The following is a 72,089-nucleotide window of genomic DNA, read 5'->3' as shown; positions in this document are numbered from 1 at the left end:
CAAACACACCTGAGGCTCTGCAACCCAGGTCTCCTTTTCAGTCACACCACAGTCTCCCCAAGGCAAGGTGCTTCCTTGCAGTTTGCTGAGTAACACAGAATAACAAACTCCCTCAGATTTCCACCTCAGGGCCATGGCACCTAGGGGTACTGTGTCCTAATGGCTCCGCTTTCCCATTATCTAGGAGCGTTGAGTTGCTCTTTGTTAAGATTCCCTATAGAACCAAATGCCCAGTTCTGCAAGTTGGACCCTTTCAAAATGCTCTGAAAGCCCGCCCAAATGTTCATTTTCAGTACCTAGCAAATACCATCTCTTCAACTCAGAAATCTAAATTCACACACACACACACACACACACACACACACACACACACGCACACGATCACTTTTCTACACCCTTTTTTCCTTTTTGAATCTTCACAAAGCATCATAGTTGCATGATTCTGAATTGTTTCTAATTAAGGATATACAAGCATAATACATACCCATTAAAGTCCATTCAATAACTGTAAAAACAGAAGTGAAACTTATTAAGGGCATTGTGGAGAGTGTGGTGCTAGAATGTTTTGTGCGTGAAACCCTATCATTAGTCATATTGTAAATCACCGTGCCTAAACTTAAAATTTAAAAATTAAAATAAAGCAGCAAATCTGCCGTCTTAAGATATTATGAGATCAGATGGGGGAGACCTAATGGTGCACTGTGGCACTGTCCTCCCGTTGTTCATCGATTTGCTCAAGCGGGCACCATTAATGTCTCCATTGTGACAGTTGTTACTGTTGTTTGGCATATCGAATACGTCATGGTTAGCCTGCCAGACTTTGCCGTGCAGGCGCGATACTCTCGGTAGCTTGCCAGGCTCTCTGTGAGAGGCAGAGGATTCGAACCGGGGTCAGCCCAGGTTGGTTGCGTGCAAGGCAAGCGCCCTACCTGCTGTGCTATCGCTCCAGCTGTTATGAAAAGTCACTTCAGGGCCAGAGTGATAGTACAGAAGGCAGGACGTTTGCCTTACACATAGCCAACCTAGATTTGACCCCAGAACCTCATATGGTTCCCCAAGCATGCCAGGAGGGATCCCTGAGCACAAAGCCAGGAGTAAGCCATGAGATCTGCTTGGTATGCCAACCCCCCCACAAAAAAAATCACATCAAGATAATGTAAAGGGACTGGAGCAGTAGCACAGCGGGTAGGGCATTTGCCTTGCATGCAGCCAACCCGGGTTCGATTCCCAGCATCCCATGAGCACTGCCAGGAGTAATTCCTGAGTGCAAAGCCAGGAGTAACCCCTGTGCATCACAAGGTGTGACCCAGAAAGCAAAAAATTGATTAATTAATTAAGATAATATAGAGATAATATAACATGTTTAATGTTTTAAGGTGATTTTTTTGCTACTTATCCCATCAAAGTAATTTTATTGTCAGGGAAGAATGAGGAAGGCCTAGAACAAAGAGTTCCATTCTCTGATTTGAGGTATTTTCAACAGCAATCTGACAGTTTAGAAAAGCCAGCAGCATGTTCCTTGTCCTATGCATGGCTCAAAAGCAATCATTTGCTGCCCCCTGGCTGTAAAAAGGTTCCCTAGCTTCTGATAAAACCCAGAATCTCCAAGACCAGAAAAAAAAAGCAGAGAATTTAGGAAACATATTCACCACCCATAAATCAATGCTGAATTAGGACCCAGAACTTTTAGTTGACTCCGCCTCTACCATGTCCTCACAGGGTGCCCCAAATCCAGTGACTAACCTTCTGCCAGCATATCCTAAGCTTGATCAATGAAAATCAGAATAAATCTCCTTAGCACCAGGGCCGGAGAGCTAGTACTGGGCTCAAGCACATACCTTGCCTTGAGGTCAACACTGGTGTGACCTGTGGCGTCTCAGGGTCCCTGACACCCCCAGGTGCTCTGCTGGCTCTCTGTCAGTGCCGAGGTGCTGGTGGACACTGCATCCACGGTCTTCGCCTTCAACCTCCAGCCTGATTGGCTGAGAATCCTTGTGCTTCTTGAGCACCACCTGTGAGAGTTCCCCCTACCCCCCCCCCAAGAAATAATACTTCATGTGGGTAGAGCAAAACCTGGCAAGCTACCCTTGATGTATTTGATATGCCAAAAGCAGTTACAAGTCTCACAATTTGTTGAGACATTACTGGTGCCCACTCAAGCAAATTGATGAATCTTTGAGTCTTCACCTGCTTCTCATCATCACAGTCTCCATTGTTAGACTTATTGTTACTGTTTCGGGCATATCGAATATGTTACGGGTAGCTTGCCAGGCTCTACCGTGCAGGTGAGATACTCTCGGTAGCTTGCTGGACTCTCCGAGAGGGACGGATGAATCGAACCCAGGTCGGCCACATGCGAGGCAAACGCCCTACCCGCTGTGCTATTGCTCCAGCCCAAGGTTTAGTAATTCAAGGAAAAAAGAAAACACATTCGAGTCAATGAAAATCTGTAGAAAGAGCCTTGGAGAAGCAGTACAGGGGCCAGGAGACGGAGCACTCAGGACCATCAGCCCCGGGAGGAACAACAGGGCCAGCCCTCCCCATCTGGAACTCCGCACACAGAAAAGCATCGCCCTCCCGGATCTAATCTGCTGCCAGTTCTTGAAATTAGGGACTTACATGATAACTTCTCAGTGCCTGCACTGCAAACCATAATGCGAGACAGACAGAAAAAGGGGGGAGAGGGGCCAGAGGGCTCGAGGCCTAGAGGAAAATTGTGGACATTGGTGGTGGGAAAGACAAGGTATGGGTGTGTCAGGACACTGTGTGATTGAAAATCAAGAACTACTTTGTAACTGTGTGTCTCATGGTGATTCAATTAAAAATAAAAATACCAGTTCCAAGCCATGAGACCCGACATAAGCAAGCTGACATGGTATGCAAATGGTTAGAGTTCACTGAGTGACAAATTCCTTGACTGCAGCACGAGGCCTCAGCCATCAGTGTCCAGTATTATCAGGCTGCTACAGAGCGGCTGGGAACCCCCACTCCTCTCCCACATGCCTCAAGCAAGGCCGTAACTACAGTGAGATCAGAGAAATAAAAATAAGCCCTGAACCGAAAATTATAAAGTGGCAGACAAAATTTTTCACCTTTCCAGTTTTTTTCTGAGTCAGCATAGATCTCACATGGGAAAATAAAATTTCTGTCCATGGGTAGAACATGAATAAAATTACGTATCCAGGGGCCAGGGAGATAGTCCAGAGGATGAGATGCTTGTCTTGCTTGGGGCAGATCTGGGTTCTATTCTCGGCACTGTAGACGGTCCAAGTCCTGCAGGAGTGATCCCTGCGTGTAGAGATGAAAGTAAGCCCTGAGCACCTTGGCGATGGCCCTAAAATCAACAAAAATAAAGGACACATCCAAGGCGAGAGAGAATCCTCAATGGACTGGGTACAAGCTTAGCTTGCAGGAAGCCCAGGTTCAATCCCCATTGTTCCAGAACACCACCAACACCCACCTCCCAAGGAATGGCCAAAAATAAACATGTAAAAACATCATACAACCTTGACGATTTTTTGCTGCAACCTTCCTAGATACAGGGATATTTAACAAACGGGATATGGAGAACATTTTCAGGTTTACAATTGTTAATGGTGGGATAATATTATACTATGTATATATATCACTGTATCACTGTATCACTGTATCACTGTCATCCTGTTGTTCATTGATTTCCTTGAGCAGGCACCAGTAACATCTCCTTTGTCCTAGCCCTGACATTTTAGAAAGTGCCACATTCGAGGCTCGAGGTTCAGGAGAATGAGACCCATCATTGTTACTGGGTTTTGGCATATCAAATACACCACGGGAAGTTTGCCAGACTCTGCTGTGCGGGCAGGATACTCTCGGTAGCCTGCCGGGTTCTCCAAGAGTAAGAACTAGATAATAAGAGGTCGCAGCTGTTTCCGGAAGCTGGGTTTTATAGTCTCTGGGTCTTGGCTATCGATGGGATAACATGGTGCCCAGGGCAGTTGGTGGGTGTAATGCTTAGCTACTGGAAGATGGTGGATCTGGGTGGAGGAAGCCTAGTCCCAATCCAAGCAGGCTTGGAGATCTCAGCCCCGGGTCCCGCATGCCTGGGTTCCTCTGCCAGTTCCTTCACATGTGAGGCTCGTCCAAACTTGTGGAGAGTGATCTTAAGCATGACTGTGGCTGGTTCCAGAGGTCTTCGGCTGCCGGGGCTCTGCTCGGCGTAGGGAGGGAAACTCAACCTGTTCCCCTCCAAGGGGCCCCAGTAAGAACAGCCAGGCACAGGGGCAGGAGACTCTGCACTGTTCTCTTCCAGGAGCTGGGTTTGTAGTTTTATAATATATATGTGTATATATATATATACATGTGTGTATATATATTATATGTGTATTTAAACTCAGAAATATGATATAACACAGAGATAGTGTCGTCTAGAGCTTGCAAGATTTTTCTGACTCACTAGTTTCTCACTATTCTTGAAGACTGGGGATAGTACAGTGACCAGGGTATGTAACTAGCATATTCCCACTGGGGTTCACTTATCGGTACTCATGGTCACTGGACCCTCACCTAGTGTGGCTCTGGTACCCCCCACCACAGGGCCAACCAGCAGTGGAACCTCGGGCTTGGGCACTGAACCACTAGGTTTTTCGTTTGGGTTTCTAGTCTTTTTGTTTCAGAACCACACTCAGCAATGCTCAGGGGTAACTCCTGGCGTTGTGTTCAGGGTTGACTCCTGGCAGTGCTGGGGTCGGGGTTGGGGGAGGTGCGCTCGGGGGTGGGGGGGAATATTAGATGCCTGGGATCAAAGTTGGCAAGCATCCTCCCCACTGTACTATCTCTCCAGTCTCTGAAACACTAGTTTCAAGAATCAGCTCTGCACCCAAAAGGAAAGAGAGAGCAAAAGGGAATGCTATACCACAGAGGCAGAGGGGGGATGTGGGGTGGGGGATGGGAGAGATACTGGGATCAGTGGTGGTGGAGAATGGGCACCGGTGGAGGGATGGGTACTCGATCATTGTGTAACTGAAACCCAAGCATGAAAGCTTGTAAGTCTACAACTGTACCTCATGGTGTTTCACTAATAAAAATTAAAATAAAATAAAAAGAATAAAATAGAGGTTATGACCAAAAAAAAAAAGAAAAAGAAAAAGAAAGAATCAGCTCTGGGGTCTTTTGAACACCACTCAGGAGGTCCAAAAATTTAAAATTAAATTAAAAAACTAAAAATAGTTTCTCTTCTTCTGGCCATATAGTGTTTGTAGTGACTCCTCAAGTCTGCCGTCACAGGAAAATCAGCTTACACAGTGCGTAAACAATGAAAAGGCCCGTTCCCCGGGGAACTGCAGAAATCCGGAACATGTAGGGGTGCTTGCGGGCCTGTGACTGGGATGCCGCTTATCTTTCTCACCTAACAACATAGCTCTGAGTGAATTTCCTATCAGGATGTTGGGAACGATGTGTTGGAGCGATAGTACAGTGGGTAGGGCACTTGCCTTGCATCCCACCAACCCAGGTTCCCACCATGCGGCCCCCCAAACCCGCCAGGAGTGATCCCTAGAGTAGAACCAGGAGTAACCCCTCAACACTGTAAGGTGTGGCAAGAAAACAAAAACAAAAGATGTTGGAGATGTTCTATCTTAAAAAAATACGGTACTCTATGAATATAAGTTAATTAACTTAAGTCATTGTGGTTGCCTTTTAATTCTTTGTCAACATAAATTACAGCAGTGAATTACATTTGTTGTGCACATGTATGAATATATAGGGCCTAAATATATTGCTATTAAAGAGTTGGAAGCACATAATTTAAATTTATCTTGCCAAATTTCTCTCCGGTTTTGCATTCCACCAACAATATATGAAACAAAATGTCCTAGTTCCCCAAGTCGTTATAATGACATAGAAGTAAGGTTAGGATGCAACTTTATTTTACAGTTCTACAGATGGTTATTCAGTTGTCACAAGATCATTTATTAAAATGTTATCATTACCCACTAATTGAAATGTTATCTTATCAAATGTGTCTGCCTTTAATAGAAGCCAAGAAAAAATGTTCCCTATCAACACATGAAAGAAAGAATTTAAAATCTGAATGCTGTTTTCATGACAGCTACATTCTCTTCCTTCAATTAAATTAAGAGTAAGCAATTTTATCTTGATGCTGTGCTATATTAACATATAAAAGGAAAAAGAAAATCAATTTAGAAAAACATAGTATCCACACTCCAGTTCCTATAATATCAAAACTGACTAGTAATATCTTAAGTAAGAGAAGCAAATGGTTGTGACCACACTCTCACAAAAGAAAGGTTATATTGTCTCATTCTCCAAAATTACCCAAGTCTATGAAAGAACTCTATCAAGGTATGTGCCCATACCTTAAGATTCTGTCAAAGTTAGGTCTCCCAGGAAGAAGAAACTCTTCTCTGGGGTGTCTTGGCAATGGGCAGTGAGCAACACAAATCATAAAGGTGACAAAACTATTAAGAATATCTCTAAGTCTTCACTTGCCCAACACACGCCACAGCTTGAGCACTGAACCACACATCAGCCAACTCCTGAACACTGAAAATGTAGCCAGCCCAAATGCAGATAGAATGTAAAATACCTACCAGATTGCTAAAACTTAGCAGTTTGTAAAGGAATGTGTAAAAATCTCAATAATGTTGTGTTGTTTGTATGTTAAAAATGCTAAAACTGGGGCTGGAGTGATAGCACAGTGGGTAGGGTGTTTGCCTTGCACGTGGCCGACCAAAGTTCGATTCCCAGCATCCCATACGGTCCCCTGAACATCACCAGGGGTAATTCCTGAGTGAAGAGCCAGGAGGAACCCCTGTGCATTGCTGGGTACAACCCAAAAAGCAGAAGGAAAAAAAAAGCTAAAACTTTGTATATAGTCAGTGAAATATATTGATCTCCCTCTGTTTTTTACTTTTAATAAGATGTATAATATCATTGGTAACTATAAACATGATTTGTATTATGTTTTATTAGACAATGGTATTTGTTCTTCATAGCAAAGCTTATAACTTCAGGATACAACTTCAAGGATTTTGCCATCATTCTTGCAGACCACAAATAGAAATTGTTGATTCCCAGACAGTTTAGGATTCATAAAAGTTCAGTACAAAGAGTGAAGGCAAAACGCTCAAGGAAGAAAAACCATCACTTATTCTGCAAATATTAACTAAGCACCAATAATTACCAGAAAGACACTTGACATTGCAGGCTGATTATAGATTCTTTGATAATCATATAACCTTGACTATCGCTTAAAGCATTAAACTTCTCTGAATCCTGGTTTCAGCGATAAAACTGGCCTCTTCCAGAAGAAAAGGAATTGAAAGTGTTGCCTCTTGAAATTTTTGTTTGCATCAAGATCTGTGTTGTTTCATTTTGGTTTGGTTTGGTTTGGTTTGGTTTGGTTTGGTTTGGTTTGGTTTGGGGGCCACACCCTGCAGTGCTCAGAGCTTACTCCTGGATCTGCACTCAGGGGTCCCTCCTGGCAGTGTTCAGGGGACCATAAGTGGTACCGGGAATCAAAACCAGGTCAGCCTCATGCAAGGCAAGGTCCCTACCCTCCGCACTATCAGTTCAGCCCCAAAGCCTGTAATTCTGAATATATTTAAACTTTGCAACCAAAGTCCCTAAAAGAAATAAAACTATGAAAGTTCACAAGTTTATAAATCACCACTTTTGTAATTCTCTAATCAGTGAATTTTGAAATGATTTCATGCCCCGATTAGCCATTGCTGAATCTTTTATTATTCTTATTACTATATTACTATTATTTATTCTAGTTTAGGAAACATGGGTTTGTCATCAATCCCTATGTCCATCCCCTCCTTCAATTTTTGTTTGTTTTGTTTGGGGGTCACACCCGAAGATGTTCAGGGGTTACTCCTCGCTCTGCACTCATGAATTATTTCTAGTGATGTTCAGGGAACCATATGAGCTGCCAGGATTTGACCCGGGTCAACCGAGTGCCAGGCAAACTCTTGATCTATTGTACTACCACTCTGGTGTCAATTTTCTATATGCCACGTATTAGCAAGACTATCCATATCTCTTCTTATCTTTTTCCCTTTCATGTCTAGAAGAGCTTGACAAGAATCGGCAGTAAAGTTTTTCTTTGAAGGTATAAGCCGGAGTAAGCATTCAAAGCAGAGACTGTCTATGTTATAGTTCCTTTTTCTGCACCACCAATTGCGGCCGCAAAACCAATAATGATAATAATAGTAATAAAACGTTCAATCCGACAAAAGCAGAGCACAAATTTTTTAAGACCACTCATCAAAATAGACAACATACTGTAACATTTTTAAAAATCTTCAGCGATTTTTAAAAACTTTAAATAATGATGTCTACGTAATATAATCATAACAGAACTGAACCAGAAATCAATAACAGTAAAATTTCCCATAACTATCAAACAACATGAACATTTTTAACTAAATAAAAACAATATGATTAGGGGGTGCGGTGCTACCGGCAGGTCAACCTGTACCCACTGGGCGAGCTTGATGGTACCGCAGAACAACAGAGGACCAAATTTCCAAAGAAATGAAACAGTCAAAAAAGTTAGGTTGTGGGAGCCACACCCATAAGCCACCTTCAGCTCAGCTATACAGCTCTTTATCAGCCTTGCTTCAGAGACCCATAAATAAATCTCAAAAGCGATCAAAAGTCACAGCTAATCTTGGACCCTTGCAAGGCTGAACAGACTGGGGTAAATATAGGGATGGGGAATGGGTCAGCCTGGTGCCCACCCAAACACAGCCCGTGGCAGCCACTGGCTCCCACAATCCAAAATCACCACCATGGCCCCTGCCAGACTCCACCATCTCAGCAAAGAACTCACCAAAGTATTAACCTGTTGAAAATTCAGGTATGCAGGTTTTGTGACTGAAATCTCCAGGCTTTCTCAGAGCTGGGATGGGCTACTTCCCTCCACTTCTCTATACTCCTGGAAGCACCAGCAGTTCCTCCCTCCTCCCTGCCCCCCATGAATCAACTCCAGAGTCACCATGGAAGCTCTTACCAGCCTTGCTTCAGAGACTCATAAATAAATCTCGAATGAGATCAAGACAGCTAGAGTTAATCTTGGACCCACGTGAGGCTGAACAGACCAGGGTAAGAGGGGCAGGTAAACTTGGTGCCCGCCCAAGTAGAGCCCCTGGCAGTCATTTGCTTCCACAATGCAAAATTACTGTCGAATTCCCAGCTGATGCCAGCATCTCGGGACAAACTTCACTGAGAAACAATCTGCTAAAAATTTAAGTATGTGGGTTTTATGGCTGAAAGTTCCAAGCTTTCTCAAGAGTTGGGGTGGGCTACCTCCCCCCACCTCCCTGTACTTCTGGAAGCTTCTGCAGTCATGTCCATACCCCAAAGCTGCCACCCAGTTACATAAGCTACTCCAGACTTACCTTCCTGATAAAAATACTGAACACCCTGAACACACACGATGACCTCTTAGTACCTATATTGCAAACCACAATGCACAAAAGGAGAGAGAGAAAAAAAAAGAAAAGGGCCTGCCATAGAGGCAGGCTGAGGGGTGGGGAATAGTGGGAAGGAAATGGGGGTCATTGGTGGTGAGAAGAGTGCACTGGTGGAGGGATGGGTGTTGGACCATTGTGTGACTGAAAGCCATACATGAACAGTTTTGTAATGGTCTATCTCACAGATATTCATTAAAAAAACTTTTTAATATGATTATTGAATTTTGTTTATTGTTCTCAGTGGAAACAATTCAGAGATATGACCCACAGAAGTATGATCTAAGAATGTTGGGGCTGGAGTGATAGCACAGCGGGTAGGGCGTTTGCCTTGCATGCAGCCAACATGACCGACACAGGTTCGATTCCCAGCACCCCATATGGTCCCCTGAGCACCGCCAGGAGCAATTCCTGAGTGCATGAGCAAGGAGTAACCCCTAAGCATCGCCGGTGTGACCCAAAAAACAAAAAAAAGAATGTTGAGGGGGCTGTGAGAGAGAGGTCTTGGGACAATCGTGCAGGAATCTTGGCCCAACACTCTAGAGGAGAGTACTGATGTAGAATACTGCAAGCGTAAAACAATAATATTGATATTATAATAGAACACACATAAATAATTCATAAATCAAAAATAAATGAAAATTTGGGGTTGGAGCGATAATACAGCGGGTAGGGCATTTGCCTTGAATGTGGCCGACCCAGGTTCAATCCCCAGCATCCCTTTTGGTCCCCCAAGCATCACCAGAAGTAATCCCTGAGTGCAGAGTCAAGAGTAACCCTAAGCATCAACGGGTGTGACCCAAAACGCCAAAATGTAAGTAAATAAATAAATAAAAATTTAAAGGGCAGCTGTGGAGGGTCTTGAGCACTTTAGTGGTGGTGAAAGTGCAATAAATTTATAAATCAGAATAACAAATGTTAACACTATTATAATCATGTTATCTAAGTAACTAAAGAATTTTCAAAGAAAATTTTCTTTTTATTTAATTGAGAGTATTCGATATGCCAGACACAGTAACAACAAAGTCTCCAATGGAGACGTTACTGGGCCCGCTCGAGCAAATCGACGATCAACGGGAGGGCCTTTACCTTTTATTTAATTGCTTCAAGCAGCCACAAGGACTGATGAAATCATGCAATCTGCTGCAACCCGGTTGAAACGAAAAGATTCCACATTGAGTGAGGTAAGCCAGCAGAAGAAAGAGAAACGCAAGATGATCGCATGTATCTGTGGTATAGAGAGTACTGGGTGAGGTAGTCAAGGGCGGATGCCTACCTCACCATTGACTCCAGAGTATAGGGAGCAGAAGGATTGAGAAGGAAACAAGTTCAGAGAGAAGGAGAAAGAGGAAAAGGAGAAGTGATGGAGAATCGGGGTGAATAGGGGTATAGGTGTACTTCTATATAACTAGAAGTACCCCGGTGACATGTGAGTGGTAGAACTAATTAACCAAAGCTCAGACTCAACAACACTGAAAACATGAGACCTAAACTACAACCCCTGACTTTGAAATGTGCCTGTCAAGGTGACAGGAGGGCAAGGAAGGGTGGGAGGGAGGAACACTGGTGAAGGGAAGTTGACACTGGAGGTAGGGTTGATGTTGGAATATTGTATACCTAAGACTCATCTTTCAATAACTTTGTAAATCACTTTACATAAGTAAAGAAAATTTTTTTAAATAATTTTTTACAAATTACTGCAGGCAGAAAGTGTAGTGCTTAGATAAAAATACATAGCGTTTATATAGCATCATGCATATATATTAGGAAAAACTGTCATATCTTTAAAAAATAGAAATAAAAATTAACCCTGTAACAAGTTAGAAAATGTAAAAAGAAGAAGAAGAAAAGGGAGGGTGAGAGAGAGAGAGATGAAAACAAAAGCTAGTTCTTTGAAAAGAGCAATTAAGTTGATAAACACCTAGTGAAATAAACATTAAAAGAAGAGAGAGAAGGCAGACATTAAAATACTAATAAGGAATATTACATACCACTTTTAGCTTACCAAGTCAACAATTTAGATGAACTAAATGAACTTGTAAGTGGATATTAGTACGGAATCAAGAGACTAAATCACTGCACTGACTATAATTTCAAATCATTGTTAGAAACAAAGATAACATAAAGTAATAGTATTGTTAATTAAAATGCAATAGAAAAGGGGATGATTAAAAGTATGAAGATTCTAATTTTCTTATTACTCAAACAAGAGAGCTAATCATAGAATCTGAAATTGTATTACATATTTACAAAACATATGAGTAGCTTCCCAATGACTTCCTCCTTTTTTTTTTATCTTAGTCATATTTGAGGAACTAAAATATTGCAAAACAGAAAATATACTTTATAAATTCCAATACGTAGTTATATTCTATATTATTTTACTTTCCTGTTATCAATTACATTAAAATTAAAAGTTAACATTTTCATATGAAAGAATGTCTTAAAAATTTGTTTCCAGTAATCCAACATCACAGTACTAGCAGAAGGAGTGCCATATATAAACATCAATGTTATAAAAATGGAACTGGAGTAATAGCACAGCTATTTGCCTTGCATGCAGCCAACCCAGGTTTGAATCCCAGCATCTCATATGGTGCCCTGAGCACCTCCAGGAGTAATTCCTGAGTGCAAAGCCAAGAATAATCCCTGAGCATCACCAGGAGTAACCCAAAAAGAAAAAAAAATTGAAACAAATCTTTATATTAATAGTATTTTTTCAACAAGTAGATCAAAAGTATCTTACATGGGGGTTGGAGAGATAGCACAGCGAGTAGGGCGTTTGCCTTGCACGCCAACCCGGTTTCGATTCCCAGCATCCCATATGGTCCCCTGAGCACCACCAGGAGTAACTCCTGAGTGCAGAGCCAGGAGTAACCCCTGTGCATCAAAGGGTGTGACCCAAAAAGAAAAATAAAGTGTCTTACATGGACATTATTAGATATCCACATGCTAAAGGATGGAATTCAACTCCCACTTCATAGAATACATAAAAATTAACTCTAAATGTACCCCCCCAAAAAACCTAAAACTCGGTGCCAATGGGCTGGAGAGATAGCACAGCGGGTAGGGCGTTTGCCTTGCACGCGGCCGACCCAGGTTCGATTCCCAGCATCCCATATGGTCCCCTGAGCACCGCCAGGAGTAATTCCTGAGTGCAGAGCCAGGAGTAACCCCTGTGCATTGCCAGGTGTGACCCAAAAAGCAAAAAAAAAAAAAAAAAAAACTCGGTGCCAAAATATAAACTTTGGGAGAAAATTTAGGAGTTATACTCATGACCTTAAACAAAGCCTTTTCTGATACACTATAAGCAAAAGTAACAACGAAATTAGATAAATGAGACTTCACCAAAATTAAAACCCTTTGTACCTCAATCGATATTAAGGAGAAACAAAATAATGCACAGAACAGGAAAAAACATTTACAAATCATCTATCTGATTTAAAAAAAAAAAAAGGTCTAGAATACAGACAGACCTCACAAAGATCCAGGAGTCATGACACAGTGGTTCACAGTGTCCAAGGGTCACGCAAGCATCTGGTCACAAGTTGAAGTTCCCACCATTGTACATATGCCAGGTATGATCCCAGTGCTTTCTGTGACCTCTGGTGCTACAGCAATTTCCAGCTACCAGTCAGCAAGGAATAAAGTAAAGTCTCACAAAAAGAGGTGATTATAGTGTCCACAATAACGGGAAGAGAAGGGGAGAAGGATTAGGGAACAAAAAAGAAGGCATTCAAAATTCATTAAGAAAAAGTTAGTGACTGGAGTGATAGCAGAGTGGGTAGGGCATTTGCCTTGCATGTGGCTGACCTGGGTTCAATTCCCAGCATCCCAAATGGTCCCCTGAGCACCATCAGGAGTAATTCCTGAGTGCAGAGCCAGGAGTAACCCCAAGCATCACCAAGTGTGACCCAAAAAGAAAAAAAATACAAATAGGGGCCAGAGGAATAGTCCAGTGGGTAGGGCATTTGCCTTGCATGTAGCCAATCCTGGTTCGATTCCCAGCATCCCATATGGTCCCAGGAGAACTGCAAAAAAAATTTTTTAAAGAAAAAAGATAAATAAATTTTAAGGGTTTTAAGTCATTTTAAATGTTTTCGCTATTTTTAAACATTTTTAAATCTTTTTAAATGTTTTAGCTATTTTTGTTCAGCCTGCAAATGATTACACTGACTTTGATTTCTTTCTGCAGTGCTAAGAATTCAGTCCAGGACCCACACATACAAGGCAGAAATTCTATAATTACAGGGCCACATCCCAGCCCCAATCACTCACGCCTCATCTGCCTCTAGAAAGCTATTTCTCAAGACATCTAAGTTGATCATAAGAACATTCAAAGATATGGGGTATGGTGCCGCCAGCAGGTCAATCTATACCTGTGAGGTGAGTGCATCAGCAGCCCGATGGTGCCTTCAGACTTCTAGATACCCCAAAATTGCTGCTGTGCCATTTGCCAGACTCCAACAACTTGGGACCAAGTTTACCAAGAAAGCAAACGGCCAACACGTAGGTATGTGGGAGACACACCCACAAATCACCTCCGGCTCAGCTATATAATTAGAAGCAAGGCCCCTCTGGTTTCAGATCAAACTGCTTAATGGCCATGATCCCAGAGACTCAGAAACAAATCTCGGAACCCAGTGGCTTTTGGCAGAAATGCGTCAGGTCCCTGCAGTAGGTTACTGGCGCCAGGCCATCCCAGGTGGGAATAGGTTTTGTGCCTCAGCCTGTTCTCTCTGGCGACTTGGTGGCCGCCATCCTCCAGAGGCCTTTGGACAGTCAGGTTTGGGCCCTCAGTGACGAGACATGCGGGGCCTCACAGGATGGGGGTGGAACCAGCCCTTTCCTCCCCACCCTAATGAGACCCCAGGTCACCACCCACGAATGGCCTCTCTGACTCCTGATCAAGCTCTTAACGGCCATGATCCCAGAGACTCAGGAACAAATCTCGGAATCCAGCAGGTTTTGGCATAAATCCCTCCAGACTTAATTGTTAAAATTTCGAAATCCCAAAATCACACAGCCACTACTGCGTCCAGGCGACATCATATGTTATTCATAATCAGCAACAGAAAACAAATTGTCTATGGTTGCCATTTCAGCAGATCTGAGTGTTGGGGTAAAATCCCAAATAATAATGGTGGGTCTGGTGTCAAAATATTGAATGTAATCAAAGTAGAGAGAGAGAGAGAGAGTAATGTGGAAGTCATCTGCTCCACAGGTAGGGGGAGGGTTTGAGATCGGGGGGTATACTGGGGGTTTTGGTGGTGGAAAATGGGCACTCGTGAAGGGACGGGTGTTTCATCATTGTATGACCAAGACTTAAACCCGAAAGCTTTGTAACTGCTCTCACGGTGATTCAATAAATAAATTTATAAAAAGGGGGGGGGGAAGTAAGGTGGAGTTCATGCCCAATTCAATCACCTAATCAATGGCTGAAGAAATAGCAATACTCCTACATTAAAAATTAGAAAAAGATTAAAAGATGTCCAATATTATTAATATCCAGGAATGGGAATTTAAAATACTATAAGATACAATTTCATATCTACTAGGTGGCCAGAATCAATAATATCACAGACAAAATCAAACCCTAGAAGCTGACAATGAAGGTGAGATTAGAATATTATATGCCTAAACCTCAAATATCAATAACTTTGCAACTCACAGTAATTTAATAAAAAAAGAGAAAAACATTTTTAATTTTTTTTTTTTTTTGCTTTTTGGGTCACACCCGGTGATGCTCAGGGGTTATTCCTGGCTCATGCACTCAGGAATCACTCCTGGCGATACTCGGGGGACCACATGGGATGCTGGGTATCGAACCTGTGTCGGCCATGTTGGCTGCGTGCAAAGCAAACGCCCTACCAGCTGTGCTATTGCTCCAGCCCCAAAAAAATATTTTTAAAAGTTTAAAAAGAAAGTTAAAATAAAAACAAAACATTCAGAGGGGGGGAAATGAAACCCTTATAGCCTGCTAGTGGAAACGCAAATGAAGCAAGGATCTTAGGAAAACAATTTGAAAAGTTCCTGAAGGATTCAACATTGTAGTTCCACATAACCCAATTCTGTTCCAAAGAAATGTATTTATGTTCACGCAAAAGCTGCTCACCGAAGAGGTTTTTTCTGCAATAGCTGAAAAAGCAGAAATAAGCCAGAAGTCTATCAGTTGAGGAAGAGAACAATCTAGAAGGATTGGGGGAGTGTGAAGAAATACTGTAATGAATCTGGAGTTTCTTTGGGGGGTTATGAAAATGTTCCAAAATTGCACCAAGTGCAAATATACTAAACATTGGACTGAAGGGACTGAATTACACGTCTTGAGTAGGTGCATTAGTATGGTAGCTAATTACATCTCACAGAAAGCTGTTTCCCCATAAAGGAGATTAGGAAGATAATTGTGGTTCTATTCATAAGGGTTTTTTTTTAAGATAAATATAGCTTGGTTTATCTTATAAATCTGAAAACAAGTTTCTTTGGGTTTGAAATAATTTGATTCATTCAGAAATCTCTCATTAAATGGTTTAGAATTGGCCAGCTGTAGACAAATTGGTCAATGGAAGCGAATGCCCAGAAACATACCAACTTATATAGCAACTGGTATGTAACAGAAGCAGTAATCACAACTGGTTGGGATGGAGTGGGAGCTAAATAATAAAATTAATTGTTTTGACACAAGCACTTATTCATACAGAAGGACATAAAATTAGAACATCACCACATTGATCATATAAAATGAATTCCAACTAGGTTAAAGACAATGCTAAATTTTGTTCCTTGCAAAAGTTATTATAAATATAAAATGACAGATCGTTTCTATACAGGAAATTTCTATTAACAAATATAAATATTCATATTTTGCAATAGAATAAGCTAGAAAGAAGCAACATTCACTAGAAGAATGCAATCAATGTGATTTATTCATACAAAAGAAATCAATACAGGACTGCATGCAATAGCTTGGATAGATCTCTTAAGATGCAATGTATTAAAAAGTAAGTATCCAAAGGTCTATAAAATAATACGCCAGATATATGTATGTATGTGTGTGTCTATATATACAAATGTAACATTTAAAAACATAAAAATATTAATTATCAATGGATACACACACATAAAGCAGAAATAGCAAACCAGCACGGGAAGAAGACATACATCACTGTCTTGAAACAGTGATTATCACAAGGAAGACAAGGAGAGAGGGAGCAAAATAAAAAGTAGGACTTTAAAATACCTAGAACTTTTCTTATTAAACAAAATCTAAACCAAATATGGTAAGATTTGCCTAGTGCAAATACACTGCTTAGTTAATTATTCTGTATGTTTGGTTAACAACTTCACTATTAACTTAAATGCCCAGAATTCCAAATTGTAGAACACATGCAAAAGTCACATTTTATAAGATTACATGTGCACACTCATATGTATGTCTATTTATATTACCTCTACCTGTCAGATAGATCATGTAAAAAAATAACTTATCTAATATTAGCCTAACGTTTCATCATCTAGAGCATTGGAACTTACTGTGCTTCTCAAGTTTTGATGAAATTTCCAATAATGAATATATATTGTTTGTATAAAAATCAAAGGTCTTTGCTTTCTTTTTCTGTACTTAAACCAAACTTCCTGATTTTACCTAATGTCCATTTTCTGTTCCAGACTCCTGCCCAGAATACCACATTCCATGTAGCCAGATTTTCCTTTTTTTTTTTTTTTTAATTTTTATTAGTGAAACACCATGAGGTACAGTTGTAGACTTACAAATTTTTGGCTTGGGTTTCGATTATACAATGATCAAACACCCATCCCTCCACCACCAGTGCCCATTTTCCATCAGCATGGATCCCAGTATCCCTCCCCCCTCCCACTCCCCCTCTCATCCCACCCTGCCTCTGTGGCAGAGCATTCCCTTTTGTTCTCTCTCTCCTTTTGGGTGTTGTGTTCTGCAAAAGAGGCATTGAGTGGCAATCATGTTCAGTCCATAGTCTACTTTCAAATCCTGGGCGGATCCTCCAAACACCCTTTATCTGGTGCTTCCTTCTCTATCTGAGCTGCCTTTTCCCCTAGCATGCCCGACTGGCCTCTAAGCCATGGAGTAATCTTCCTGATACTTATCTCGGCTATTCTTGGGTATTAATCTACTATTATGTTACTTTATGTCTCCCAGATGAATGCAATCTTTTTATGTCGGTCCCTCTCTTTCTGACTCATTTCACTTAGCATGATACTTTCCATGTAGTACCACTTGTATGTAAATTTCATGACTTCACTTCATCTTTTCTAACAGCTACATAGTACTCCATTGTGTAGATGTACCAAAGTTTCTTTAACCAATCATCTATTCTCGGGCACTCAGGTTTTTTCCAGATGTAGCCAGATTTCCTTAAGCTCCTTCTGGCTCTGTTTCCCAGACTTCTGTTAAATTCTTTAATGACTGTTTATTTTTCTTTTTTTATTTTTTATTAGTGAATCACCATGAGGTACAGTTACAATTTTATGAACTCTCGTGTTTGCATTTCAGTCATACAATGATGTTTACCCATCCTTCCACCAGTGTCCACCAATGTTCCCAGTATCCCTCCCACCACCACCACCCCATCCCCCACCACCCCTTTAATGACCATTTAAAGAGATACTGGTTAAAAATAAATAAATAAATACATACATACATACATAGATACTGGTCTGGGGCTGGAGCGATAGCACAGTGGGCAGGGCATTTGCCTTGCACGCGGCCAACCCGGGTTCGATTCCCAGCATCCCATATGGTCCCCCGAGCACCGCCAGGAGTAATTCCTGAGTGCATGAGCCAGGAGTAACTCCTGTGCATCATTGGGTGTGACCCAAAAAACAAAGCAAAAAAAAAAATACCTCCCATTGTTCATCTATTTGCTCGAACGGGCCCAGTAACATTGTGAGACTTGTAACTGTGTTTGGCATATCGAAAACGTCACGGGTAGCAGGCTTTGCCGTGCGGGCGAGATACTCTCGGTAGCTTGCCAGGCTCTCCGAGAGGGGCAGAGGAATCGAACTTGGGTCGGCCATGTTGGCTGGGTACAAGGCAAACACCCTACCCGCTGTGCTATCGGTAAAAAAATAAAATAAAGAGAAACTGGTCAGATAGTTTGCAAAATGTCCTTATAGTAGGATTTATCTGTTGTTTTTCTCAAGATTTTACTGGGGTTATAAGTTAATGTGGGAAGGAAGCCTTCAAGGATAAGGTAATACTTTCCGTGCACCACCTAAAGGGTACACCCTTTGTAATACGACATATCACTTCTGACACTGACTTTATTTTTTTTTTAGTAGGAGTACTGCTATTTATTCAGCCACTGATTAGCTGATTGAATTGTGCATGAACTCCACCTTACTTTTTTTTCTTTTTCCATATTTTATAGTTTTATTTATTGAATCACCGTGAGAGCAGTTACAAAGCTTTTGGGTCTAAGTCTCAGTCATACAATGAAACACCCGTACCTTCACCAGTGCCCATTCGCCACCATCAAAAACCCCAGTATACCCCATCCCACACCCTCCCCCTACCTGTGGGGCAGATGATTTCCACATTACTCTCTCTCTACTTTGATCACATTCAATATTTCGACACCAGACCCACCATTATTATTTGGGATTTTACCCCAACACTCAGATCTGCTGAAAAGGCAACAATAGACAATTTGTGTTCTATTGCTGGTTATGAATAACATGATGTCGCGTGGCTGCAGTAGGGCCATGTGATTTTGAAATTCCGAAATTTTAACACTTAAATCTGGAGGGATTTCTGCCAAAAGCCACTGGGTTTCGAGATCTGCTCCTGAGTCTCTGGGATCACGGCCGTTGAGCAGCTTGATGAGGAGCCAGAGAGGCCATTCGTGACGCTGACTTTATGTGCTGAGTATTTGCCGTGATTCTTCTCTAGAAAGCTCTTACTCTTTCCACCTACCCACCTTCTTTGGAAAGAAGTGACCGTGTGTAGCCTACACTGAGTAGCTATGTATACATTTACAGGAAAGCAGAGTAGCAAAATGAATTGTTTGAAATTCTTCTGTATTTGAAGACTTGTATCTGCTCCACTTTTTAAGTATTTGATCATGTATTTATCTCAGTATAAACTGGGGGTGGTGGTGGTGTTTCCTTTGGGTTATAATCCATTTCTACTTTATAGCTCAAATTTTCCACGGGGGGCTCTTTCCATTGGTCCATTTAATTTTGATGTGCCATTCTCAATGTGCATTTCTCATTTCCTTTTACATATTTTTTTTCAAAATGCTATGCAAAGGATGACTGTATCGAAATCAGGAACACTCAAGGCTATACTGTGTTAAGTACAGTGTCAACAATAAAGACTTTAATCAGAAGTAAAATTACTGAAAAAGTTTAGCTATCTAAATAAGCTCCTCAACAATATTATTATAAAGTTCTTGTGGGCCAACGAGATAGTGCAGAGGTTGAGGAAAATGCCTTATATATGCCTGCAGCCACAAGTAATTTGAATCCCGGAACCACATATGGTCCCGTGAGCACTGCCCGGTGTGACCCATTTACACAGAACCAAGTGTGGCCCTTGACTACCACTGAGCATATTCCTCCCAATGAAAAGTTCTACATTTATTTTAGACTTTCAAAAGGGTCAAGGGGCTAGAGCTGTAATACAGCGGGTAGGGCGTTTGCCTTGCACATGGCCGACCCAGGTTCGATCCCCAGCATCCCATATGGTCCCTGAGCACCGCCAGGAGTAATCCCTGAGCACTGCTGGGTTAGCCCCAAAAAGCAAAATAAATAAATAAATAAATAAAAAGATATAAAGGCATCTAGGACAGTGTCTATCTCCTTCGCTTCTACAGCTTCTTCACTAAATAGTTTTAAATACTAAATTTACCACTAGAGGGAGTTATAGGTAACCCTTCGATCTGTAAAGGGCACAAACACACACAAATTCTTTTTTACTTTTATGTATCAGCATTAGAACAATTTGCTTAAAGTATTTAAAGTTAAAATGCTTAAACATTAACTCAGTTGTTAGCAAAAAAGAAAAGAAATATGTGCTGTGGTTGGTCGTTTAACTTCTTTCTTCGTTCCTAAAACAGGAGAGAGGAGGGAAAGAGAGAAAGCTTGGGTTAGCAAAGCAATGACATAATTAAAATGAAAATGATCTAATTCAAATGAGGTCATCCGTAACAGTACAAATAAATTAATCTGGAAGAAACATTTTTTTTTCAGTTTTTAGAGGTCAGAGACATATAGCACAGAAGATGGGGCATTTGTCTTGCACACACCCAAGTCTGGTTTGATCCCCGGGAACTCCATGTGGTCCCCCCCAAGTCTTGCTAGGAGTGATCACTGAGCACAGAGGAAGGAGTGAGTCCTGAGCACTGTGGGTGGGTCTCAAGAACAAAGCCCCCCCAAAAAATGTTTTTTAACTTAAAATAATAAAGAGCTGGAGGTACAGGTTGTAGAGCACATGCCTGATGTGTCTAAGGCTCTGGGGTCTAGCCTGGCTCCACAGCGCCAGGTAGGGACTGCTGGGAGTCGCCCTGAGGGGGAACCTCCCCCCCACCAAGGCAATGGCAATGAAATTTCTGGGAAATAATAATATCAACAGTCCTGAAGTTGCAAAAAGCCAACATTGCAGAAAACAGCAACTAAGGCTTGGTAAATATGAAAATAATTTTTTACATTTTTAAAACGTCTTCTGGGGGCTGGAGAGATAGCACGGCAGGTAGGGCGTTTGCCTTGCACGTGGCCGACCCACGTTCGATTCCCAGCATCCCATATGGTCCTCTGAGCACCGCCAGGAGTGATTCCTGGGTGCAGAGTCAGGAGTGGCCCCTGAGCATCGCCGAGTGTGACTCAAAAAGAAAAAAAAAGTATGTTTTTGGGGCTGGAGAGATAGCACAGCAGGTAGGGCATTTGCCTTACACGCGGCCAACCCAGGTTCAATTCCCAGCGTCCCATATGGTCCCCTGAGCACCGCCAGGAGAGACTCCTGAGTGCAGAGCCAGGAGTAATCCCTTGCATCGCCGGGTGTGACCCAAAAAGCAAAAAAAAAAAAAAAGTCTTCTGATTTCAGGTAGTCACTGCATGTCGAGTTCAATCCGACCTGCAACACAGTAGGTAATTCAACGTATGAATGCAAGGAGATGAGAGGCATACCCCACAGGAGGGCGGAATATATGGCATTATATAAGAGCGGGGAAAAAGGCCTGGGGACAGCCACTTGTCTGCAAACCAACTGTGTGTTTTGGAGCCACACCTGACCTGACAGTGCTCAGGGTTTACTCCTGCCTCTGTGCTTTGGAGGACATCTGGGATGCTGGGGATCAAAGGTCAGTGACTGCAAGGCAAAACACCTTACCCGCCATACTCCGGCCCCAAAGCAGTTCTTACTCAGTAGCACCTAGTGCTGAGGAATACAGGGCACAAATGACAGAGATTTTTCCCCACGTGAGTCTAGCCTACAAGAGAGAACCTAAAGGCCAGAGGGAGGTGGTGAGATGGAAGTTCCTCCTGGAAGCAGCAAAGAGTGGGCATTATCCAGGGAGGTTTCTTGAGAGAAATAAAGCTGGATTTAATCCCAACCGGTCATCACTGTCACTGTCACTGTCCTCCCGTTGTTCATAGATTTGCTCAAGCGGGTCCAGTAACATTGTGAGACTTGTTACTGTGTTTGGCAGATCGAATTCATCACGGGTAGCTTGCCAGGCTTTGCCATATGGGTGAGATACTCTTGATAGCTTGCCGGGCTCTCCGAGAGGGGCAGAGGAATCGAACTCGGGCCATCATCACACTGATTCAATAAAATTAAAAATTAATACACAAAAATAATAATAATCCTAACCAGTCATTCAGGGCCCAAAAGACATGGATGTCCAAGGGTAAAAGGGCAGTGGGCATTAATCTCGACCCCTCGATGGTCCCCCAGCACCTCCAGGAGCAATTCCTGAGTGCAGAGCCAGGAGTAATCCCTGAGCATCACCAGGTGTGAACCCCCCCCAGAAAAAGAAGAATCTCAGGGGACTACACAATTTGTAGGTCTGCTTACAACATGTGCTGAATAAACTAACCGTATGGAGACTTTGCCACACACAGGCTGAATGCACAGAAGGCCACAAGCAGCTGGGGTTCAGGGGCCAGTAGACTCCGAGCTAATAGGATCACTCCATGGTTGGCAGCCTGCCTCAGGAGCTGGAGGAGTAGGCAGCTGGGATAGAGAAGGGATCACTAAGTCAATGATGGTTGGAGGGATCACTCGGGATGGGAGATGTGTGCTGAAAGTAGACAAAGGATCAAACATGATAGACTCTCAGTAGCTGTATTATAAACCATAATGCCCAAAATTAGAGAGAAAAAAAGGAAATTGTCTGCCATAGAGGGAGGGGGAGGGGTGGAATGAGGCGGGATACTGGGGCCACTGGTGGTGGAAAATGTGCACTGGTGAAGGGATGGGTGTTCGATCACTGTATGACTGAAGCTCAATCATGAAAGCTTTGTAACTGTATCTTACAATTGTCATTTATCATCCCCTTGATCATCTAGTTGCTCGAGTATCTAGTTGCTCAAGCGGGTGCCAGTAACGACTCCATTCATCCCTGTCGTGAGGTAGCGTAGCCCCACGGGGTATTGGGGGGAGGGGGGCTCTTTCAGGCTCAGGAGAATGAGGCCCGTTATTGTCACTATTTTTGGGCATCTGGGTAGAATTTTAAAAAAAAGAAACAGAGACCAGGAGTAGCAGGACCCGCTGTTGCTCCCTGGGCTGGAGGTCCCGAGGCTGGTGGCCACGCCCTCCTTCTGCTTCCGGCTCACCCTCTGCAGCGCCTGGAACAGAGCCGGCTCCCTAAGGGCTGCGCCCACGATCCAGGACCCAAGCCCATGCAGCACCCCAGGTGGCGAGGAGGCGTGGCCGGCGGCGGGGCGGCAGCAGTCAGGAGGCGTGGCCGGGAGGCGTGGCCAGAGGCCAGGAGGCGTGGCCAGAGGCGAGGAGGCGTGGCTGGCGAGGAGGCGTGGCCGGCGGCGGCGAAGAGGCGTGGCTTGCGGCGGCGCGGCGATGGGAGGCGGAGCTCGCATAGGCGCGGCGGGGGGCGGGGCTGGCGGCGGGGGGCGTGGCCCGCAGCGGGCGCGAGGCTCCGCCCAGCCCGGCGGCGGGGTCGCGCGCCGCGTTGCCGTGGAAACGCCCGGCGGGGAGGGGCGGCGCGCAGGCGCGCGCGAGTGGGGCGGGCTCCCAGCTTCCGAGCTTCCCGGCTTCCCGGCGGCGGCGAGGCCCGCGCCGTTGGGCCGCAGCGCGGGGCAGGATGTTGCGGCGCAGCCTGGAGAGCCGGTAAGCGAGCGGCGCCGGGGCGGGGGCGGGGGCGGCCGGGGGGCAGGGGGCGGGGGTGCCCGGCCGGCCGGCCGGCCGTGCTGCCCGGGCCCTCGGTGCGCAGGGACGCGCAGACGAAGCAGCTGCAGGACGCCGTGAGCAACGTGGAGAAGCACTTCGGGGAGCTGTGCCAGATCTTCGCCGCCTACGTGCGCAAGACGGCGCGGCTGCGCGACAAGGCCGACCTGCTGGTGAACGAGGTCAACGTGTACGCGGCCACCGAGACGCCCCACCTCAAGCAGGGCCTCAAGAGCTTCGCCGACGAGTTCGCCAAGCTGCAGGACTACCGGCAGGCCGAGGTGCGGCGCGGGCGGTTACGGGCCGGGCCGGGGGCGCGGGCCGGGGGCGCGCGCAGGTGAGGAGGAAGGATGCTCCGGGCGGGCGCGCGCGCGGGGGACGGGGGCGCGCGCCCGGGACGGGCGGTCACGTGGGCCCGGCGGCCGCGCCGCGCCCCCGGGCAGCCCCTCCCGCCCGAGCTGGAAACTTGGTTTTTTTAGAGGGCCTGGGGGAGCACGCCCGGACCGAGGCTGCATCCTTCTCCCCAGACCCTCGTTCCCTTGAAGACCTCTGAATCGCCTTCACTTGCATCCTTTACCTCGTTTTAGGTAGCGCGGGTAAGAATCCTGAAACAGAAATCCAACTATTTAAAAAGAGAGAGAGAGAGAGGGAATATTGCTCTTTGAATCCCACAGTTTATTATCCGTATACAGATTTGACTTGGGAAGTTGGAGGTGCATTTTGGGAAAACGTTCAGTTCATGCCACGTGCTGTTTCTGTAATAAACAGCTCTCAGTTATACGTAACTGAGTGCTTAAGACTTAAAAAATAATTTCTCGATAGCCCTAAAATCTTCCGTTAGTCAATAATTCCAGTACCCCCTTCTAGAGAAAACTTTCATGCTATTTATCAAATAGCAAAGAACTGATTTTACATTTGTTCTCCTTTTTATTTCCTTTGCTTACCAAATGGTGGAGGTGATAATGAACAATGAACAAAAGGTAGGCAAGAAAAAAGGAGAACAGACGAAAGACTTGGACGGTCCTGACACTGAATAATCAGTGGATGGATTATTAGAAATGGTATAAATGGAACTATTCTGAATATCAGTGGGTTTGATTTTAAGCATCCTGATATTTAAATGCTTAAAAGAATTTAATTTTCTTCGTTTTTCCAAAATTTTTCAAAATGAATTATCCATATATTTTGCTTATCAAAACTAATGAAAAACGGGATGCAATGTAGTGTACTCACTGATTATATAAATGTGTTCTCGATAAAAGCCCTTTTCCACTACAAAAATAACAAACTCTCATTTTCAACAATAAAGTATATGTCCTCTTTCATTACCTGACCTGAGAAAGAAAATTTTAATGTCCAGAAGTTATTTTCTTATGCTGTATTCATATACTTTCTTTTAAAATAAAGTATCTCTTCACTACCTCCTACTAATGCCATTGGTAAAGCTGCTCAAAATGTGGTCAGAATTGTACTGTTTGGGGGGCCGGAGCGATAGGACAGCGGGAAGGGCGTTAGCCTTGCACGTGACCGACCTAGGTTCGATCTCCCGCATCCCATATGGTCCCCTGAGCACCTCCAAAGTAATCCTTCGAATCTGTACCAGGAGTAAACCCGAGTATTGCCGGGTGTGACCCCAAAAAAGAAAAAAAAAGGAATTGTAGTGTTTAAGAAAGACTCTTGATTCAAATATAAATATCATCCAGACAGTTTGACAGCTCAGTAACATGTAGACCACTTTTCTTGTGCTTTGCTGATTGACAGTGATTTCTTGAAGGGTTGGGGCAGAACTCTACACAGTGGTCTTGTAGCTCTGTTCCATTTGTTTGTCTGTTTAGGGGCCAAATCCCTTGGCGCTCAGGAGCTACACTCAGGAATCACTCTTGGTGGTGTGTGGGGACCCTCCCGGGCGCGGGGGATCGATCCTGGGTCGGCTGCGTGCATAGCAAGCGCCCTACCTGCTGTGCTATAGCTCCGGCCCCAGCTTTGTTTACTTCGAAGATGACGTTGCTTTAAGTATCTCCAATATTCTCTATCTTTCAGCGTTGATTTGCATAGATGGAAAGTTGGTCTGGTATATATTTGTGATATCTTAAAACTTGCCCGGAAGCTACTGCTTGAAGGTACTTTAAGCGCCGATAGATGTGGTCTGGCCGGGTGAGCGCCTTGGAATTCAGGACACTGTTGTACCTGCAGCCCAAGAGTTGGTGTTTCAGTTTAGCTCTGACTCACTCATTTCTAATATTTTGTTTATAAGTTAAATTGTAAAATTTATTGTTTTAAATTTTTAGTATTAATATATGTAGTGATTATGTTCAAGTTAAACAGTACAGGGTTTGTTTGTTTGTTTTTTTTAATTTATGTTCTGGTATATCTGTTTCTTTTCAGTTACCTTTTATAATTTTCAATAGGTTGAAAGACTTGAAGCCAAAGTTGTTGAACCTCTGAAAGCTTATGGAACCATTGTAAAAATGAAACGAGTAAGTTCATTTTTCCTACTTTTTTAGGTGTTCCAGCAGAGAGGACAAGGTTTTCAATATTTGTATTTAATAAAAAGTATAAAATGGTGTTTAAACAAATTAGAAGTGTCATATCTTAGAACTTAAATATTTTTAGTGTGCTTACTAATTATACTACTATAATATAAAGCATTACTTTATTATGGAAACAAAATATTTACTATTTAGAGTAATGAGTATATAGACAAAATTTTTGTTTAAATGTTTTAGTTTTGAGGCCACACCTGGTTGTCCCGTGGAGTTATTCCTGGCTCTTCACTCAGGCATTATTCCTGCCGGTACTCAGGGGACCCTAGGGGATGGGACTAGATGGCCGCAAGGCAAAGTCCTGTCCCTTGTACTAGTGTCCTGGCCCCTAGACAGAAATTGTTTTCAATAAGTCAATATAAGTTTACATTTTTTGTTAAAACAGGTAATAACATGCAGACCAGAATGAGCATTACAAGATTGGTGTTTTGTTTGTTTGCTTGTTTGGTTGGTTTGGGTTGGGAGTGGGCGGGATTAAGCCCCACCCAGCAATATTCAGGGCTTACTCCTGGCTTTGCACTCAGAGATCAATCCTGGTTGCAAGGGATTGAACCCAGGTCAACCACATGCAAGGCAGGCATCCTGTACCGGTGGACTGTCTCTCCAACTCCACTACTTGTTACTTTTTATTTTCTGTCTTTTTTGGGCGGGGGGAGCACACCTGGCTATGCTCAGGGGTTACTCCTGGCTCAGCACTCAGGAATCAGTCCTGGGGATCCTCAAGGGACCATATGTGATGTCAGGGATTGAGCCCAGCTTGGCCACATGCAAGGCAAATGTCCTCCCTGCTGTACTATCGCTCCAGCCCCACAAGGGGTTGTTTGTGGGGGTTTTTTTTTGGTGTGTTTTGTTTGTTTTTTTTTTTTTTTTGCTTTTTGGGTCACATCCAGTGATGCTTAGGGGTTACTACTCCTGGCTGTGCACTCAGTAATCACTCCTGGTGGTGCTCAATGGACCATATGGGATGCTGGGAATTGAACCTGGGTTGGCCGCGTGTAAGGCAAATGCCCTACCTGCTGTGCTATCTCTCCAGCCCCAAAAACATACTTTTTTTTTCTTTTTGAGTCACACTCGGCGATGCTCAGGGGCCACTCCTGACTCTGCACCCAGGAATCACTCCTGGCGGTGCTCAGAGGACCATATGGGATGCTGGGAATCGAACGTGGGTCGGCCACGTGCAAGGCAAATGCCCTACCTGTTGTGCTATTGCTCCAGCGCCCCACAAGATTGTTTTTCATATCATTTTTGCTGAAGAATGATTTACATTGAATAAAATGCTTCTATTTTAAGTGCTCATTGAGTTTTGAGAAAAGTCATACATATATATGTAATGTATGCAAGTAAACACAGTAACCATCACAATCAAAATGATATATATCTATATATATACACACTTGTCCAAGAAATATATACATACATGTGTGAATGTGCATGTGAAAGGAGGATTTACATTAAAATTGTTTTCCCTGTATTATTTAGTTTTGTCTTGCTTTCTTTTGGGATCACACTGGGTTGCTCTGGCTCTGTGCTCAAGGGTCGAACCCAGGTCAGGGGTGTATAAGACCAGACCAAATATACTATCTTGCTGGCCCCTGAATCATTTTGAAAATGAAATATACCCAATCGCATTTTTACACACAAAGGCTCAGTAACTAGTAGAGATATTGCGGTAATGATTGCTGTGGTGCTATTGCTGGTTCAGGTAGGCAGTGTTTTTAAACAGCATATATTTTACTTAAATCAACTATTTTTAACAAAAGGTATCTATTTGCAGGACGACCTCAAAGCAACATTAACAGCAAGGGATCGAGAAGCTAAGCAGTTAACTCAATTAGAAAGAACACGTCAGCGAAACCCATCTGATCGACATATTATTGTATCCTTTGAATTTGAGTCTTAAATTTGCAAGTATATAGATAGGAATTGTGCATTTCAGTTACAAATTATGAATAGAATTTGAGTATAAAGATTTAAAGGAACCACAGATATTCAAGAATGTACTGTAAAATGTGCTCATTTTCAAGAGAATTTAAACCATAAATGTTAATGTCTTTTAAAGTTAACTCAAAATTCTGAGAGATATTTCTAAGTAATGACTAAATATTAATCATAAGTCTATAAAAATCTGGTTAATCCTGTTATATCAGTGGCATCTCTGCCCTACGTTTGAGTAAAAATAAGACAAGTAAATTTCCCCAGTATAATTTCCTTCATCTTAAAATTAAAAAGCAGCTATGTGAAACCAAAGCTCTGACTCCGCCAGAGATTGCTAGGAGTCTTTTTACTGTAGCAAGGTAGCAAGATTTTTATCTTAAGAATGAGTATTTCTTGGGGCTGGAGGAATCGCACAGCGGGTAGGGCGTTTGCCTTGCACGCGGGTTTGATTCCCAGCATCTATATGCTCCCCGGAGCACCTCTAGGAGTAATTCCTGAGTGCATGAGCCAGGAGTAACCCCTGTGCAAAGCTGGGTGTGACCCAAAAAGGAAAAAAAAAAGGATGAACATTTCTTAAATTAGAATGTGTGTTATTCATGACTAAGCAAAAGAATAGAAATTCGTGTTTGGTGAATTGCCAGCAGCTGGAGTAGGTATAAAGTACTAGCTTACCCCACTGCCTCCCTTTCCCATTCTTACGTGCTCCCCCTACTTCCTTAAGCTCTTTGCTGCTCAAGAGGAGTCAGTCACTCTTGGGGACATTAAGTTTCAGAACACCTCCATCCCCTAGGAAAGCCTTCAAGCAAGGATTTGGGTCTGCACGGATTGCCTGGTCCTCCTCTGAACCAAAGGCTCATGCCCACTAACAGCACTGGGTAGTTACAGGGGAGACTGCCCCCAAAAATATTGCTAGCAATTAGAAACTAAGGCAAGAGCCCGAGAGTGGCACTGGTTTCTTTGTGGGCAGTTCCACGAGCAATGTTCAGAGGACCCAGAGCAGCACACAGGGATGCTGGTCGGACCGCGCAAGGCCAGACAGTTCAGCAGTGAGGTATGCGGGGGCACCGGGCCATCCGTGGTGGTGCTTGGGGACTAGTTGTTAAGGTTCCGACAGGACCAGGGCAACGGCTCAGCAGGCTGCAGCTCGAACTTTGTAGATGGGAATCCCTGGGTTCGATGCCGGGTACTACACTGTTGCCCGAGCACTTCCACGAGGCAACTGATGCAGACCCCAGAACCAGAAGTAGCCCCCGAACACTGCTGCTCGTGACCCAAGAGCAAAAACAGAAAAGAAGAATTAGCCAGAGGTCAAGATTGTATTTGTTTGAAAAAGCGTACAGGCAGAAAAATGTCCCGTCTGGAATTCAGAGCGGCTGGGAAGAATGAAACAGAGATTGATTACTCTGGAGACAGCAGATTGGGCTGCCCCAACACGGAATAAGCCAGCATGCTAGGTAGGAGAAGCACTGCTGTGCCCACTCAGTTGGACTTAGGTGAAGCAGGTTGATGGGCTCATGCGGGAGAAAGTTCCATAACTTCCGAGTAGATTATTGCTGTACGTGAACTCCTCAGCTGACTGGTAGCAATCTTTAATGCCTGTGGATTTTGACAGCTGAGACTTAGAAAATGAAGGACAGCCTACGTGCAGGTATATGCAGTATAAATATGAATTCAGGCATGGCATCATCAAATACTTACCAGGAGAGATCCCTAAAAATCAGTCTGAGTGATCCAGTGAGGCACGTGTACAGTCATTGTGTAAAACACAGCAGATTAGCTGAGGTGATAGAAGAGGATACGCCAGTGACCACTCCGGGCCTCTGCCTGCCCGCCTGCCCACCAAGGCTGCAGATAGAGCTTCTCAGCAAGCTTCCTCAGAGGCTTTGAAAATCGCTTTGAAAATCACCATTCTTACCACTCACAAGCTGTTTTGCACTTTAATTTTATTCCAAACTAATGTGACTCAATATACTGAGGCTCCTTAGAGCACTGTGATAGTATTTTAGTCAGAAGAGTTCCCACTCAGATTGAACATCACGGGGTCTTACACAAATGCAATACTAGAAATCGAAGTCCTTTTGCTAAAATTGGCCTTGCAACATTAGGCCAGTTGCTATGCTGGAGGAAAAGAACTTGAAACTTTCAAGGAATGAAGGAAAGTTGCTGGAAGGTGGTAGATTCTCAGACAGAGGTTGCAGCTGTGGCTTCTGCATCCTGCTCGGGTTTAGTCAAGTCCGACTGCACTTCTCAGTTTTTCAGTGGGACTGTATTGTTAGTAAAAAAAAGTAAAGTAAGCCAAAATAAAGAATCCCATCAGTCACGGGTAATGCAGTATTAGTCTGTTGCAATATTCTCGTTAATAAAAGGCTAACATAAACCAAATACCTTTTCATATACTGATCTTCAAAAGAGCTCTGTTTCACTTTGAATTTCCCGTATGTGGGTTTTTTTTTAATTTCAAGCCCTATAATCTATTGTTCCATGCAGTTGTAAAGAGGGCAAGCTGTGCTCCCAATAATCCCCCACGTGCAGCGTCTGCATAGTCTCAGTTGAATCCATAGTTTCTGTGGAGTCTGTTGTGTTAGAACTGAATGGGGAGCTCAAGGCGCTGAATCAGGCTTACGTGCAAGAGACCTGGGTCCAGTTCGATGCTGTTGGGACTGGTCATGGAGCACCAGATGTCGCCCAACCATGCTCCCCTCCCCCGCTTCAAAGTAGTACTAATTCAAATCTATTTTTAAGTTTGTGTGGTTTTTGAAAACGTTAGGTCCCATCTGATAAGTGCGTATATACACACACCCGAATTAGAAGTGAGTCTGTTTTAAGTGCTTAGTGTCTTGAAACTGCGTGTTTAAATTAACCTGAGTATACGATAAATGTAGAGTTACAACAAATACATAATCTAATCTCCAGAGTATGTAAGTTTTGAATATATTTTAAATTCATAGGAAAAAGTTGCTTGAAATGTATTTTTTCCTTTATGAGAAATTTCAGTCACAGGTGGGTAATGGAGCAGTGGAAATACATTATTAGCTTGGAAATGCTCTCCTCTTTACAGAGATGTATCCTGTAAAGTTTTTTACTTACTTTAATGTATGCTTTTTTTTTTTTTTGAAAGTAAGTGCACTAAAGTCAGAATATCACAGAATCTTGATTATCAATGAAATTTTCCTCATGGACTAACTAGTAATGATTTATGATCTAATACTAACAGGAAACAAAACTATTAGAATTTAAAATTGGGGCCAGAGGGATAGCTCCGAGGCCCAGGCTCAATACCAGGCACAGCCCTGTGCGCCCGACTGGGAGTAGCCCCCAAGGACCACTGGGTATGACCCCCAAGATATAACTAAACGAAGCATATATGCATATATGTTTTTCATGTCTCTGCTAACTGTGTACAGGCATTTGGGGATAACTGTGTTCTAAAGAGACTTAAATGATTGGGAGACCTCTCAAGCAGAGCCCGAGCATCTGGTAGCCACCCCAGCAGCAGTGGCGACCTGGCTGGTGACTCATTATCGGGCCTGGGCTTGCCGTGTGCTCGGGCTGCAATGCCACAGCCCCCGGCAGCCTCTAGCAGGGCCACCCCAAGCCTGCCAAGGGATGGAACAGGTCTTGGGAGCACCCAAGGCATGTCCCTGGACCCATACTATCCCCACGCCTGAGATGTTTTATTTCAGAAGAGAAATACACTATTAGCTTGGAACTGCTCTCCGCGTTTTACAGTGCCGTCCAGAAATGTCTCTAGGAAGGCTGGAGCAATAGCACAGCGGGTAGGGCGTTTGCCTTGCACGCAGCCGACCCGGGTTCAATTCCCAGCATCCCATATGGTCCCCTGAGCACCGCCAGGAGTAACTCTTGAGCGCAGAGCCAGGAGGAACCCCTGTGCATTGCCAGGTGTGACCCAAAAAGAAAAAAAAAAAAAACGAAATGTCTCTAGGATCTGAGGAACCAGTTACTTTTCACATGATTTTAATTTAAATGTAGTCCCAGCTACACGTGAGTAGTGGCAGTCACGGTGATTGTACAAGACAGATCTAGTAGTATGAAGACTTCTCATGAGTATATTAAGCAGAGCATTAAACTTGCCATCTATTTATCACTAATTTGTACATTTTTTTTATGTAATAAGCATGAACTGAATAGTGGTAACGTAATATCCTTAGCTTGTAAGAATATACAAACCAAAAACCCATGTTGAAAATACATACTTGTAGTATATATTCTACTCTACCTGATAAGGATATTACAGATTTAGAAATATTAATGCATTTGGAGAACTAGAAAATTGAAAAACCGGGTCAGAAGTGCTTTCTTTTTTAGGGATAAATGAAGAAAGAAAAGAAATAGTGTGGTAAATGACATGCACAGGGAAATAGATGAAAGCAGTAGAAGATTTAGAAAGGTCTTTTAAAATAAGTCATCTGGGGTGATGGGGAAAGAAAAGGAAGCGTTTGCTTTCTTCTGTTAGAGATCATAAGTCGTGTTACTTAATAGATGCAGTGCTTTTTCTGCATGTATTATATATATGGCATTTGATTTTATGTAGTAAAATGTATTTGGAGCCATTTACAAACGGTTATGCCAGAAAGTGCCAGTAGTGCTATGATAGCATTTATACAGTCTCTAATGAATAGATCCTGACTTGATTTTTTTTTTCCCAATATATTTGGTTGGGGGAATGCTTTTGCAGGCAGAAACTGAATTACAAAGAGCTACAATAGATGCTACTCGAACAACTCGTCATTTGGAGGAAACTATTGACAATTTTGAAAGACAGAAAATAAAGGATATAAAGGTAATAAAGTAACCATTAAGATTCAAAATGGGGGGCTGGAGCGATTGACAGCGGGCAGGGAATTTGCCTTGCACACTGCCAACCCAGGTTCAATCCCTGGCTTTCCATGGGGTTTACATACTATATGAAAAATTAAGCAATTACATTTTATAAAGTAAGTAAGTAAGTAAGTAAAGGCCCTCCCGTTGATCATCGATTTGCTCGAGCGGGCCCAGTAACGTCTCCATTGGAGACTTTGTTGTTACTGTGTCTGGCATATCGAATACTCTCGGTAGCTTGCCGGGCTCTCCGAGAGGGGCGGAGGAATCGAACTCGGGTCGGCCATGTTGGCCGCTTGTAAGGCGAACGCCCTACCGCTGTGCTATCGCTCCAGCCCTTTATAAAGTAATATAGCAAAATACAATAACCAAAATTCAAACTATAAATCAATGAAGTATTCTAAAATTCGGTGCTTTCTATTATAATATTGTCGTTAACTTAGGTTTTGCAGTGCTATGGTTTGGACCTATGTCTCATGCACAGAGGCATGTCCTTGGCCACTGAGCCATATCCTCAGCTCTTTATCATTAATTTTTATTCCATAAACTTAATAATTATAAAAACTATAAGCAAATAAGAGCAAAAGTAGCAAACACATAAATTTACATATATCAAGATAAGGCATTTTAGTCCACAATAGTCTAACAAAAGTTGCCTCATTTTATTGTTAACATTGGTAGATATGAATCCTTCGAGTTAATGGGCTTGAGAAGGTGTGCAGGGACTTCTTCCTAGGCATCTTGGCAGGATTTTAAGGATTACGTATGACCATTATTTGTCTTTAAAAGAACTCATCTAAAGGTGACTGCTTCCTGCAGAGGCTCCCAGACCAAGCCTTTCTTTGTGCCAGGTCACAGAGAAAACATCTTGCTTTTGGAAGTTACGTAGGTTTTGGAAAATTATTTTCTGCCACTTTGATCTCTTTTGGTAGAAGAGCTGAGTGCTTGGCAGCGTGTCAGTGCGGATAATCGAAGGCTGGAGCAGTAGTACAGCAGGGCGGGCACTGGCCTCCACCTGGGCTTGATCCCTGCATCCCCTCTTGATCCCCCACTGGTACTGATCCCTGAGCACAGAGTCAAGAGTAAGTCCTGAGCACTGCTGGCTGTAGCCAAATAAGTCATCAGTTCACACTGTTTCTGTTACTGTGGGGGCCACACCGGCAGTACTCGGGGCCCAGGAGCACTCTGGCGTGCTGGAGGCTGTGGTCCTTAGGCATGAGGACCAGCAGGGCCACCCCCAGGAAGAGACCCTGGGCTTCACACATGCCAAGTGTGTGCTCTACTTGGAAAAAAATCCTTGTCCCCAGAGAGTACAGGGGTAAAGTGCCCTGCAATTCAGTCCCCAGCATCTCACAAAGTTCCCCCAGGAATCACCAGGTGTGATCCCTGAGCACAGAACTAGGAGTAATCCCCGAGCACTACAGTGGCCCCAAAATAAAACAGACAAATGAAAAAAATGTTTCCCACCACAGTTTGAAAGACTTCCAAGAGTATGGTTTTTCTGACAGCTAAGCTCAAAGGACGGTGGTTCGGTTCTGAAAGATCCAGTAGTGTCCAGAAGCCTTTCAGGGCACTGTTCACTCTGCTGGATCCTTTGGTTGCAGTTCAGGGAAGCTAGGCTAGGACGAGATGATGGGCAGTGGAGAACAGCCCAGATGTCACAGTTGCTTGACATCTCTTGGAGGGAGGGAGCCCAGAGGGTAGGAACATCATTAGCTTTACTTGGAAGATGAAAATGGAGACTTACTCCTTCCTTTATTCCACTGCTGTGTGAGGCCTTCTTTAGTGATGAGGCTTATTCCTCACTCCACCACTCCACTCTTGTACCTGCAAAACACTCTTTTACCCATGGCAGTTTTTGTCGTGTGTGTGTGTGTGTGTGTGTGTGTGTGTGTGTGTGTGTGTGTGTATGCGCGCTTTAAGGGCTATGCCCATCACAGTGCTCATGGTTCCCTCGGGAGTGCTAGGGACCACGCTGAGCTGGGGATCAAGGTTGGATCTTCTCCATGCAAAGCATATGCCCCTGTCCTCTGAACCTTGACCTCACTTTAGTGTTCCACCTGCATGCTAGCTTCCTTATACGAGTGTTTTTAATTTCCTGAGCACAAAAAACGGAAATGTGCAGAGAGCGAGTGCAGAATTCCCAACTAGAGCTCCTACCTGGGGTGGCCTTTTGTTCCCCATCCCTTCAGCTCCCGCACGTACCATCCCAGCCCCAAGCAACCAGCCCGGATCTCTCATATCTGTGGATTTGGCCACTCTAGACATTTCCTGTAAATCGAGTAGAAAAGTACGTGGTCTTTGTAACAGGCTTTCATTTAGCGTGCTTTCAAGGCTCATCCATGTTTAAGTGTGCATCATTGAATCTTTAAAAACAGATAAGATTCCAGTGTATGAATATTACATTTTCATTATCAATTCATCAGACAATAGCGGTTTTGGGTTCTTTCTTACAGTACCTCTTGGTTATATATATATATATATATATATATATATATATATATATAGCTACTTTTATGAGCCTAACCATATATGTACAGGTTTTAGTATGGATATAAATTTTCACTGATCTGAGCATGTACCTAGTTGAATTGCTGATTAGTCACCATCTTTAATCTTTTAATGGCAGGTCAGACTGTTTTACAACATGGTTATACCATTCCTACTGATTGTTGATGAGGGTTTCTGTTTCTTTGGATTCTCCAGTGTTTGACGTTCATCTGTCTTTTCGCAGTGTAGCCTTTAGTCTTATCTCACTGTAGTTTTGAGTAGCATTTTCCTGCTTATGTGTGTTGAATATATATCATTCTTGAAATGTCTGTCATAATCATCGCTCGTATTTTAGTCATGTTGTTCTTTTATGATTGAGCTGTGGTTCTTTATAGGTCAGACTATAGTACGAATTTCTTCACATTGTCCTTAGAGCATAAGTTTTCAGAGGAATGAAATCACACACTTTCTATTTTGTCGCTGATGCTTTTATTGCCATATCTAGTAATTATTTCAAATTCACGATCATGAAGATTTTTCTTTTAACAGATTTGTAGTTTATATCGTTCTTTATTTCTTCAGTCCATTGGCATGAATTTTCACGTAGTGTGTGCTCAAATGAAATCTCATTCTATTCCTATGACTATCCATCATCCTAGCACTATTTGTTAAGACTATTCTTTCCCTATTCAGTTGTCTCAGTACCCTCATTGAAAATCAGTTAACACTGATCTGCTTCTGAATTCTTCGTTCCTTGTTCTATATGTCTATTCTTATGCCAACACGAGAGTCTTAATTAACATTGTTTGGTAGGTTACCAGACTGTAAGAGTTCTACTATGTTCTCATTTTTTTTTCTTTACTATTTTTATTGAGGTACCAGGATTTACAGTATGTTAATTAAGCTTTCATGCATACATCGTTCCAACACCACACTCATCATCAGCACCCGCTTCCCTCCATCAGTATCCCAAGGGCCTCTTCCAGCCTTCCCCCCACCAGGTAAGCTCAGTTCGGTAGACAAAATCTCTAGTTTCGATGCTCTGGGCCATTTGTTGTTCTCCACTGTGTTTCTTTATAGCCCACAAAGGAGGGAATCTTTTTATTTTCATTGTGGAGGTACTGACACCCACATGTAGGTAGATAAGTAAAGCTAAACTGAAATTCCACAAAGTTGTAAATGAATGATAAGTTGATAAAAAGTTCCAAAAACCGTTTATCTTTTGTTCTGTATAAATTTTAATAATGATGAACAATTCTTTAGAAAAAAAATTATATGCAACAGATATGAATCCTGCAGAGATACAGTTTAATACAAGGAGAGGAGACTTTTTAAAAATTCAAAGGAAAATCTGAATAGACCTTTAAAGCTGTGTTTGATATATTTGATTGTTTAAAAGTGTTGTACATAATACTTAAGATCTGTTTGCATAAGGATGGTGTGGAGGTGTGATATATTAAAAAAATGCATTGAAAATAGTTGTGAATGTAAAAATAGTCACCTGAATAGATCCCGAACATTTAATATAAGTGAAAAATTAATTCATTATTGAAAAAGTATAAAAGTCCTTAGCAAGTCAAGAATAAACAGATCTTTTTTAATCTAGTAGAGATAACCATAAGCACCATGAGTTGAGTACCCTACAGAGCCGATGGCACAGTGTTGAGAGTTTGTCTGTCTTTTAAAGAAGGTCCTTTTAACACTTCTTGCAAAAGTGGTTTCAAGGCTACAAATTCCCTAAGCTGTTACCTGTCCATGAAGCTCTGTATCATTCCTTCAGATTTTATCATCAGGGAAATCCAAATCAAAACAATGAGATATCATCTTCACACCATTGTGAGAATGGCAAATGTCAAAAAAAAAAAAAAACGGTTTTTGTTGGCAGGGATGTTGTGAATAAGGAACTCTCATCCACTACTGGCAGGAATGTTGTGTGACTCAACCGTACGGAAAGGAATCTGAAGATTTCCCCAAAAAGTAAGAATAGGACTGCCATAACAACCCAGCAATCCCACGTCTGAGTATTTACCCCCAGCACTTAAAGACACTAATTCAAAAGGACATATACACACCATTATTCAGTGCACACTTAGCACTCTGGTCAGGCTATGGAATCAGGCTGGGTCCCAGTAGCAGATAAGTGCATTATGAAGGTGTGATATGTTTACATAGTGCAATACTGTGCAGCTATAAGGCATGATGAGATCATGCAGTTTGCTACAACTTGGATAGAACTGGAGGATATGATGTTAAGTCAAAAGGACAAAGATGATCTAGCAATCTGTGGTATATAGAATAACAGGCTGAGGGGATGCAAGGTACTAAAGGGATCCCTGGAACGTAGAATGTAGGAAAGTGGACAGGGAAGGAAAGAAATTGAGGGGACAGGGCAGGGAAGAGGAGGCAGATGGAAAGTCACAGGCAGGGACCAGGGGCCTCGGGCACAGTGGTGGAGTAGAGGCATGTTATACTTTTCTCTCTAAACCACAGAGCCAACAACAGTGAAAGCCGAAGATCCAAACTACAACCATCAAACTTCAAAATGTGCCTGGTAAGAAGGCAGGCTCTGGAGTAGGCGGGAATCTGGGGACACGGGGGAAAGGAGAGCCACAATGGTGGTAGGACAGCATGTGACCGAAACTCAACAATTAATAACTTTGTAGATCCCAGTATCTTAATAAAAATTTTCTTAAAACCACCCGGAATTGGGGCTGGAGAGATAGCACAGCGGGTAGGGCATTTGCCTTGCACGCGGCCGACCCGGGTTCGATTCCCAGCATCCCATATGGTCCCCTGAGCACCGCCAGGAGTAACTCCTGAGTGCAGAGCCAGGAGAAACCCCAGTGCACCGCCGGGTGTGACCCAAAAAGCAAAAAAAAAAAAAAAAAAAAAAAACAGCCGGAATTGCGGAAGCCATACTGAGAAAAAACTGGAGAGGTATCTCATTACCAAGCATAAAATGGCAATAAAGGTAGTAGAATAAGGATGATCAAGAACCCAAAGACAAACCCTAAGATCTTTGATCAGCTAATATTTGACAAAGGGGCTGCATACTCGAAATGGAGTAAAGATAGTCTATTTACTGTTGCAAAATTGGATGACCACTTGTTAAAAAAAACTGGATCCATATCTCACACAAAAGTTAATTCACAACGGATTAAAAACCTTGAGATCAGAGCAGAATCAAAAACGCAATTGAAAATCTCAGCAGAAACTCCAAGATTTGGACCTTGAAAGTGTCTTCCATGATATGTTTCAATTGGCAAAGGCAACAGAAACAAAAGCATTATGGGATTGCGAAGTTTCTGCAGAAGAAACACAGACCAAAACTAAAAGACACCACTGAGTACGAGCTGTTCTTTGCACTCAGCATATCGTAGACAAGGTTAGTATCCAGGATATATAAAGGACTCACTAAGATCAACAACTGTAGCACTGTCCTCCGTTGTTCATCGATTTGCTTGAGCAGGCACCAATAATGTCTCTGTTGTGGGACTTGTTACTGTTCTTGGCATATCGAACTCGCGATGGGGACCTTGCCAGGCTCTGCCGTGTGGGCAGGATACTCTCAGCTTTCCTGGCTTTCCGAGAGGGGTGGAGGAATCAAACCCAGGTTGGCCGCTGTGCTATCGCTCCAGCCCCCAAGATCAACAACAAATTTTAAAAGACCCTATCCAAAAAATTAGAAAATACTAAAGAAGACATGGATGGCCAATAGGAACATGAAGAAGTAATCATCACTTATTTTCAGGGAAATCCAAGTCAAGATGTCAATGGGGCATCTCATTGAGAATGGCACATCTAGAAAAAGGACAAAGTCACGCTATTATTTATTTATTAAGCACTGGACTATGGAATCAACCTAGACGTCCAACAGCAGATGGGTGGATAATGAAGGTGTGGCAGATGAGCAATATAGAATACTATGGCAGCTGTAAAAAACAGGAAAATCCCATAATTCTCTACAACTTGAAAGGACTGGAGGATATCATCCTAAACCAGGAGGATAAGTCCCAGTGTGCTCACTTTTCCTTGGTGTGTAGAACTAACGGGACAAGGGGGTGCAAGGTGTCACATGGGGATCGTCCCTGATTCCCAGGTCACTGAACTAGGGACAAAGGAAGGAAACTGAAGGGAGAAGAGCGGGGCAGGAGGAAAGGCTCAGGGATCAGGAATCTCAGCATGATGGTGGGGCGGAGGTGCGGTGTGTTTACGCATCTAAAGAACAGGGCCAACGACAGGAGACCCAAACTTGAATAACCCGAAACTGCCTGTTAAGGAGCAGCCGGAAGGTGGGGGAGCCTGAGGCCGTGTGGAGGAAAGTTGGCGCTGGTGGTGGGATTAGTGCTGAGCACTGGAGGCCCGAAACGGTGATAAATGGCTCTGTAAATCATCGTGCCTTAATAAAAAAAGTAAAAATGTTCTAAAGGTGAGTATTTCAGGCTTAAACAAATTAGAGGAAAACTGTCTTTCTTACAAGTATATAAATTTTCCAGATAGCATGAGTAGTTCTGTGTAAATTCACATAAAGTTTTCATGAAGTAGATATAAATCGTACAAAATGCACAATTTAGTAAGTGAGTAGAAGAGAATTAGAAGTATTTAAAGGAAAATGTGAATAGGCCAAAAAAAGTTTAAAAGTATGTTTGATTCTTAAAAAAGAATATTGGGTTAGAGCATACAGATATTGCTTATTTTAAGTATCTGCATTAGCAAGTAAAAGATTATATTGAAAATTTCTTTGAATATAAAAAAGAGTCACCTAAGTAGACACAGAACATTTAACATAAATGAAACCAGTTCATTGTTTAAAAGTACAAAACAAGTTAGGAATAAACAGACCTTTCTTCATTTAGTAAAGGACAGCCCACCATGCGTGAATGCCGTTCTCAGTGGAACCGTACCTAGAAGTTTGTCTTGTCTTTGAAAGGAACTCCTTTTATCATTTCTTGCAAAACTGATTTCAGGGCTATTAATTCCCTATGCTGTTACCTGTCCCCTGTTCATGAAGCTTTCTGTCATTCAAATGTGAACGGTAATCTAGCTTGATAGTGTTCTTGGTGAAGTGTTCATTTCATTGAGGTATTTTTGTTTTGGCTAGTGGGGGGGGGGGGGGTCATATGTTTTACTATATCCCATCAATTTCTGTTTCTGCTGTGAATTTTTGCATTTGTAAATTTTTTTTTTGATCTTGTTGCTTTCAACACTCTGGTTATGTCGTTCTGGTTATGTCTTGGACTTTGTTTGTTTGTTTGTGTATTTTTCCTGGAATATTTTTGGCCTTCTGAATCAGGACGCCTGCACTCCAGAACTCTGGGAAATTCTTACTGATTTCTTTAACGGTTCTTTAGAAAATTTCCCTTCCTGCTCTTCAAGAACACCAGTGTGTTTTGTATTGCTCCTTTTGAACTCATCCTATAGTTCTGTTATGCTATTGACTTCTTTTTAGATTTGTTTCCATCTTGTTATATTTTAGAAGTTTTAGTATCACCTACTGTATTTATCAGTTGTGACTTCTGACTGTGATTTCTTCTGATTCTCATTTGGCTCATACTTCGTTGTGCTTTGCTACCTCTGCCATCATTTCATTGAACTCACTAGATACCTTCACCTGGTGTGATTAAAGTCATTCTCCGAGAGTGGAGTTGGTTGGTACTGGTAGAGCCTTCTGTCCTATTATTTTCAGTCACTGAACTTCCTGGGTGTCTCTGTTTCTTCCCCATCGTGTTAGCTGTGTTCCTGCTCTGCTGAGAGTGAATCTTCGTAGTCGCCCTCAGGCACCCCTAGTAGCCTGTTGAGAGATTAGGCTGGCGGGGGTTCTCTTTCCCTTCCCCGCCTGGCTTCACCCAGGGACAGGAAGGATAACATTGAGCAGTGTGAGGTGTGATGAGGAAAGCTGTAGCATACACGGCCATGAAGCTCAGGACCTTTGGGGGCGGGCTCTGCTGAGGTGGTGATCAGGTGTGCCAGGACCCAGCTCGGGAAGGGAATCCACTTCCAGGTCCACAAAGTCCTCGGGGTTGTCAGCCAGAAGGTGAGCCTTACCTGGCAGCTGGGAGGAACAAACAAAGGGTCTGAGCTGTGACGGTGGGCCTGTTGAGATGTGTTCTCTTTTAGATTATTTTGACTATTCTGGGTCTATCGGGCTGGAGTAATAGCACAGCGGGTAGGGCGTTTGCCTTGCACGTGGCTGACCCAGGTTCGATTCCTCCGCCCCTCTCGGAGAGCCTGACAAGCTCCCCGAGACGTATTCGATATGCCAAAAACAGTAACAGATCTCACAACAGAGACGTTACTGGCGCCTGCTCGAGCAAGTCGATGAACATCGGAAGGACAGTGCTACGGTCCTATTCTGGATCTATTAGAATTCCATTGGAATTTTAGAATCTGTCACTGTCTATAAGAAGTTACTTGGTTGTAGTAGGGATTGTATCTGACCTGTAGATGAGTTTGGGAGAACTGCTATTTAAAATGCCTCCAGTCCATGTATGTGGGTTGTGTTTGTTTTTTTTTTTTGGGGGGGGGGGCGGGGAAGGAGTCCCAAGCAGTGCTAGAAAGCTCAAGGCCCTTCCCAGCAATTCTCAGCCAATTAGCCCAGGAGTTTTGTGAGGACAGGAGAGTACACTTGCTTAGGGTCACACCCAGCAGGTACTCAGGGACCTGAGGGCTGCATGAGGCGACCAGGTGGCGCAGGGAGAGAATCAGTGTAGGCTGCTGGCAAATCAGGAGCCTTAATCCCCGTACTCTGTACCACTGTCTTAATCTTCTTTATTTTGATAGTGCACGGTCTTCAGGGTGTATGTCTAGCACTTAAAATTTTTCCTGATGCTCTTGCAAATAGAATGGTTTTCCTCAGAATTATCGTTGTTGTGGTGATTATTATTTGCTTTTTATTATTCACTGTAAATGCACAAAAGTTGAACTGATTTTTGTATAAAGATCTTCTATCCTGAAACCTTGTAGAAGTCATTTACTCTAATGGGTTTTTTTTTTTTTTTTAGTGGATTCCATAGGATCTTCTGTAAACAAAATCACGTTGTGTTACAAACCTACTTACAGTGCAGTCCCCCGGAACAGGGGCAAACACCAGAAATAGGAATTCCGTAGACATTGAGAGTCCATGGGGGTTCTGATTCTCCTTTTATATGTTTTCTCCTCACCTTCATATTCTTTTCTTTCCAAATTAGGTTTCATTTAAGATCTTTTATGTCAAGGAGGAGAATCTGTCAAAGATCAGCTAGAACAGATTCTTCCCATCCCCTTCTTTCAAACAGGCAATATTCAGATATTGTCATTTTGATTTTTGTCATGTTTCACAAATTCTTGAAAAAGTCTAGGGGCTGGAGTGATCGCACAGCAGGTAGGGTGTTTGCCTTGCACGCAGCCGACCAGGGTTCGATTCCCAGCATTCCATATGCTCCCCCGAGCACCACCAGGAGTAATTCCTGAGTGCATGAGCCAGGAATAACCCCTGTGCATCGCCGGGTGTGACCCAAAAAGCAAAGAAAAGAAAAAGAAAAAGTCAAAATTGTTGAAGTCCCTCATCTTCAGAGAAACAGACACAGAACGTTCTTTTTAAGCAAGAGTCACTTACTGCAGTGCACAGCAGGTAGGGGAGGGGCCATTTGGTACCCAAGAATCATGCTCAGGATCCCATACGTGCTAGATCAGTGTGCTAGTCCAGACCGGGGCAGAGCTTCTGACTTCTTTCACATCATTCCCAAGAACAGAAATAATTGATAAAGTGAGCACTACTCATATTACTGTGTTTAGGAGGATTTTGATAACACTGTAAGTTAGAAAAGTAGTACAGTTCTTATACAAATACTTGTTTTGTAGGAATTCTGCTAAGAATTTGTCCTTAGGAGAAAAATTGGGTCAGGAAAATAATCCTAATCCATTATTTCCCATGTAATAGGAAAATCACTAATTAGATGGTGAGTTTGGAATCAGTTTCAGACTTAAAGAAAGGCTCTGGCCCAGAGAACATACCTGGGAAAAAAAAAAAACAGCAGAAACCTATATCTGGTGAAGTAGCTGATATAAGCAGAAAACATCTAAATTTAATGTCAACAGCTTTATTTTTTATTAGAAAACTGAAAATCATCAGTAATTTTTAGAGCATTAAGAAAAAATGCAATAATTCCACTATTCAGAAGTCATCTAAATTAACATCATTGTGATGATATCTTCCCAATTTTTTCTGTGCACATATACAAGAAATGCAGTAACTATCACACATTTTAAGCATCTATGTAAATTAATATACTCTTCACACCATCCATATAAAGAAGGTAATACTATTGTCATTAACAATATAATTGTATTTACGTATAGCTGTATATACATAGCATCTCTTAAAATTTAATATATTATGGACACATTTGTGCTAAGAAACATCTATATAATCTTCTTTGGCATCTTAAACGTATTTTGCTATATGAAAAAATGATGTATTTAACCAATCCTCCTTTGTGGACTTGGTGACCATCTGGGCTACTTTTGTAATTGTAGATGTATTTATTGTATCATTGCTTTTTTTTGTTGTTCCATTTATTCTTTGGGGATAAATTAGAAGAAATGACATTTCTGATTCAAAGAGTATATATATATATGTGTGTGTGTGTGTGTATATATATACATATATATATTCTAGTTTTATATCTATTTCTTAAAATTCTGCCCATAAACTTGGAACAAGTTTATATTTTATATAAATTAAAATATATATTTAATATTTATGGTAAAAAAATCTACTACACTCATTTTAAAAATAAGATTTGGGATTTTCATGATTACCCCAATATAACAGCAATAAAGTATTAATAACTCAGTATGATCACTGAAAAAGCATCCTAATTCATATTACTGAAACAGCTTTATGATGTATTCAGTAAATTTGACTTTTGGGAGGAGGCACACCCGGCGGCACTCCCTCGAGGCTTACGCCTGGCTCTCTGCTCAGGGATCACTCCTGGTGAGACTGGGGGAAGATATTCCTTGCACCTCACCAGGAGTTGAACTTGAGTCAGCTTGTTCAAGGCAAGCACCTACCTGCTGTACTATTATTTCGGTCCACATATGACTTTCTGTAGTAAATTCGAGTTGCCTTAACCTGTGCTTTGTTTCATCTTCATTTGTAAACTTATATTGAGAAACGTAATCCCGTATATGCAGAGAAAATATGTGCATTCCCATTTTCTTGCTTATGATGCTTTTGCCATCCTAAAGTTTTAATTTCACTCTGATGCACTATGCTTAGAGAAATTGTCTTTATCTTCTAGACAGACAAATCTTGCTTTTTTTAAATATGTTTTTAAATATTTAATCTGTGGCAATGAAGTAGATGCCTAAATTTATTATTTCCAGATCCATAGAATTTCTCCCCTCCTCATTTATTATCTTTCCTCTGTTGAGCTGTCTTTCGTTCCCACATTGCTGGAAACGCAATGAAATTTTAATAATAGGAACTTTCCAGTAAGTAATATTTTTCCTGGTTTTATAGAAATTGAACATTTTGGTGTCAGAGTAGGGGAGTGACTGACCTAATGTTAAGTCTGAGGCACAACTTGAATGATGCTTCATGTTCCTAAGCCATTTGTCTTCTAACTTCTCTGTTCCTTGCTGTGACTGTCTTTCCTCTGCCTGTTGTTTTCTGAAATTCTGGTAGTCAAGATGTGAATTTTCTGTCCTTACTATACTCATGAATATACCTCTTCTGTGATTAAACTTCATGGCCTTTAGGTCAAAAATTGCAAGTCTCAAATACTAAACAGTAATACTACTGATTCCCCATTGTTGTTTTTGATAGACAAAAATATATAAATAAAAAATAAACCAGGCCTGGGGCTGGAGCAATAGCACAGCGGGTAGGGCGTTTGCCTTGCACGCAGCCAACATGGCCGGCACAGGTTCGATTCCCAGCATCCCATATGGTCCCCCGAGCACCGCCAGGAGTAATTCCTGAGTGCATGAGCCAGGAGTAACCCCTGAGCATCGCCAGGTGTGACCCAAAAAGCAGAAAAAAAAAATAATAAAAAATAAACCAGGCCAGTTCCATCTTCCCATGTTTGTAATAGAGGTTTCATTAAGAACTAAGTCAGAGGCTGGAAAGGCAGCTGTGAGTTGAGCCCTGGCTGTACATGTGAGTTGAGCATTTAACCCCTGTCAACCTGCGCGCACGGGCTCCCAGGGGCACGGAGCCCCACCCCCCCCACCCCCGCCCAAAGCAATGCAGGGTGTGGCCCAGAAACCAGAATAAAAAGTAAACCACCAAGTATTAAACCCAAGTATCAAAAATTGGGGCCTGAGGGGCTGGAGCAGGTACAACAGGTAGGGCGCTCTCCCTGCAAGCAACGAAACCCAGGTGGATCCCCATCATCCTGGATGGTCCCCCAAGCCCTCCAGGAGTGTTCCCTGAGTGTGTGGCCCAAAAACAACAGCAGAAACGGTGGGGCGGAGTGATTCTCCCACCTTCCAAGTGAAAAATATTTATAAATTAAAGATACTCTGTTCAAGGGCGCTGGGAAGATAGTACAGCCTGTAAGGTGTGGCCCCAAAACAAAGATACTTTGTCCTTTTCACCAATCATAAAAACTAAATTTCGAGATTGGAAAATGTTGACTCAGAGTAGATAGACTATCTTTTAAAACATGTCTGTATTGGGCCAGAGGGCTAATTTGAATCCTGAGCACCGCCTATGACCCCCCCAACCACCAGTAGGGGTCACTTCTAGCACAGAGCCAGAAATAGGCCCTGAGTACCACTTGGTTTAGCCCAGAATCCCAAATCTTATTTTAAAAATGAATGTAGTAGATTCTTTTACAATAAATCATGTATCTTTTTAATCATCATGAGTTGCAGTTGCAAAACTTTCATGTTTAAGTTCCAGTCATACAATGATCAGACATCCCTCCACAGGTGTACACTTTCCACCGCCAATGTCTCCAGTTTCCCTCCCCACCCTCATCCCGCTCCTCCCCCCGACTTTGTGGCAGACAATTTCCCTCTTCCTCTCTCTACTTATGGGTATTATGATTTGCACGTATCTCCGCAGTGAAACTTATCTACATATTTCCCAAGGTTTCTAAAAGTGCAATTCCTACAAAACAAGCATTTAAAATTTTTTTTTATTATTGCAGTAATCGTTAGTGAAACAGATGTGAATTAGACCTAAACTTTGGTCTACAGGTGTAATATGGTTGTGCATGTTTGTATTTCACTAGTGAAAAACAGTGTGACAGGCAGCCTCCCTCTAAGGCTTCAATATAAGAGTAAAAAAATTACTTGGTTTGGCTTCATCAGGTAATTTTACAGGATAAGGAAAATAGCTTCTTCTTTCTATCCATGTAAGTAAACAGGCTCTAAGGGGGGTGAGGAAACAAAGAGTTGACTAATCTGACATGAGAAAACGTGTATCTCCACCTTGTCTGAACTCACCTTAAATAAGGACTCACATTGTAGTTCCCATCTTAAACCTAATTGAAATGTTTTTTCCAGTCTTGAATAAAAGAAAACTATTATTTCATATAATTCTAGAATTAATAAGTATAATGAATTCTATGATTGATTTTATGTACTCTAATTTTAGTATTCTGAGGGAAGATACGGGCTATATTTAATTATTCCTATGACCAGACTGAGCTGCGGTCCAAAATAGGAGTCATCAGCTGTCTTGTCATTAACTCCTAGCTCTACTATTTTCCCTCTAGGAGTTTTCAAATTCAAGGCATAAGATTCTTACTATCATGTAAACTACCTTAGCACTGTAGCACTGTCATCCTATTGTTCAATTTGCTCGAGCGGACACCAGTAACGTCTCCACTGTGAGACTTGTTACTGTTTTTGGCATATCAAATATGCCACGGGGAGCTTGCCAGGCTCTGCCATGCAGGCAGGATACTCTCGGTAGCTTGCCAGGCTCTCTGAGGACAGAGAAATCAAAACCGGGTCAGCCACATGCAAGGCAAATGCCCTACCTGCTGTGCTATCGCTCCAGCCAAACCACCTTAGGAAGACTTAAGTACGTAAGGCCCAGCCCTGACCAAAAGCCAATTTACTTCTGAAGAATCCTCAGTATCTAGCTATTCTTGATATAAAATCCAAGGTTGTATCTTGACATCTGGCTATTAGAATAATCTGTTGACAATCCAGTACAGCAGAATCTCTAGATAATGTGACAGAGTCTTTTATCCCAGACACAGTCTTTGCCATAAGTTTGGTTACTCTGAAGAGCCAACTCTCAAATACAGATGTTTCCATGGGAGAAACGTCTTTTTGTAGTCTCTTTTCTAATCCTTAAGATAAGATGAAGAAAAAATAATCATAGGACACTGACAGTGGATGGAACCAAACTTCACTCCTGTTTGGTTGGTTGCTGTAGGAGAGCAAGAAGTTGTTCATGTTAATGGGGTTTGAAGCCTAAGTCATCAACTGTTCTACCCTTAAAAGGACAATACTTGAATCTTTTCAACGCTGTTGTTGTTCTGTCCGCTTCTTTCTACATTAATACTCTGATTGTTTACTTTGATAAAGGGCAAGATGATTATTAAGAAAAGGTTAAGATCCTGGGCCACAGAGGTAGTACAGCAGGAGGGGTGTTTGCCTTGCATGCGCCAACCAAGATTTATGTAGTGCCCCATATGGTCCCCTGAATCCACGAGGAATGATCCATGAGCACAGCTGGGCATGGCCCAGAAACCAAGAGGGAAAAAAAGAGAGAAGGATCAAGTCTTATTTTATGAAATCATATTTGCAGTCTTTCCTACCTACCAGTGATCTCACCCCCTACTTCGATCATCCGTCTTCACTCATTCTCTTTGCTCATGATCTTAGTCTAAGACTTGGACCAAAGAGACAGCTAAAGTAATAGACCACATGCCTCAGATCTGTTCCTGAGTTTAATCCCTGGCACTGCATGGCCCACTGAGCACCTGTAGGTGTGGTCCTAGTGGCCCCCAAGCACTGCCTGCCTGAGCGCTAATGGGTCCACACCAGTTGTAAACCCTAGTGTTTTTTATTTGTTGCTTTTGGACAATTGGTGCTGCTCAGAGATTGCTCTGGCAGTGCTTGGGGACCATGCATGCTACTAAGGATTGAACCTGCCGTTGCATAAGGGATGTTCCTAACCCACTGTACTATTTCTCCAGCCCCATATTCACAGATTTTACTTACCAGTTTGTGAAGGAAATTTATTCCAGCAGGAACAGCACAGTACAGTAAGAGCTAAGACCATTGAAAACTCAGATTCAAGTGTCAAACCGAATGTTTGCTGTGAGAAACCCTGGGCAAGTTATGTATCTTAAACTGTGAAGCTCTATTATCAGTGGGAGGAATATTATTAGGAATTCCTTGGTGGTTAGAAAACATAGTGACATATACTCAGAAATATAGTGGAATGCAATGCCTATATAAAGAATCATTCCATTAGTTTTGCTGAATAACCAACTTCAGAACTCTGAATATTATTGTATAGGCACCTTGAAACGGTACATACTGGTATTCCTTTAGTCTGATTTTTTTTTTTAATCGCATATCACAGTTTGAAGGTATTGTTTCCAAAGATCTTCATAACTTTTTTATTCCATGTTTTTAGATTTAATTTCCCCTGCAGGTAAAGCCAGACACCGCTGCTTTGCATAAACATCAGAGATATTGTAAGGAATAAATTTAAAACTCACCAAGCCAATTATATGATTGTTTAAATTCAAATCTTTATTTTTTTAGAATATATTTTCAGAATTTATCACAATTGAAATGTTATTTCATGGCAAAGCTTTAGAGGTCTACACCACTGCCTTCCAAGATATACAGAGGATCGATGAAAAAGAAGATTTAGAGGTAGGACTATGAGTAAGATCGTTGTGGTTTTTTGGTGTTTTGTTTTTTTTAATTAATATGGGGTGTTCAAACAAGATTTAGTTTGTGTGGATAAAAATACCTTAAAGCAGAACTACAATGGTTATCACATGCAGTCTCAAATAGCTATGGAAATGATTCTTCATTTAAAATGTTTTACATTAATAATGATGTATTTCCAGTAAGTTCATATAAAATTATGAAAACTGGAAAAATGTCATTAAAGTATAATAAATGTAAGTGATTTAAGCTTTTATCTTTACTCTTTATGCCATGCATGGTGCACAGATGCCATGTACTCTCAATATGTTGCTAGAATTTGAGATGCATATCTAGATATATATATACATATAGGTAGACAGATAGATATCTTGCTTGGTGGAGGCAGGTGGTTGTTGTAGGAGGGTTGGTCCCAGCTCTGCACTTAAACTATTCCTGGTGGAGCTTGGAAGATCAAATGGATGCCAGGAATCGAACTGCAGCAAAACAAAGGCCCCACCTGCCAGAATTCTAAAGAGAAAGAATTTAGGAGCGAATTTAGACGTTTGTCTTTTGACACGTCTTTGTTTTGAAGATTAAGGTTTCCCCATCTCTCCCCACAATTTTTTCTTACAGCTACATTATTCATATAAAGCGATTCCTTGGGCGTTTCTTTACCATTATTCCAGTAGTTCCAAGTTATTTAAATTAATAAAACAAGTTTAGGGGCTGGAGCAATAGCACAGCAGGTAGGGTGTTTGCCTTGCATGCAGCCAACCCGGGTTCAATTCCCAGCATCCCATATGGTCCCTTGAACACCACCAGGAGTAACCCCTGTGCATTGCCAGGTATGACCCAAAAAGAAAGAAATAAATCAAGTTTATGCCTTGACAAAAATAAGTGTGTGACTTTCAGTATATGTATATTTTCTAATGCTAAAACGTAATTTCAGTTACATATGCTGTGCATACAAAATCTTGTCTGCTTGCCCTTTTGCCAGTAGATAGTTCCTACATGGTCATTTCGCTGTACTATACTTAGTGCTGATCTTAATCAGCTAGCTAGCTAGCTTGCCAGACATTCGTGAAAAACTAAAGATCCCAGGTTTGTGCAGTAAATGTGCGGAATATTAACTTTCCCATAATCTGGCGGAGCAGCACTGAGCAACTTCCTTGTCTACAAAATAATTAAGAGTACTTACCTCATAAAAAGTTCATTCATGGGCCAGATGGTACAGCAGGTAGGGCGTTTACCTTGCATATGGCTGACCCGGGTTCAACCCCTAGCATCCCATATGAATCCCTGCGCCCACCAGGAATAATCCGAGTGCAGAGCTCGGAGTAAGCCCTAAGCATCACTGGGTAAGGCCCAGAAACAAGAAAGTTCACTCCACAGCTCCTTATTGTGCATCTACTATAGGCCAGGCATCATTCTAAATGCTAAGTATTTAAAGCCATCAAGTCATCAATGTAGAAACTTTAAAATAAAAGCCTACCAGGAGCTATTTAAAATTATACTAGAGCGGGAATATGGCTCAAGGGGTAGAACGTACACCTGCCAACCCCACCATGTTGTAGCATCTATTAAAAAATATATAATACAGGGGCCAGAGAGAGAATAAAGTGGGTAAGGTGTTTGCTGCATGTATCTGACCTGGTTTTGCTCCCCAGCATGGTGTATGTTTCTTGGAGCTCTGCCAGATATGGCACCACCCCAAAAAAAAATTATATATATATATATATATATATATATATATATATATATATATATAGGCTGGAGCGATAGCACAGCGGGTAGGGCGTTTGCCTTGCAAGCGGCCGAACCTCTCTTGGAGAGCCTGGCTACCAAAAATATCTCGCCCGCACAGCAAAGCCCGGCAAGCTACCTGTGACGTATTCAGTATGCCAAACACAGTAACAGGTGTCACTGTGGAGACATTACTGGGCCCGCTCCAGCAAATCAGTGAACAATGGGAGGACAGTGACAGTGATACAGTGATACACACACACACACGCACACGCACACGCACATGCACATATATAATAATAAAAACATTGTGTTGCTTTTATAATACACCAGTTCCATTAATTTTAAAAATACAGTGTGCTGTGCTCCAGACTCTCTCATAAGATTATAGTCTGAACAATCAGAGAATGGGGGATGAGTCAGAGGACCCCTAGCAAAATAACTTCAGGTGGGTATTAAAACACAGAGGCCTAGGCCGGAGCAATAGCACAGCAGGTAGGGCGTTTGCCTTGCACGCAGCCGACCTGGGTTCAATCCCCGGCATCCCATATGGTCCCCCAAGCACCGCCAGGAGTGATTCCTGGGTACAGAGCCAGGAATGACCCCTGAGCATCGCTGGGTTTGACCCAAAAAGAAAAAAAAAAAAAAACAGAGGCCTAAAGGCAGTACCATCAGTGAACTATAGACACAGCTTTGAGCATTAGGCATTCAAAACCTGAAGAGGAGAGAGCTTTCTGGGGAGAGTTGTGGAACTAAGGGAAGTAATACTCAACCTGGTACAAAGAGGAAGAATCCTTTTAAATACAAGATTTCTTGGAAACAAAATATGCAGAGAGGACAAAGAAAGAACATTTCTCCATGCTTTATGGGAACTGCTGAAACTAAGTTGGCTATCTGCAGGCAGGCCTCTGCTCTCACAGCCTGTCTATATAATTGCTCTTCGTCTAACAAAAGTATTTTAAGGGCCCGTTTCCCCCTCCAAAAGATCACCTCTGTGCAGTATTCAAATTTTATTCGGGTCATGAGACTTAGTACTATAAGTTAAGATCTTGGATCACATTGCAAAGTGCATGATTCCAGTAAAATAATGTTCCCTTAAATATATTGCATTGCAATAAGCAATTCATTTTAACTGTTTAGACTTTTATCCAAAGGATAAAATATACTTAGTTTCCTATCTCTCATTTTAAAATTCACCTTTGCTCTAAGTTTTGCAATGTTGTTCTAATAAAAATACATTCCTTTCAAATTCATTTTGATTCATGAGTCATCCAATTTTTATATCATACTGGATGCCACAGCTCCAAGATGGACAACAAAACATAATTTGATCCTCAGAAACCTCTTCCCCTCATTTAACATGAAACAGCTTTACCATTTGTGTTTTCTCGTCCCTTGATTTTTGTTTGTATTCTCCACTTCTCTGTGGTTTAAAGAAATGTGTAAAAATCCGCTTACTTAGGTCTCTTCAACTGAGTTCATGTTAAGCAAACATCAATTCTTTTAAAAAAAAAAAATTGCTTTTGAGGGCGCAGAGAGATAGTACAGCAGGTAGGGCACCTGCCTTCCACACAGGAGACCCGTTTGATCCCTGGCACCTCGTATGGTCCACCAAGCCCCACTAGGAATGGTCCCTGATCACAGAGCCAGAGTAAGTCCTTAGCACCACTGAGATGTAGCTCACAAAACAAAAACAAGCTACTTTTGGGGGTTGGAGCATGTGCTCTGCATGCAGGAAAGCACGTGGGTTGGAGCCCAAGCAGGCGATGGTCCCACAGACAACCGCCACAATGATTCCCAAGCACTGAGAGGGGCCTAGTAACCGTGAGTACCACTGGATGTGGTTCAAAAACTAAAAATACAACCACAAAACAAGTTACTGGAAGGTGTCCGAAGATGAGCTTTGTTCTAGAATAGTGTTCCTCAAATTAACTTGGCCTACCTCCTCCTTTTCAGAAAAGAATTACTCAGTTCCCCCAGAAATTTATCTTAAGTGAGCAAACCAAGTACAAACCCCTCTGTTGCTCCAGTGCCCCGTGGGGAGGAGTTTCACTCTAGGAAACAGCTCTAGCAGCATTTCTCAGCCTGGAGCTTTTATGACCCTGTATAAGCCCCCAGAGCTTCCACAAACGGAACGGGTGAAAATTGTGTAACTGCAAGAGTCTAGGAGGCACCCACAGGAAGGAAGGGAGGGAGAGACAGACCGAGAACACCGCCCCGAGGAACCTAATTCTAGTTTGGGGGACGTCTTATCACAGAACAGTGACATGAGAAAAAGTGACATAAGCATCTGAATAGTAGGAACTGTTGATAAGACAAAAAGGGACCCCCCGCCCTCCCCCCCAAAACAATCACATGCATTTTGATTTTTTTCATTTTCAAAAAGGTACATTTGATAAGATTCCAGGCCGAGTAAGCAGCATCTGAAAAATGTAATGTAACATATTCAGATTAGAAGTAGACTGACTAGGTAAACTGGCACAGTCTTAGGCCTTGAATATCATCTAAGACATCTGGACTTTAGACAGGAGCCAGTTAAGTAACACAACTTGGTCTTTAGTAAGATAATTACACATAAGCTATACAGATGTACTAGATTAAACCAGTTAAAATAGAAGGTCTTCAGGTCAGAAATTTAAGGACAGTGCCTATGCTGCTAGTTTGGGATACTAGGTGCCCGTTAAGGCCTTTAGTAATTGTCAAGGTGAATCTAAGCCTCTCATTATTTGAATTAAAACGAAAAATTCAGTTCCTCAGTCATGGGAGAGTTCTATTTGAAGATTAGCAAACATTTTTATCGTGTTAGAAAGTTCTAACTAGACTTTTCAGGTCTAGGAAAACAAAAGGTAGCCAGGAACATGAATATAAAGCAGTCAGAAGAATCTGTAGAGAACTGATTTAAGGTACCCAGCACACGATATGGTCAAAGTGCAGAGCCAGGAGTGACCCCTGAGCATTGCCTGGTGTGACCCAAATACTTTAAAAAATATTTATGGGGGTCTTAGGCATAGTATAGTTGGTAGGGTGTTTGCCTTTTATGTGGATGACTTCAATCCCCATAGGCCTATATGGCCCCCGGGCACCTTGGTACAGAGCCGGGATTAACCTCTGAGCATCACCTGGTAGCACTGCAGCATTGTCCTTTGGTGTTCATCAATTTTCTCAAGTGGGCACCAGTAACGTCTCTAGTGTGAGACTTTTTGTTACTGTTTTTGGCATATTGAATACGCCACGGGGTGCTTGCCAGGCTCTGCCATACGGGCAGGAGACTCTCGGTAGCTTGCCGGGCTCTCCAAGAGGGACGGAGGAATCGAACCCAGGATGGCTGCATGCAAGGCAAATGCCCTACCCGCTATGCTATCGATCTGGCCCAAGCATCACCTGGTATGACCCAGAACACACACACACAAAAGAACCTGTTCAAAAATTTTGTTTTAAATTTTATACTAATTGAAATTTCCTGGGGGGGCTTGTCTGACTTTTAAAATGTTTACCTGAGATAAACTCAACATGGCTTTCTAGATTTTCATTGTTTAGTGACTGCTTTTATTATTGCAACAGGTATTCCGAAATTCTCTGTACCCAGCAGATTATTCATCTCGCTTAGATATTGTAAGAGCAAACTCAAAGTCACCTCTTCAAAGATCGCTCTCAGCTAAATCTGGAACAGGGCAGGTGAGCTCAAAACCACAATCTACTGGAGTCTGCCCCACCCCTCTGGAACTGTTCAGACTAAGGTTTTCTCTAGCATGACTTCCTACCCTTACGTAAAATCAATTTGTGGGCTGGAGCGATAGCACAGCAGTAGGGCGTTTGCCTTGCGCTCAGCCAGCCTGGCCGAGCCGGGTTCGATTCCTCCGCCCCTCTCGGAGAGCCCGGCAAGCTACCAAGAGTATCGCGCTCACGGCAAAGCCTGGCAAGCTACCCGTGACGTATTCGATATGCCAAACACAGTAACAAGAAGTCTCAAAATGGAGATGTTCCTGGGCCCACTCGAGCGAAATCGATGACCAACGGGAGGACAGTGACGTAAAATGAAAACAAGGTTACACTGTGATACACATTACTCTCTAGAACAGAACACTTAAATGTAATGCAAAGTTTAAAAGATGAGATTATTATCTAGATTTGTTCTCTGTTATAATTTGAAGAGCCTAGAATATAAAATCCCAGTATTGGGCTGAAGTGACAGTATAGCAGGTAAGGCTCCTGCCTTGCATGTGGCTGATCCCCAGCTTCTCATATGGTCCCCCAAGTACCGCCAGGAATGCTCTCTGAACTCAGAGCCAGGTAAGCTCTGACAACTGCCAGGTGTGGCTCCAAAATCAAAAAATAAACGCACACTCCTTTTAGGATTTTAATTCTATCATGATGAGGAATTATGTCTAAAAGGGCTTTTGCTAACATTATCATAGATTTTTAATATAAATGGCGGCCATAATCCGTTTTCTCATTAAGTTAGTTCTACATAGCCAGAAAACCTGGTATCTAGAATGGGAGGAGTCACCATTTCTCTTCTGTAAAGGTTCTTAGAAAAGATCAGGCGTTATAAACCATATGACTGTCTCAAATAAAACATAAAGGAGTAAAACTTGTGCTGTAATAACTTTCTAAGAGCAAAGTTTTATAAAGAATCAGAGACAAGGGGCTGGAGTAATAGCACAGTGGGTAGGGCGTTTGCCTTGCACGCGGCTGACCCGGGTTCAATTCCCAGCATCCCATATGGTCCCCTAAGCACTGCCAGGAGTGATTCCTGAGTGAAGAGCCAGGAGTAACCCCTGTGCATCGCCGGGTGTGACCCAAAATGCAAAAAAAAAAAAAAAAAATCAGAGACAAAAGGACAGTACCTTGCCAGCTGCAAATGGTTTTAGATTTAAGATTGAATGGGGCTTGAAAGATGTCCAGGGATGAAGGTGCTTGCTTTGCATGTGGCTGACCTCAGTTTAATCCCAGATACCACAATGTGGTCTCCCCCAAACGTCCACAGGAGTGATTTCCAAGCTGGGACTAGCCCCTGAGAACTGCCATGTATGACCCCAAGTCCCCCTACCCCCAATGGGAGGGGAAAAAACTGAAAGCAAGTATTTTCAACCTTCTACTTACTTGCTCTGTAAACACTGATTCTGCGTTTACACATCTCTCCTCAACCAGATTATTTTTATCGCTCACAACAATAAGTGCTTTGTTCTTATATTCCATAAATCTAGTATTATAGAACAAGTCTTTCACCCTTTGATGCTAATGTTATCTCTAGCTGACATCTGTGTAGCAATGTAGAAATATGTTATCCCAGGATTTCTCAACCTCAGCGAGAGAGTACCAGAGCTGTTGTCCTGTGCATGGTAAAGATGAGTAAAATCCCTAGCCTCTACCCATACACAGACATGCACAACCTCTCCCAGTTGTGACCATCAGCAATATCCCCAGAACTATCAAATCTGTCTAGAGGGTTAGTCATTCTTGAAAAGGTTTGAAGAAATGATCCAAGTGGCAACAGTTGTGACTTAAAGCAAAGTAGGGAAACGAAACTCTGCATCCATTTAAACCACACTTCCCAATGTTCTCCCCATCCGGGGTCCCTTCCTGCCTTGTTTCCTTCCTGTGGCCCCCTATCCTGTAGCTAACTCCCTAATTTCACACTTTGGCCTCCTATTGTACAGGTTTTTCATATATGGCCCCCTTGGGATATCTTGGGAGCTAACAGATTATCGGTTGAGAAAAGCTGACTAATTCACACTAACTTTAAAATTTAACACTTCAGGTGCTTAGTTTTGGGTTTTCCACCATCACTTCTATGACCTGCTTTTGTAACTCACAACCTACCAATATATATATAGGTAGAGATCTGTTTGTTTGGGCAACAGCAGCAGTGCTCAGGTGCTACTCCAGCAACATTACTCCAGGTGATGCTCAGGGGTCCTCATTCATGCAGAGCATATGTTCCAACCCTGTAACTATTTCTCCAGTCCTTAAAATACTTTTGACAGTCAGACTGCCCTTATAGCCTTCCTCTAAAAGCATTTTTCCCCTTTTGCTGTGCTAATGATGGAGGATCTGGGGCTTCACACAAATGAGGCATATACTCCACCAGTGAGCTCCAACCCTAGCCCAGGATTTTGTTATTGAAGTATTAGTACCCATGGGCTGAAGAGATACTAACCAGGGGCTGGAGCGGGTAGGGTGTTTGCCTTGCACGCATCCGACCCAGGTTCAATTCCCAGCATCCCATATGGCCCCCTGAGCACTGCCAGGAGTAATTCCTGAGTGCATGAGCCAGGAGTAACCCCTGTGCACCACCAGGTGTGGCCCCCAAAATAAGCAAAAAAAAAAAAAGATACTAACGGAGCTTAAAGTGATTGCCTTGCACCCAGTCAACCCATTTTGTTTCATGACACCCCACATGGTCCCCTGAACACTACCAGGAATCCCTGCACTTAGCCAGGAGCTAATCCCTGACCTAAATACTATTAGCCAGTGGAATCAAATGGTTAATTTCAAACTTTTATTTAAAAAGAATGTGAATGAACTTTTTAAATGTTTTAATGTCAATACAATAGTTCAAAGGGAGAATTCATAATTAAGAATTATTACATATGGATATTTTTCTGAAATGTTTCTTCTTTGTGCCCTTTCCTGTAAAGGCATTTTTAATAAAAAGATAGCACGCATGAAAAATATTTTCAAGTTAGTTTTTTTTAATAGTTTTTAAATTTTTAACAGGTAACCACTTGTCGGCTAAGAAAGGATCAACAAGCAGATGATGATGAAGAGGATGAAGACCTAGATATTACAGAAGATGAAAATTAATTTTCATTTCCATTTCCATCTAAAATTATTTGGAATTTGGGATAATTGTAAAACTTGATACTGGCTTGATACAGTCAATGCCAAAATGAAATCTACTGGAAATGGAAAATCCAAGTTTTTAAAAAGTATTATACAACTGTCGTTTCAACATTGTACCTAGTGGCATATGATCTTTTTGTATCGGTCCCATTTTTTTAAACTACGTATTTCATAGTAATGTAACCCACCATACTATATACCTAGATGAGGTTGTTACAGTAGTAAGTAGACAGTACCCAAAAGATCTAACACTTCCACTTGCTTTTAGATAAACATATTTCATCACCAGAAAATGGTACTACATACTAACTGACTAAATACAAGTATTTCATAAACCTTAGACAAGTTTTCTTTTGTTCTTTGGCTTTTTATCCATTTTACTGAAACCTGGTTTTATCATTTTTTTATGTAAATTGGCTTTTCAAGAAAGCAAGAGTACTGTAATCACTTGATTAAAGGGATACTAGGATATCAGTGTTTCACAGAACAAAGTTTTAAAAAGAAAGGCATCAGTCTGATTCTGGTTTGAAAATCAAACCACTATTATACATGTATCAGCAATGTATAATTGGAAAATTGTAATTTTGTCTAAGAAAACATGGAAAATCATAAATAAAACCTCGATAAAAAAAATGTGCCAATTACCATCTAGTTAATGAACACTTATTTCCAGAAATATAAAAGAAGAGCCTTTCAGTATAGCTTGATGCTTTTGTTTCTTTGAATGGAGAATTGTACTTTTGCTATTTCATGGATCAGACATATAAAAATTATGAAATTTATATAAAATCTTTTGGGATAATCACAAAAGCAATTATAATAGAAAAATAAAGACTTTCTAAGGATCTTTATGATTATTCAGAATTCTGTTTCTAACAAAGCACCGCTTCCTGAGAATAGTTCTACGTGATAAAATTCTGTACCTTTTTTAAGACATTTTGATATTCTTATCAAATTGAAAACATTGCTTATTTCTATCTTACCGTTTGACGTAGCTGGGAGAAACAAGACTTAATACTGTTTATCTTGCCCTCTGTAGCAAATCACTTCTTTTGAACACTTAATTTCTCTTATCTTGAAAGTTAAAAGTACCTGACATAAAAAGCAGTAAGTGAAGAATTGATATAAAATGTCCTACCTACCTCAAAAAAATATTCTGTGCACAAAAGTAATGCTATCCATGACTTTCATCAATGTAAAATTAAGTTTAGAACTGATGTAGGTTGGCAGTTTTTTTCTTAGAAGTCTAAATGGCATTTTCCATGTGAGCTATTAGATAAAATTAAGGCTATTACAAAGGTACCTGCCATAATCATTTAAGATGTAGCCATGTATTAAAATAAAAAAAATACTTCTCCCTTACTGCAAAACAAAAAGCAAGCTACGAACTTGATGTTTTAACAGTCCTTCATATATTACCTCCATATTTTTTAAGATTAGTGGTACTCAACGATAGTCATAATACAGTATCTAATGTTTAATATAAAGACAGAGGTGAAGGGATCACTGCTTAATAGGTGATATGTGAACCAAGAACCATTGCTCATGGTAGTGTTCTTAGTAAGAGTATTTCTAACATGATTCTTAGCTATCTCAGATTAAGCTTACTCTCTAGATACACGTTTTTCAGCTACCTACCTTCTAGATAAAATGCTTGTGTTTAAGATAACTTAAAATACCCTTTGTTACGCTCCTAGTGCACCTCATGAAAGGAGAATAGAGACAAAACTTGGTATGAGATACTGATAAAAGCTGGGTAAAGGTGTATGAAAATTTAGTAGTTTTCTTTTTACATATCGAAACTGGTAATGTGCTACTAAATCTGTTTTCTACAAGTTGAAAATATACCGATTTGCTGCATTTGCCCATTTCCACGGTGAAAACTCTCCTACCATGGCAAATTTCAGTTGTGAAGATTCCACTGAAGGCAGAATTGGAAGAGATGTGCAATAATGGCTCCCAAAATACATTAGTTCCTATAATTAACTATTTTAAAAAGATAAAAAGTATATAGATTGTGGAGTAAAATATAGGAATTTCAGAATTCAAAATACTAAATACTATTTAACTACCACAATCCTGTTTTCTCAAGATTAGAAGTATGTCCACATTAAATGTCCACCTTTAAGCATCATATTAGCTTGATAGGTATTTGAGAAGTGTTTTTAAGTCTTCCATATGATATAGTCCACATGAAAGCAGGTCACATGAACCATCTGTATAATCCTTGAGCATTTAAAAGTAACTTCTTCCATTTTATTGATTTGGGTATTACAGAGAATGGATTTATTCTCCTGGCTATCTGTAAGCTTACTGTAAGTTTAAAGAGTCATAGTGATGTGCTTCCTTGAACCATTTACTAAGTTCATTCTTCAGCAAGCAGGAAAGTCTCAATAATTAAAAACACAAACTCTAGTTGGCTTCTCTTAGACTTCTTCCAGTAACTAAAATCAACACAAAATACGAGTACACATTAAGTACCGACAAAGGATTCTACTTCAGCAATATCCTACTATATTACTAAACCATCAAATAAATTCAAGTTTTATTATTCAGTGGGAGAAATAGGGGGATTACAAAAGTGAGGGAAATTATGTTTTATGTAAATTAGGGTGAGGCCAACCATGTGCCAAATCAGACTTCATATAATGAACAATTTATATTTCTATCAGTATCCAAGAGAAATCCTGATGTAAAAAGACTTTGAAAAATTACTTTAACAACTGGACATCCTAATTTTATCCTTTTAAATAATGTTTTTTAAGAGAACAGTGGAGGTAAGAAAATATCTTCTATTCATGAAAATACAGTTAGCATGGTCATACAAAATTTAAAAGTGCCACTGAACAAAGTAGGCAAATACATAATGAGCATGAAATGAAGTCTGTTTTGTTTGGGCTAAAACTGGTCCATGATTTACCAGCTATGCCTTCAAGTAAGTTTCTTAAATCAATCTAAATGTCACTAGCTCATCTGTGAAATTTTTTTAAAAATGCTTCCGGGGAATATTGAGATTCTACATGCAAAGCACTTATACTGCCTAACACAATAGGAGGCAATACACATTAGCCATTAATATTTATTATGGGTATAGAAACCAAATCCAATAACTGCAAAATGTCTATACTATGTGCTATATATATCCAAGAGGTCAAAATTCAAGCACAAGTCTTACTGTTGAATCTCTAAATGAATACAAAGTTTTGAAATTAAAAAATGAAAACCCAATAAAAAAATAATTTATATGACTCATCAGTAAATAGTTCCTAGAAACAAACTATGCATTTAACAAAAATTTTATGTAAACATTCTGTATTAAAGAAATACAGATTCTTTCCAGTATTAAGCCTTACTGTCCCCTGGTACCTATAATTACATTCTTTTCTTTTAACCTGTTCTCAGTTTGGTTGATGAGATGCTGAAGAAACCGTAAAACTACACAAAGCACTGTGGCTACTGTAGAATGATTGGTCCCCCTTTATCATAAATATTAATATAGCTGTTGAAAAACTTCACAAAAGCAGCTGTGATTCTTTTTTCTTTTTATAAATACAAGTTAGTTGCTCTATTCAGTTCCAATTTTTTATTTTTATAAAACTTTTCCAAAGTTATGAACATGGGAACTTTAAGAATATCCTAAGCTCTTTACATAGAAGTAAACCTCAAGTTCACAGTCTGTCCATTTTTTAACTATATCAACAGGAGTATTAACATAGTAATAGCTGAAGACAAGGAAGAGGGCAATTATTTTGCAGGCAGTTAGCAATGAAAATGCCAAACCTGAACAATCAGTCACTGACCATCTCCTTATACAGTTTTAATAAAAGATGTATGCGACAAAATAGAACTAAAGTGAACATAAAACTTATCCTCCCCAAATACAGCTCTACTATATACATATCTTGAGGTTTATCCAGGACAGCAACAAAAAAATAACAAAATTGGGGCATTACTACTCTTCCCCCACTATCAAAAAAAAATTTTTTTTAATTAGAAAAAGTGAATGGCAATTTGCAGGCAAAAGTAAACGAGTCACATTCTAGAATACATTGGTTCTAGTCACAGGTCAAAATAAAATGTTTCTTCTCGTAAGCTAATTAAAATAAACACTTCTGAAAAACAAATACATCTTTACTGCTTCAATACTGCGGGGAGGTAATTCTGAATTAGAGATTTTCTTTAGAGCAAAGTTAACTTAACCTTGCGGGAGCCAACTGGCCTATCATTTAGATCTTTAATAGCAGCCATGGCTTCACTGTAGTTTGCCATGGCAACAATGGCTTCCCCTATTGGTAACCCTTGCTCGTTATATTGTATTGAAACTGAATCGGGTATGATTCGATAGCCATGGAAAAAATCTAGAATCTCATTGACATTGGCTTTAAATGGAAGATTCATAATCTTTAGAGGAGTCACTCTACTTGAACTACAGTTTAATTTTGGATCAGGAACAAATCTCCCCTCGGGAAAACTTCCCATATTACGCTTTCCAAAGTCAAATTTGCCACCTTCCGGACGGCCAACATTTGCCACAGAACGATGACTTCGGAAACTGTCAGCAAGCCTCGAGTCGTCCTCGGGAGCTTCCCTGACATCCTCCTCAGGAAGCCTCCTGAAGTCCTCATCAGAAGGGCGTCGAAAATCTTCCTCCTGGGAGCTCCTGAAGTCCTCCTCGGGAGGATGCCTGAAGTCTTCGTCAGCAGGACCCCTGTAGTCTTCATCTGGGGGGTGCCTGAAGTTTTCCTCTCGGGAACGCCGGAAGTGTTCTTGGGGTGGCCGCCGGAAATGCTCCTGAGGCGGCCGCCGGAAATGCTCCTGGGCGGGCCTCCGAGAGTGCTCCTGGGGAGGCCGCCGGAAATGCTCCTGGGGGGGCCTCCGAAAGTGCTGCTGGGGAGGCCTCCTGAAGTGGTCTGGGGGGGGCCGCCGGAAGTGGTCCTGAGGCGGCCGCTTGAAGTCCTCCTTGGGAGAAGGCCTGAAATCTTCCTCGGGAGAACGGCGGAACTCCTCCTTGGCGTAATGCCGGAAATCCTCCTTGGGTGGGCGCCTGAAGCTCTCCTCTGGCGGCCGCCTGAAGTCCCCCTCGGCAGGCCGCCTCCAGTCCTCCTCGGAAGAGGGCCGGAAGTCTTCCTCTGGTGGCCGCCGCCAGTCGTCCTCCCAGCGACGCCCGAAGCCCTCCTCCCGGGAGTGCCTGAAGTCGTCCTCCCGCGGGTGCCTGAAGTCCTCCTCGGGAAGCCTTCGGAAGTGCTCCTCCCGCGGGTGCCTGAAGTCTTCCGCGGAGTAGCTGAAGTCCTCTGAGGAATGCCGGAAGTCTTTCGGAGGGTACCTGTCAGGCTGCCGGAAGTCCCCCTGGGGATGCTTGTAACTGTCCGGCTGCCTCGAGTCCTCTGGCTGGCGTCGGTAGTTTTCGGAAGGGCCGCCCGAGTACGTGGGCGGCTCGTCGGACTCAAACGACTGGAAATAGTCGTCTCTGTCGCGCGAGTGCGAGCGAGCGTGCACTCGCTCACTGGACACCGCCGGAAAACTGACGCCGAACTCCTGCATCTGCGCCTCGGATATCAGCCTCAGCAAGACTTCTGTCCCCAAGAACCGCCGCCGGTTCAGACGTTCGGCTTTCTTGGCCTGCTCTTCTGATGGGAATTTCACCAACGCTTCTCCCAGACCGACTCCTTTGTCGTCGTACAGCAAGTAAATCTCCTCCTCGGCCAGCGCGAAGTCGGCGAAGAACTTCTGCACCTCCACCTTTGTGACGTCGAACGGGAAGTTTCGGATGTAGATGCAGAGCTTCTGGCCAGAATAGCCTTCTGGAGCGTACTTCTGGGCGCCGTGCTCAAGCCGCTCCTTCTCGGTCGACGCGGCTCTTTTCTTCTCATAAAACTTAATCAGCTTCAGCATGTCTCTTCTAGATATCGGATCGATGTGAACTGGGCGGTGCTGTAGAGGCGTCTTGTGCAGCCCCCGCGCGGCGTTATAGTCTCTCAGAGTCTTGAACACCACAAAGGCAATCCTCGTTCTTCTTTCGTCCTTATACAGAAACTTAATCTGCTCACTGGAGAGATCGGTATCGCGAAAGAAATTTTTCAGATCTCTTTTGTTAACAGTTAGGGACAGGTTTTTCAACTGAACGTAGTACCCGTGAGGAGAGCGGGAGCGTGTTCTTCGGGGCGACTTTGAATGAGACCGTTTTCGAGAATGCCTCTCGCTGCTTCCTCTGGCCGGAGACTGTTCCTCCGTCTTCGCAGGAGCGCTACCTTCCTTCACGGCATTACCACCGAATTCAATCCACTGCTCTTCGGAGCCTTGCATCACTTCTATGAATCTTGACCCCATAAAACTTCGATGACACTTAAGCCCTCCGGAAGCATCGATACAGGAAGCAAACTTGACGATGGCATCGCCGTTATTTCGGCCATCATGATGTTTTAAGAAAATGACCCCATCTACCCACAGACCAGCGAAAAACACACGAACATCTTCTTCATTCACTAAGTAAGGCAAGCCCCGGAGAAACAAGTAAGGATTCTCAGCTTTCGATGGCCTTGTCTTTCTTGGCTTCAAGTCACCATGTCCGGTCCCGTTGGCGTGGAACCCAGCATCTCGATTCAGTGGCGAGACATACTCAGAGTTACCTGCTTCTTCCTTAAGGGCCTCAACACTGGGCAAGCCGCCGACGCCTGTTGTCCCAGATCCGGGCCGCTCTCTTCCTGCGCAATCAGTTCTTTTCATCTCAATCGTCTTTTGCATTTCTGCCTTGCTACTAAGAAAGAGCTCCACAGACGAATCCATGATAAACCCGCCAGAGCGACTGACGGCACGTCTTGCATCTTCATCTGTTGCAAAAATGATAAAAGCCTCCCCCATATCCCCTCCAATTATATGCACTCCTCCATCAGGAATAGTCAATCCCGTGAAGAAGCGACGAATATCCACAGGCGCCGCAAATAAAGGAAGCCCCCGTAAACGGATGACTACAGCCATGCTGAGCTCAAACCACAGGAATAATGACCTGCAGACAAAAAGGTACACATAATAGCAAGTCTTATTTTCGAAGCACTTTATCCCAAAGTTTAATAATGACTTCTGGTTCCTGCCTTCTTCAGCAGTCGTAAATGGAAACAAGAGAGAAGTTCACATATTTAAAACAAAAATAAAGGATCCAATTATTTTATAGGAACAAGCAAGAAGCCTTCTCCCATCTATAAACCACCTACTTTTAAGAAACGTTTCAGTATCACCTAACCTGTAAGATATGAGCATCAAAATAACAAATCTTTGTAAGTCTGCCAAGTGTTGCTTCACCACAAGACCACACTATTTTCATATGCAGAAATATATCTTCCACTGAAACAGAAGTGTTTGATGTATTAAAGAATTTGACCAACCACAGTACATTTTACAAAGTTAGAAATGTTATCTATGATCAAATTTCTGCTCAGGGTAATAAACTGACTTCCACTTGTGTGGGCATTAACTACTGGCCAGACATAAAGGACAGAAGCCTTGTGTACCTAGTCAGTTTTGTTCTGTTTTGTTAAATCAAGTCTCTGTGAAAAGCCTTAAGCTCCGGTATCTTACCTTTATTTTTTTTTTTTAATTTCTTGGAGACCTGTTAATTCTGTAAAAGCAACTCAACTGTGGAAAGAAAATGAAATATAATTAATCTTTGGATCCTGTAATTGATCTCGAACAATGCCAGATTAGGACAGTCATTTTAGGTTTACCTATTAAAAGTGAAGCAATATGAGACAACTATGGGAATAGTACAAAATTAAGTAATCAACCTTCAGCACAAATTCCGCACAGATATCTGCCCACTTACTTAAAAATAAGAATGTACTGAAAATTAATAGCTCCTTGGTTGGAGGAAACATGAGGACAAGGATAATGGAAATGTTTGACTACAGTGATGTTTACATGAGTGTATAAATGTATTAAAGATGAATTCTATGCTGAAATTCTGTGTTATTTCACTGTATGTAAACGTTACATCCACTTTTTAAAAGGCAACTGCCTTACAAAGTGACAATTTTAAAACACGAAATTCTCAAGATAACTTCTATCAATGAAAAGACCAAGCATATAGCTCTGTAGGTCCAATTTGCCTGCAATTCTATTTCCTTTCAAAACATAATGCCTACTAGTCAAATAAGGCAACCACTTAAAATGACAGTGAGTAACACAGTTTCAAGTTCAAAAACCAATTTTTTAAGCTATCGATCCAAACCCAAGTTTGCCATCTAGATACAATTTTAAATTCCACACAGCATGCTGACAATTCCAAACAAGGGACTAAACTGACTCCAATAATTAAGGCAAATACTAAGTAACTATAAAATCAAAAGTCTACTACTACTAATTCTCATCTTAAACTCCTAAAACTGTTACTAAACACCTCAAGGCAAATAGATAATGTACAAAGAACAGATGTATTAAATCAATACATAAATCCATTTCAAACAACGGTCCTATAGAAAGGAACCTAATGACAACATAAAATACATTGGTCTAGTATGGACTATTTGGGATCATTAAAACAATCCAAATGCAGATTTCTCAAAGGGAAGCACATCTAATACTGTCAGATGTTCAAATTAGCAGTATTTAATGTGGTCTTATCAAATAGGTTTTAATGGCCTGCTAATTTAGTAACTACAAATAAATTGTGATTTTAATGTACAAACAAAAGTTTTAGTCCATTACACTGAAGTAATTTTCCTCCATAAAGTGTTGTCGTGAAGATATTTTGTTTTTGACGTGTGCTAATTAGTTCTCTTTTCATGTGGTCAAAGTTTAAGCTTTTTGAACTATAAAGTAAACAAAGATAACAAGAAATCACTTGACATACGACATACTCTTCATATCATCTATAATTATTGATCATCTGAATTTAATCAGAGAGATCATATAGAAGGTGCAGTGCTTGCTTGCCTTTCGTGCAGAGGATCCTCAGCACTACAGCCTAGCCTAAACCACCACAAAGGTCAGTTAGGAACAGTTCAAGAGCACAGTTAGGAATAGTCCAAGAGAACAGTAAGGTGTGGGTCAAAAATCAAAAATAATAAAAATCAAAACATTAATGTTTTAATGTTTTGCATATTAAAACATATGCAGGATACATGCGTGGAAGAAATATGTGGGAAATTCCTATGCCTTCTGCTCAATTTAAAAAGTGTCATTTTAAAATCTCAGGGCTAGGTCAAAGGAGACATTACTGGTGCCTGCTCAAGGCAATCAACAAACAACAGGATGATCGTCATCGTAATCTGCTCAATAATGTTGTGAACAGATAACAGTTCATCTAAAAACGCCTATTACAAAAATCTGAACTCAAGAAAACGCATAGCTTCTGAAATCCATATTAAAAATTTCAAGATTCCTTTTTCAAACCGACTTAACAATCCTTTTTATTAAAAAAAAAAAAAAGCTACAAATCAGCCTAAGATACACTGCCATTTTATCACTCCTAAACTTCTTTTAAAATATGAGATTCACCCTAGTCTCAGAGTTAGGGACGTTTAAAGGAATAATTTCGTGTCAAATTTTCAAACTGACTAGTTTTAATTCAAAAACAACTCTAAGAAGCACCATAACTACAAATCTCATGAACTGAAACTCGACTGTAAATATTTCTCTTTTGTCACCATCAAAAACAACTGATGCTTAAAAACACGTTTGCCCTTGTGACAGAAAAGTACCACTTATTAACTGCTACAACAGCACTCCAAGTAGACACCCTACCTGCAGAGGCCAGCCTTCTTCAAAGGAGCTCTTTTCTAATAATTTTGTGTTATTTCCTTAAGCCAATTCCCCAGAAATCCTATTCTACATTAGTAGAACACAGAAAATAAAATACTTCCTTTTTTTTTCCTATTCCTGAAGACAACTAAACTATTGTGTGGCTGTTGAAAAGAAGTCCTATGAAAAGAATTTCTTGGAAAAGATCTCAGGGGGTTAAAGCAGTAAGTTTTGTTTCTGTTTTTAATGGGATTTTCTCCCCGGTTCAGCACAACCCCCCCACCCTGCCCACCCCGCCTCACATCTGCCCGCTCCTTCCAGCCCCGAAGCACCAATTTTTTTTTCAAGCTCATTTAAAGTTACTTGATTCCGTGGCTCATCCCACGTGATCACCAGGATCACCGAACAATATCTAACGTGCATCTTCCGATGAAGGCCGAAGAGGGAGAGAAAACGGGCGGGAGACTGAATTTAATGAGGCATAACCTCAGAGCAACTTGAGACCTGGAGGAACAAACCAGTCAACTTCCCAGGGCACGAGGAGGAAGGAAAAAAACCAACCAAACAATAATAAAGAAACAAACAAACCAAAGAAAAAAAAATAATCAGCGACTGGTTCCTCCGACCCAACTTTGGGTGGGGGAAGGGGGAAATCGGACATATTCACCTTGCAAACGCATCAAGTCGAGCCCCCTGCAGAAAACCACCCACCCCCCGGCCCCACAATTCTTTTGTTGTTTGCTGTTTGTTGTTGTTGTTGAAAGGACGCTCTGCCTTTTTTTTTTTTAATTTCCTTTCGTCGTGTGGAGAGTTAAAATTTAAAAAAAAAGATTAAATTAAAAAAAATAAAACAAAACCAAGAGGCCTGACGACACGGGACCGAAGAAGAAGAAAGAGTCCCCTGAGGGGCGGTGAGGTGGCGTCCCCGGCGCGTCGTCGTCGTCCCCCACCGCGCTCCTCGGCGGGCATCCTCCGCGGGCACCGCCGTCCCGCTCCCGGCGTCCTCGGGTGGCGCCGCGGGCCACCGTGGCGACGTGGGCTCCGACGCTGCTGTCGCCGTCGCCGTTGCTGTCGCCGCCGCCGCGGGCCTCGTCTCTGGGCTCCCTGGAGCACCGCCCGCCGCCGTGCCCGTCCGTCCGTCCGTCCGCTCGTCCGTCGGTCGGAAACGCCGTGCCAAGGGCGCACCCCGGCTCCGCCCCGCCCGCCCGCCCGCCCGCCCGCTCGCTCGAGCCCCGGCGAGCCCGGCCTGCCGCGGACTACGGCGACAGAGCTGAGGAAGCTGAGGAGGCTGAGGAGGCTGAGGAGGATGAGGAAGCTGAGGAAGCTGAGGAGGCTGAGGAGGAGGAGGAAGAGGAGGATGAGCGGGAGCAGGAAGAGGAGGATGAGGGGGAGGCCGGGAGGGGGAGGGGAATAATACCTAGGCAATCCCTGGAGATCTTCCGCGTCGGGGAGCCGCGGGGGGCGCCCGCCCGGCCCCTCCTCACAGAGGCCGCGCGCTCACGGCTGACGCCGCCCCGGCCCCCGCGGAGCCCCGGGCCGGCCTGGGCTGGGCGCGGGGCAGCCGTGTCACACGCGCCGCTGCTGCTGCCGGGCCGCTCGCACCGACACGACCGGCGGGCCCGGGGCGGCGCCAGCACAGGCGGCGCCCTCGTCCCTCACACGGCGAGTCGGGAAGAAGATGGCGCCCACGCTCCCCGCTCGGCTCCGGACAACGGCCGTCCCGCCGCTCTGCCCATGCGCGCTCCACGCGCCCGCCCGCGGCGCCCACCCCCGCCCCCCGCCCGCACCCGCCTCGGCCCCGTCTGCGCACGCGCCCCGCCGCGCGCGCCCGCGGCCCCGTGGTCTGCGCGTGCTCCGAGCCGCCCGCCGCGGGGGGAGGGGCGGGGCTGTGTGGTGGGCGGGGCCAGGGGCGGGGCGGGGCCGAGCGCGGGCCGCGGCGCTTCCGGAGGAAGCGGCCGTTGGGGTCTCGGCGCGTTTCGCCACCGAGGCGCCGCCCCGAGCGAGCGGCTGCGGCCGTTGAGGGGCTGGCGGGGGGCCCCGAGGGTCGGATGCCGAGGCGTCGCGAGGCCGGCACCCCCGCGGGGCGGCGATTTCCGCTCTCTCTGCCCGAGGGGTTTTGTGAGGAAGCGCCCCCTGGACCCTCCTTCTGGGCCGTCGTCCCTGAGGGGCCAGAACAGCCGGGCTCTGACGTGGGGAAGCCCAGAGGGCGGCGCGGGGACCTGCCCTGTGACCCCCCGCGTGTGTGTCGACACCCGGTGGAAGGTTCTGGTTTTAACCGTTTGCAACTAGCGGGAGCGCCACCGTTTATGATTCCCCTCCCTGCGCTGACCACTGGATTCCTAAGCCTAAAAGCTGCCTCTTAAAGACCTGCTTGATGGATGAGAGGAGAACGAGTTTTGAAACTCATTAGTCTGAAACTCATTAGCTAATGATAGGATGTGAGGAAGAAGAGGTGGTGGTTTACAAGTACATTAAAAAAAAAAAAAAAGAGTTGGCTCCTGGAGTGAGAGCAGCTCACTTTGTCTCTGACAAAGCAAAGTGCTCTGACTCAGTTGATTTCCTCAACTGCCAAAGGATGTTTAAGGGTATCTGCACGTGGGGCCAGAGTTGATATACAGGGGGGTAAAGTGCTGGTCCTAGGGCTGGAGTGATAGCACAGCTGAGAGGGCGTTTGCCTCGCACGGGGCTGACCCGAATTCGATTCCCAGCATCCCATAGGGTCCCCTGAGCACCACCAGGAGTAAAACTGAGTGCAGAGCCAGGAGTTAACCTCTGTGCATTGCAGGGTGTTAAAGCTTTTTGAACTACTAAAAAAAAAAAAAGTGCTAGTCCTGCTCTCGGCCAGCCCAGATTCGTTATCTGGCACCCCATTTGGTCTGAGAACCCTGTCAGGAGTGATCCCTGAACACCGCAAGGTGTAGACCCCAACCAAAAGAAAAAGTGCTGACAGAAAGTGTTGAATGAGTTAATATAGTAAAATGTCAGGGAGTATTAGGGATGTGTTTCAAATGTCAGGGTTGGGATGGGGCACCCCTAGGGTCTTCCCAAGCAGCCAAGGGGTGCTCTGAGCTTACATCTGTTCTGGGGTTTTTGTTTGTGTTCGTTTGTTTGGGGTTTGTTTCTTCAGTTTTGTGCCACACCCAAAGTGCTCTGTGCTCAGGAGTTATTCCTCAGGTGGAACTTGGGGAGCCACGAATTTCCAGGAATTGAACCTGGGTCAGCTGAGTGCAAGACAAGCACCTAATTGCTGGAGTTCTAGAGGCTTACATTTGGATCTGTGCTTGGGGTTCACTCTGGCCGTTCTTGGGAACCACATGCATTGCCAGGGATAGAACTAGGCTCTTCTTCAGCATGCAAAATCTCATGCAGATTAGAAAATAGGGTAAGATCAGAGAGATATTACAGTGGGTAAGGCACTTGCTTTTCACATGGTTTACCCAGGTTGGATCACTGGCACGGCATTATGGTCCCTCATGCTCCCCTAGAAGTCATCCTTGAGCACAGAACCAGCAATAAGCCCTAAGCACTGCTGAGTGTGGTGCAAGAACTAAAATAATAATTAATTAAGAACTTGAGAAGGCTGGCTTAAATCAGAGTACCATGGTTCTGTACCTAATTTAGCTTCTTAATGGGTTAATCACATTAGTTGCTGAATCCCTCTGTCTCACTTTCCTCACCTATTAAATGAGGATTACAATAGTGGGGTTATTTGTAGGTAAAATGAAGTGATGTAGATGAAAACAAACAGAAAAGGACAGGGATATGTACAATTGATTCTTCTGGTGTATATACATTTGTCCTCTGGTGCTCGAGGCATATTTCTTTTTGTTTGTTTTGGAGGTACACCCAGGATGTTCAGGGCTTGCTTCTGGTTCTGCACACATAAATTAATCTTGGTGGTGTTCAGGAGCCCATATGGGGTACAGGAATTGAACATGAATCAGTCAGGTGCAAGGTAAACGCTCTACTCATCCTCTGAGCTTAAGGCATATCTTACAAAACCCCATTGGAATTGATGACACACTATTTGGACACTTTGAATAAAGATACTTTATTGTGTATGATAAAAGTCACAGTCATTGGACTTTACAAAATTAACAAATGATTGACGTGTAAATAGAACTTGAACAGGGCACCCAAGATTCTGAGGTTATAGGAGTAGTAAGATGAAATCTGAAACCCTGAACTCTACCAAAGCTAAGAGTTAACAAGAGATATGGAGAAAGGGCACTGGATAGGGCTGGAGAGTAGTATAATGGATAAGACATT

The 72,089-nt window shown here is 42.6% G+C and overlaps 2 protein-coding genes across 2 annotated transcripts; one reads left to right on the top strand and one right to left on the bottom strand.

The window, feature by feature from the left end:
• The first annotated feature begins 23,686 nt into the window (after nucleotides 1-23,686).
• Nucleotides 23,687-58,141, top strand: CIBAR1 (CBY1 interacting BAR domain containing 1). The gene is made up of 9 exons (XM_056112680.1): nucleotides 23,687-23,796; nucleotides 23,900-24,134; nucleotides 26,262-26,330; nucleotides 28,171-28,272; nucleotides 31,326-31,331; nucleotides 33,028-33,132; nucleotides 49,386-49,499; nucleotides 54,804-54,917; nucleotides 57,963-58,141. Exons 1-9 carry the CDS (start codon nucleotides 23,771-23,773, stop codon nucleotides 58,047-58,049), a joined length of 858 nt encoding a protein of 285 aa, XP_055968655.1. The 5' UTR covers nucleotides 23,687-23,770; the 3' UTR covers nucleotides 58,050-58,141.
• On the bottom strand, nucleotides 57,736-69,350 carry RBM12B (RNA binding motif protein 12B). The gene is made up of 2 exons (XM_056112677.1): nucleotides 69,238-69,350; nucleotides 57,736-65,717 (listed from the first exon to the last, which is right to left on the bottom strand). Exon 2 carries the CDS (start codon nucleotides 65,061-65,063, stop codon nucleotides 62,268-62,270), a length of 2,796 nt encoding a protein of 931 aa, XP_055968652.1. The 5' UTR covers nucleotides 65,064-65,717; nucleotides 69,238-69,350; the 3' UTR covers nucleotides 57,736-62,267.
• Between the last annotated feature and the right edge of the window lie 2,739 nt (nucleotides 69,351-72,089).

This window comes from Sorex fumeus, unplaced genomic scaffold (genome assembly GCF_029834395.1).
Source record: "Sorex fumeus unplaced genomic scaffold, SorFum_2.1 ptg000002l, whole genome shotgun sequence".
Taxonomy (NCBI): Eukaryota; Metazoa; Chordata; class Mammalia; order Eulipotyphla; family Soricidae; genus Sorex; species Sorex fumeus.
The sequence above is the reverse complement of the archived record's forward strand: the minus strand, read 5'-3'. Positions and strand labels throughout refer to the sequence as shown.

Coding starts and splice junctions, on each gene's coding strand:
- CIBAR1 (XM_056112680.1), top strand. CDS start 23,771: ATGTTGCGGCGCAGCCTGGAGAGCCG. Junction 24,135..26,261: donor AGGACTACCGGCAGGCCGAG/GTGCGGCGCGGG, acceptor AATTTTCAATAG/GTTGAAAGACTTGAAGCCAA. Junction 54,918..57,962: donor CTAAATCTGGAACAGGGCAG/GTGAGCTCAAAA, acceptor AATTTTTAACAG/GTAACCACTTGTCGGCTAAG.
- RBM12B (XM_056112677.1), bottom strand. CDS start 65,063: ATGGCTGTAGTCATCCGTTTACGGGGGCTTCCTTTATTTGCGGCGCCT.